Raw genomic sequence first — 72,089 nt, 5'->3', positions numbered from 1 at the left:
ACTGCGTTGGCTTTCACACAAGCTGGCGTGGTCTCGGGCCTCATGTCTTGTACAAACAGCGGTGAAGAAAAGCTGCATACAAGAAGAAGCAAGTAAGCTAGGTATATTTACAACAAATAATTCAGCATCAAGTCATTCTAAAGACAGATTTCCAATTACAGATGTGCACAAATGCTGTCATGTATTTATTAACGACAATCATAACTACTCACAAAGCGAGGCACCTAGCTGTTGTAGAATCGTTGCACTATTTGTCAGCGACAGGCCGGCATGGTTGTAAGCAAGCAAACGCTCGCTCGCACGCATACACCCACCCACACACGAGCTGTAACCCGCAGAAGAACAAGATGACCGACCTGGAATAGGGCGAGTAAGTCTGGCTTACGATTCGCAACGGCGCGTTCTCCGTATATAGTTTCGCGTTCGACCAAGATTCAACCACCAACCAAGAACTGTCAAAAGTTCTAGCAGTAAGGACGAAAAGTCAGGCACACTTAATTTCACTTACCGAAAGAAGTAGGTTATCCGAATAGCTGCTTGCTAGCTGCAACGAAGGTGGCGAGCAGATCAGGCCATTGTTGTAACGGACCGTCGGCGAAAACACACAGTAGAGCTTGTTTCACGAATCACTGATGGAAAATATGCGGCAAATGGCATGAGCACATTTACTTCATGCCAGATAACAGCCAGTGAACCGTACAGAAAAGCTGGCACGCTACACAAAACGCGAAACGATGACAGCCGAGCTGCTGCCAACGCAGAACGACGCGACGACGCCAACGGCGTCTCCGCAGTCGCCGGTGCACAGCACGATCAGGCACGATCGCACGATCGCGAAGGACACGTTTCAACATGAGTGCCGCGGAAGCTGATTGCACGGTGCGCCGCATGGTGCGCCGGGTGCGCTGCGTGCGTGCCTGCGTTTTGCTGGTTTTACCAGAGAACATTTACCACTTGGTTTTACTACTGTTGTCAGTCGCTGCTGTGCGAGCGTGCTGTTAGAGGCATCGTTGTGAAACAAATTATTTTGGGGGTATGGTTGTCTGCGTCATTTGTTTGAGTAAAACCGACGGTAACCGCTCTTTTGACATGCCGTTTTTGTATATTGGCCCTTCTCGAGAAAACATTCAAAGAATCATTGAGATAGTCGTTGTGCACTCGTACTTTCAGACAAAATGTCTGAAAAATGTCTCGAACTAGGCGTTATGAACTTCTTTGGCAAAATAGACTCTGGGTATGCCGTAGCTGTTGAAAATGCTAATAAAGAGTATGCAAGCACATTTGAGGGGCGAATTAATGCTATATTTAAAAAATACATATATTTTTAGTCTTCTCGTAAACTAAGACGTTTTTTAGAGGTTTTGCGTTTCGTGGGAAGAAACTGCAGTCACGTTTACGTATGTGCGTCACCCATTCACCTTTCTCCTAAGCACGTAAATAATCGCGAGAAATGCCACGAATGCAATGAATACATGCTCGCACTATTATCCATGAATTATTTCCTCAATCACATATTTTCCGAAAGATAAAAATTAGCGGCGGTTTCCATATGTTGCAAAATCAGTTTCACGCATTGTCAGATGAACTAGCGTGTAGCGGTTTGCATCCAAACAGCTTTGAAATGTCCGCACGGCCATCTCCTGTCGACGTCCTCTTGATATCCACGCCTGGATTATTGAAAACGTCCACGTGCTATATTCTTGGACGTCTGTCGGAAGACCTTTTTTGGACATCCAAAACGCGACGTCCGCTGCACGCCCCGTGAACCGCCGTTCTGGGACGCGGACGTTAGGCTCTTCTTCGGACGGCGTCAGGATATTCGTTGTCCATTGGGGTGCCTGTGGTGACGTCCGAGGAGTATGACACGATCAGCGTACTCACAGAGGAGGAACCCTTGTCCGAGGGAGCTTGGACAGCACCCCTTAGCGGCTCGGGTGCCGGTGGAGTACTGATTAAGCCGTTGTCGCTGCGGGAAGCATGGACGGCATCCGCCACACTCCGCCACACTGCATGTTTCAGCTACGACTTTCCAACCAGTGTGGTCCCCGAACGCGCCTCCGGTTTCGATGAGCTTGAGTAGGCAGGCTTTGAGAAAATACGACCTGCTGCCGAATAGTCCAGGGATGATGGCCACAGATTCTTGAATCCGCGACATCCACCAACGACGATGGGCGAAAGTTCCCACTTTCGCACACTGGACACAAGGGGCCCTTCGTCGACACTTTCGAAAGTGGGAATTTTCGATCGTCAGCGCTTCTGATAAAAAGATTTGGGTCCATATGAAATACGAGCCATGCCTCTCAAAGAGATATCGGTTTTAAAGCACCAATAAAAAATGACGATTAATCGATTAATCGATTAAACATTCCACCAAAGGAATTAATCGATTAAAGGCTAAATCAATTAATGATTAACGATTAATCGATTAAAAAATTTAATCGACCATCCATAGTGTGCAACAAGCACATCCGCGATGAAGACTTTCGCTGTTGCGTCGGGGCTGCGATGTTAGGTGAGTAGTAGAAAGCGCGCACTGAGGCGATCGTTCACGCGCGCTTTTCGCTGGCTAGTGCTTATCTCCCGCAGGATAGAAAAGGCGATACCTTTTACCAGGCGCGATACCATTACAGAACCTTCCCGTGCAACCTCTTGATCGTCGACCCCGTGTTCAGCGTCCACAAAATCGGCTGCAGATACTTGTCATTATTTAGATACGTTGGATTTTAAAAAACTGACAGGATCCCTTATGCGTTTCCCTAAAACGACTGGAAGGCGAAAGCCATCTTCTTGTCAGTCGATGTACTGATTCTCTCTCGCCCGGTCCGAAAGCGTCCTGCACCTAACGCGGTTGTACACTACCTCCGTGATCCGGCCCATCGATCACTGAGGCAGTGCAAAGTGACCATGTGTGAATACGTCATGATGTGACGTCACGCTATGTGGCTTCACGTCACAAATATTGGCAACTTCTGATGTCATGATGAAGTCATCACGTGATGTTGATTTTTAGCATCACTCGTGTTGACGCGGGACGCCGTCGACGAATGTCAATCTTCCCGTTTAATGGGACATCTAAGGCCTTCATAAGCTATACGACGTTTGCTGGTGGATGTACATAGTGAGCGAGCGAAATGCTGCGGCTGATGTGTGCGGCATTTATAATTATAATAATAATAACAATAGTAATAATAATAATACTTTATTAACATTTGACAGAGTAACAATGTAATGCAAAATTTGCAATAAGATGTTCGCAATAACATTCTTTCAGCCAAGATTGCGTTCTCCTGACACAAACACTACGTGCTTTTTAAAAAGCCCAAATTTATTTGTGCCACTCTCAAACTCAAGTTGGCCCTCTCCAACTCCATGTATCTTGGAGCCTCATTTACTTATGCGGGAAAGATGTCGCGCTGTATGCGTTAGACACGACACTGGTGCCAAAACTGCGGGGCAACTCGCCAAGTAACGCTGCGCATTAAAATTTTGCATTTTACTATTTACGCGTTGTTGTTACCCTGCTTTGCAGCTGCAGGTTGCTGCAATAGCTTCTCTTTTTTTTTCACCGCTATTTCAAGTTTATGTGGATCCTTCTTCACAGCCGACGTTTGCAGAACAAGTCCGGCGAACGTTACTGTATTTTCTTTGATTTCCTTCGCGTTGCATGCTACTACATGCTTGGCCTCGTAGACTGCTTTTCCTTCCACCAGCAGTCTCGAAGAGATGAAGCTTTGGTGTGTGAATTTGTTGACGGCAGAGAGCAGCAAGTTCACTGAAATGCAAATAGAACGATAATTAAGGAGCATATTAAAAATGGCATCGCATTTGCTCGCGCTTTGTGTAAGCACCAAACGGAGGAGCTGGATGGCGCATCTAGCACGCGGGCGTGAAGCCACAGGAAGCCGCCGTTTTTGTCCCGGAAGCCACCGCCATCACCAGTCAATTGCTGCCGGCGCGAAGCTTTTTTTCTTCTTTTTTAAAGAAATGCCTGCCTGTAGCGCAGTAAACTGTACGAACCGACCGGAAAAGTCGTCAGGGAAGACATTTCACGCCTAAGTACCTCAAAGTTTATTACTTTTTACGCATTTTATACGTTGCAGCACTCCGCCGTATTAGGACGGTGTCGGCACCAACGTTGGCAGGTACGGCGTCTGTGATCTTTCGTGCAGCGTTCGTCGGCGTCTAAAGTGATGCGTAGTCGTAGGGTTTGTTGTACGCGCTAGCTGTACGTTGCAGCACTCCGTAAAAGAAAAAGAAGGAAGAAACGATCATAAGAACAGCTGCCATCCGAGAATACTTTAATTGCGCGCCTAAGACGGACAGAAGACGCCAGCTTTCGGGACAAACAGGGGACCTTCCGGTGGCTTCACAAGTGCCCGCCTCGCAGAGCGGGGATGCGCCGTCCAGCCTTTTAAAGACGATAGTCCTGGGGAACTTAAACGCAGAAATTTTGGTCTGTCTGTCACCCGATTCAGCCACCCGGCCAAAGTTCAGCCACTTGCTTACCGCCCACCCATCTTGAACTGGTACGGCTGTTCATACTTGTGAACGTTGTCGATCAAAAAGTAAATATTACGCATATCTGAGGCGCAACATCACTAGGTAAGTATTAGGAGGTGTGTTCTTTTAATAGAAAATACATAGATACGTAATTCTAAAGACCCTAGTTTCTTAAGCTGCGCTGAAAATTCGGCTGCGCTGAAAATGCCATATGCGCGCCGACGAACGCCCTCTGCCACGGAGGAAGGAAACCCTCTGTACAAGCTCATGTTTCCCGACGTATTGCCAGATGGTGTTCATATCTCACGCAGCGCCTCCTCTATCTTCTTTAGGCAGAACTTGCAGCGGAGCACGCAGATACGCGGCCATTTTTTTTAATGGAGGTCAGTGGCACTGCATGGGACAGCCGCCGCTGTCGCAGATTTTACCCCAATGGAGCCTAGCGCTCGGCAGCGCGGCGTCGTTTTTTTCAGCTTTCACGCGCATTTTATTGTACATGGATCATGGATTTTTGAGCTGTGAGGATAACGCCCTATAAAGCGAAGAAGCAAGCTGAACATTCTTGCTTCATTCCTGACCGCAACTTTGCGTACAAAGTGTCTGCGAAAGTTCGAAAAGCTCGAATAACAAATCGAATGGTGTTCTATTCAATCCGGTACTCGAATCGAACAGCACATATTCGAAATGCCGAATATTTTTCGAATAATTAGACTGGCGGAAAAACCACAAAGGTGCAACACATTGGAACATCGAGATCGAGGCAGCACTTTTCTTGTTTTAACTGTTGGATTACCAAGATACATGCATGCAGCCGAATTTTTCACGGGACTATTGATACCGTACGAGTCACAGATGAAGGTGCTTCTATTTAAAACTTCAGTGTCGCCAAGCGATAGTGTCCTCAATCTGCTATACTCATGAGAGATTCCTGAGGTTGATTCATCAAACATTGTTTGATTTTTATGTCTCAGTTTTATTTAAAAGTCGCCGACAAAGTACCGCCTTGAATTCTGAAGTAATCACTGCATATCAACGTACAGTTAAAAATATCTCGTAGACTGTGACTGCTTATACGAGCTTACCTCAGTTTACATAACTGTGGCCCTTTTTGCCGGTTGAAGTTAATCGTAATATTCCTTTGTTAATCTTTGTGACTGTTTGTTCCAAATAAAATATTGTTGAAATATAGAACTGTCTTGAAAATTGTTGCCTTTTTCGAACACTATTCGAATAGTATTCAATTACAGTATTCAATTCGGTTAAAAATTGACTATTCGCACAGCCCCAGGTACAGGCCGTCCACAGAAAAAAACATCTTTGTTCCAAGCACCAGCGTGCAAAAAAAAAAAGATGAAAAAAAGGAGCTGTTTGGGAAGTGGGCTCATGCGATACCGAGAGCTGAAGCTGAAGTAGTGGTGTCCGCCTTGTCTATTACATCACTGGCTATGTGACAAGGAAGCAGATTCTTTGCATCAATGAACTTTGCAAAGCAGCTTGCCTCATCAACAAAGAAAATGGGACCCTAAATCTGCTGGCGCGTGCAGTGGGACCATGATGGACTCCTTTATCCATCAGGCACGCCGTACGACTTGATTTAGTCGGTTGAGGACAAGCTGACCACTTTTAAATGCGAATGCATTTCTTAGTCGGGCTATCTGAGGCATCCGGCGTTGTCCGCGCGCCGGCAGGTGTTACCTCTCCGCTCTCACTCCCTCTACCATAGCAACAGCTGCGGGCGCGCGCGCTTATCCTCGCCCCTAGCAACCGGAGCATGTGGTGCGAGAGAGCGTAGGTGCAGTGCTTCGCCGCTCCTTCTCTCGCCGTTCGCTCTCTCTCCTCCCTGCGCCCCACTCTCCCGTCCGCTCGCGCCTCACTTTCGACCGTTCGCTGGCTGGGCGCTTCTCAAGAACATCCGGAAATGTGGGCTCGAGACGCCGCTGTGAAACGCCAACGGCGACCACAAGGCTGAGATTATGGCCGTCAGGTACAATGACAACACAAACAGGTGCTGATGAATGTGTAAATAAATGGTTACGGTACAAACCCTCGTCTCGTCATTAATTTATGCCATTAAAATTACTACGCCGTGTACTCTCGGCGCAAGAAATGCATTCGCATTTCCTCACGATTCCCTTCGGGGAGGTGGGGGCATTTTTTTTAGCATGGTTCGCCCCCCCGCACAGCCAGTTGTAGACATGTGGCAAAAGATCGGGCAAATGTCCAGGTTAGCTGCAGTGAGCGTAGCATTACGTTAACGTGATCTGTTGCACGGTTTTATTGCGTAAGTCGGGTGCACTTCTTTTTAAAAGGAGTCAACCGTAGGAAGAAAAGGAAGCCAAGTGGGCTAAGCCCTGTGTTCTGTAGAAAACTTTTTATTGCACAGTTGATATAAACTTGCTTCGTGTACAAATGTGTTTTCTTTTCAACTAGTTTTTCCCCCTCTGTCAGTAAAAGGTACACATGACGGTCATGTGTACGTTTTCAAAACGCCATGATGACGTTTTGACCAGGAGCCAGTGAATGGTAATGGGTCCAAGCATTGAAAATGACTTCAGTATGTTGCAGTGATGCGTAATTGCAATTTGTGAAAGGGTTCGACACAAGCAAAAAAAAAAAAAACCCCAATAATAACACGGTGCTCAAAAGTGGCGCGCCCGAAGTGCCTCGAGCGATATTACTGGCGCGCGCAGTGTTACTCGGTATGCAGCCTGCTACATGATAATGCATACGAATGCTATTTTTCAAAGTAGGAGATAAAGTCAACCCTTTATTAGTGCACTCATGGCTATTCTAGCCACCCTTGCCGTATTCTCAAACGATCGCAAAAGGCGACCATCGCAAAAGTATTGCCTTTGGTGCGCGCTGATTGGCTATTGAGCAAAACCGGAAAAGTGAGAGCGCCATCTAGTATTTCCGTCGACGTGACGGTGCTCTACGGCGCTCCTGACATGCGTGGAATAAACGAACGCACCTCATCACTGTCGGTTGGGGGTGAAGTGTAGAACAACAGAGAGCTGAGCTAGTTGGTAAGTATTCATTCTAAAAAGACAAGGCGTGCAAACACGGACACAAGAAAGAAGTCAGGACACCACAAACGTTTGTGGTGTCCTGACTTCTTTCTTGTGTCGTTTGCACGCCTTGTCTTTTTAGAATGGTGAAGTCTAGCATTTCATAGACATAGACGGTAGCTTCTAGAATTCAATCATCGGTGGATGTGCGCAGCATGTTTTACGCTGAAGCTTTCAGCGAGCATTACCTTGGGGTGTTTTCAGTACTCGTTCTTTGCCAGCGCGTGTTTTTTCGTGGTTTGAACGTTCCAAGAACATGAACCGTGCGCTGCTCCCGCGGTTTATCGCGCGCCGGCGACACTATAGTGAACTAGAACCAACTTTGGTTCTAGTTCACTATAGGCAACACGTTGGGATGCTGAGACGATGTCGCTGCGGCGGCACACTACAGCTGAACCCTCTGAGTACGTCGTGTAACGAAAAGAAATTTCACACAAAGTTGCATTATTTAAATGATATAGTGTGCATTAAACAATTGCACAAGGAAACGTTGAAAGCACTTTTTAAACACGTCCTATATTTCAAGTAGCCACAGCCAAGCCTGGCCGCTGCGCAGAAGCAGCAGCATACGCTCGAAAAGGCCGCACTCGGGTCGCTCTGCGCTCGTACGGTACGCTCACTCCTGCGTTGTGATACACTCGTAACACCAACGGCCAGAGCAACAATGACGTCACAGGCAAGTGTTTCTTCAGTAATTGAACGCATCAGATTCTACGTCACCAAACGCGATACTATCGCCTTTCGCGATCGTTTGAGAATACGGGCCCAGTGGGGTGGCTAGAATTGGGAGGTGTGCAAACCCGAAGCGACTAAAAAGCCACCAAAACATGCTGCCATCTTCCCTGACCACTTTTTGGTGCTGTTCCCAGAAATTTCCGAACGAGATGTACCCAGCCGAGTCAGGTGGCTCTACCAGATGCGCCTCTGGCTCGACGCGCGTGCGAGACCCACGGAAATGTTGACGGCTTGCGTTCATGGGCGCACGTTTGCCGCTGTCTTTGGGAATTTGGGAAGAAAGAGGGGCCACTCTCTCCCGAGCGGCGTACGTGCAGTTCGGTAAGAGGGGGGCGAATTTATCAAATGGTGGTTGAGCGTCGCGGCGAAATCGGCCTTAGATATGTGGAACACGGTGTGAAAGGCGCGGCGGTGCAAAGCAAATGGCTTATTTCCTCATCCGATCAATTTGAGTAGAGCTCGTGGTCCCTACGAAGCACTTCTGGGTGATGTATAGTCACCACAGAGAAAGATTAGCACAAGCGACCGCTCCGGCCTTTTTCTGCGGTGACCGTACGATATGGATGGATGGATGGATGCTATGAGCATCCCCTTTATAACGGGGCGGTGACATGTCTGCCACCAGGCTCGAAGGGAAAAAAAAATCTTCCTTGTTTTATGTTGGCCTAATACCTTATCTACATTGATTAAATCTATGTTATTATGCCAAAAAATACAAATTCACGGTCTATCTCTCTGCATCTTAAGGCAGAATGACCTTATTATTCCCCCATTATTTATTTTTGTTCTTTATTTCTACTTTTCTGCCACCAATACTCTAACCGTCTCTTACTTATTTCTATCGCGGACATGTTCAGCTTTCCATTGTTGTCCCTAAAACCCAAGGCTTCATGTAGACTCGTGCCCACACGTATACCTGGGTGAATATCGCCACATTCAATCAGTACATGTTCCATCGTTTCCTTAGTTCCCCCGCAGCATGTACATTGTTCTTCTTCGTTACTAAATCTCGCTTTATAACTACGCGTTCTAAGGCAGCCCGACCTTGCTTCAAACAGTAAAGCGCTTCCCCTTGAATTATCATAAAACCTTTCCCTCCTTATTTCGTTTTTTCCTTTTCGGTAGTTACTCAGAGCCGGCTTCTTTTCCATCGCTGTCATCCAATAAGTCCTCTCCGCCTCTCTGACCTTCCGCTTAATGCTCCTTGTTGCCATATCGCCCGCACTGCCAGCCGTATATTTACTGGTGAGTCTCCTAGTTCTTTTTCTCCACTGCGTGTCAACACTTTTTCTATACAAATACCTGAAAACCTTCTCTGCCCATCTACTCTTCTTCATTTTCCTCAGCCTCTCTTCGAATCTCATTTTGCTCTGAGCTTCCCGCACTTCAAAGCCTGTCCATCCCATATCACCCTTTACAGCCTCATTTGTCGTCTTCCCGTGAGCGCCCAACGCGAGGCGGCCCACCGTCCTTTGATTTACATCCATTCCTGATTGTACCTCTGACTTCATGCACACCACTGAGTTCCCAAATGTAAGCCCCGGGACCATCACACCCTTCCACAGCCCTCGAAGCACCTCGTACCTATTGTACCCCCATACAGCTCTGTGCTTCATAATTGCAGCATTCCTCTTTCCCTTGGCTACCGATGCTTTCTCTTGTACCTCCATATATCTATCCCCCTCATTTATCCATACTCCGAGGTACTTGTACTCGCTTACCCTTGGTATTTTTTGGCCCTGTATAAAGACCGCATGGTCTTCGTGATCATTGAATACCATCAATCCACATTTTGTTGCACTAAATTCTAGTCCTAGAGCCTCACATTCCCTTCCGCATATATCTGCCAGTCGCTGCATATCATCTTGACTGTCCGCAAATAAGACAATATCATCAGCATAAAATAGACCTGGAAGCTTCTGCTCAACCATCGTGCCGACCTGTTTGTGTGACAAATTAAATCCAATGTTGCTACCTTCTAGCGCTTTTTCCATCCTCACCATGTACAGCATGAATAACAGCGGGGACAAAGGACATCCCTGTCTCAGCCCCTTGCTAATTTCAACGCTGTCCTTGCTACTTATTCCTTCCCATTCTATACAAACTGTATTTTCTCGGTATATTTCCCTCAAAAGCTGTATACAGTCGTCACCTATGCCCACTTCTTCCAGTATATCCCACAAAATTTCCTGATTAACGTTGTCATACGCCCCGGTAATATCTAGATAAGCTACGTATAAGGGCCTGTTTTCTATTTTCGATATTTCTATACACTGAGTAAGAACAAACAGATTATCGTCTAACCGCCTGTCGATTCGAAATCCATTCTGAAGTTCTCCCAATATATCATTTTGTTCCACCCACGCTTCTATTTTTAATTTTACTGCCTGCATCGCCAACCTGTATAGCACCGATGTAATGGTTAGCGGTCTATACGATCGAATGTTATCCTTTTCTCCCCTGCCTTTATATATTAAGTTCATTCTACTTTTTCGCCAACTGTCTGGTATTTCCCTCTCCTGTAAGCACTTTTCTACGGCTTTCAGCAGTGCTTCTTTAGTGTTATGTCCGAGTTCGTTAATGAGGCTGACGGGAACCCCATCTAAGCCCGTTGTAGTGCGCTTAGGAATTTTTCTTCCAATTGAAATCAATATCATAAGAGATCTAGGCCGCCCTCAACCGGATGGTCGCGTACGCATGCGTGGCTCTCATTACACATGCGTACAGTATCAAGGAGATATATGGAACACCATTGCGAATAGCTTTGTCGGTGGTATACGAATACAAGTGTTTGTTTAGGCCAAGGAAATATATGCACTTTTCCAGGTGAAGTTTCGCACACCGCCGGATTCGAAGGGGATTGCGAAATAGTTCGATATATCTATTATTACAAATGAAAAATACGCCTTTAAGCTTTAATATTCACACGTCTCGGACAGTCCCATGAGATCACTGATTCCTTCTAAGTTGCTTTGAAGCCGTAAAAGTTTTATCAATCCCTTTGCGGCAGCGAACCCTTCCCGGCAACGAAGGGCTAGAGCTTCACAGCGCGACGCTTAGTTTTCTTCGCATAACGCCACTGTGCAGCGGTGAAGCTTAACAAGGCAAATCCCTCATTTTGGAGCGCATTGAGTTATACCAGGCGCTTACATCGGAACACCACTGATACCTTGAAGAGTGAACTTGTTGGCTAGTTGGTTCAACATAACTTAAGGGAGCAGCGCGAAAGACGGACAGAAAACAGTAGCGTAGCCAGAAATGTTTTTCAGGGGGGGGGGGGAGCTGGCATGTCGACATTATATATATATATATATATATATATATATATATATATATATATATATATATATATATTGTGGGAACCACGCCCACCGGCTATCGCGAGATAGCGCCACGTGCTGCGCAGAGGCGGTGCACGTGGCCCAGCTGCGCGGCTTAAAAGGGGCAGCCTGCACACTACCCAGGGGAGAGGTGCCTTATTGGCTGCCAGGAAGGACGGATGCTGCCACCCGCGCTGGCCGATTGCTGCTGCCGCCAGTCATGGTCGCCGCCTCGTCGTTTCGTGTCCCTGGACCGACGCCGCCGGATGCAGCGTAGAGTTAAATAAATATTTGTTGTTTGTTGTGAGTTGAAGCCTCCGTCGTCCTTGCTTTAACTACGGACGGGACGCAGCAAGCCCAGTACCCACAATATATATATATATATATATATATATATATATATATATATATATATATATATATATATATATATATATATATATATATATATATATAGGAGCTGAGCAGTCTGCGTCGGACGGGATTGCAGAGCAGTTTTTAGATGCGAAGGATCTTAAGGTCGAGCTCAATCCGGCGGTGGTGGTGGTGGTGGTGTGCGGCGTGACCACCCTTACTGCGCATGCGCATACCCTCTCCACACACCTGCTCTCCACTCACCCTCTCCCCGTCCCCTCTCCACTTCCCCTCTCCACTCACCCTCTCCACTTTCCCTCTTCCCTCCCCCTCTCCCATACCCCTCTCCCCCTTTCCAGTCTTCCTCTGAAACGCGGGCTAGACATGCCGAAATTCTCTCCTGCGCAACGCCGCGATGAGCTCGAGCGCATGCGCGTCCCCTCCCCTTCTCTCTCCTCTCCTACGCTGCCCCCCTCTCGCCCGCCTGTCGACCGCGTTCCCCGCTCACCCTGTGAGAATTAAAGGCCAGGCTAGATGGAAGATACGACGCGCGTAGCGTCCCTCTTCGCGTTCCACGACGCGAGGTCGGTAGCATGCCCAACGAACGCCAACGGAACGCGATCGTGCAAGTGCTCCGGCTTCGCATCGCCTCATGGTTCCCTTTAGCGGGAGATGGTGTAATTTTCTCCGGAGTCTCGTTTCGCCACCTGTGCAGGTGGCATTCTCTGTATATATACAGTGGCAATAAATGAGCGGAGATCGACCAGTGTCGCATACGTCCTTGTAAACGTCCAGTAGGGGGCCGCGGCTGTTGTTGCAAGCCGAACGAACCACGATTCCAGTAGTTCTCCTTTGCCCCACTTTCGTTCCGGAGCCAACGTCGTCGCATCGTTTGAGTCGAAGCTATGTCCTGTGCAGGGGTGTGCATGGGTGCATATGTGGCGAAACTTCTATGTCATTTTGCTAATAATTGTTTTGTTAAATTGAAGTGAACATTTTACAATCATGAATTCGCCCGTATTTTAGAACATTTTTGCATCCAAAGAGATGTGTACATCCTGCACCTGCGATTTTCACATGGAAGCGGAGCGCTTTCTTCGTTCCCAGCCCGCGCGGCACACGGCCATTTCATCGTTTTATAGCCCTGACACAAGGGCACTCTAGTATCCTTTACGTGAGGGGACATCTTCCAGAAAGGCGTTAGTGTGCAGTGACACTGTTACAAGTAGCCACTCTAGCGTCGCCAGCGCGATGTCTGCGACGGGAATGACAGCAGGTTAGGTCGTTCCGTACGCAAGCGAACATAGCGAAGAGATCAGAGACGTGTTTCGAAAACAAAACAACTTTAATCTAGAGATATCGCAGCTCAAGGAATTTCAGCAGTACAACACTTAAAGAAATGAATATTCCTTGAGTGTTCGTATGTATTTATGTCGCGATGGCCGTGTTTCACGAGACATCAATGTTAAATTGCTTATGCAGAAGATGGTACAAAATCTTAGAACGGGCTAGTACTGATCGGTTTTGTAATGCTAGAGTCCCGGCATTCTTGAGTAGTTCGGAGGGGGAGTCTGTTAGGTTATACATATTATATATATACCTCAGCGCTTTCCTTTGGACGCCTTCTACTTTCTTAATTAGTTCCTTTGTGTACTGACCTAACAAAGGTTTTATGGGCTAGGATTTTTATATCGGGTGGAACTAGCCGGAGGTGCCTCCCAAGAAAGAAAAGTCGCTTCAATGCAGTAGATGTTATATTGTTGATATGCGAGTTCGATCTTATGTCATGTGTTATTGTTAGTCCAAGGTATTTGTGTTCTGGAACGCGCACCAGCGGGATGCCGTTGACGGTGTACGAAAAGCTCGACGTAATTTTTTCCGAGTTCTTGATAGGACAGCAGATTTTTTGGGATTTATAGTCATCTGCCAAACTGTACAGCAGTCTGACACTGCTTTTAAGTCATCATTTAATGCAATGTGGTCATCATGCGAGTTTATATTTCGGTAAAGAATGCAGTCGTCGGCAAATAGTCGAATATTTCCAGTAATCTTGATGGTAGGTTCTTTATAAAAATTAAGAAGAACATCGGAGCCAGAACGCTTCCTTGGGGTACCCCTGATGTTACCTTAGCTGTACGGGAGGTCTGGCCATACACTTCCACAAACTGGGTGCGGTTCGTTAGGTAGTCGCGAATCCACTGAACTATGGGGTCGGTGGCAAACGTAATTTCAAGTTTCTTAATTAGTTTTTTGCGCGACACCCGATCGAAGGTTTTCGAAAAATTGAGCAGGATGAGGTCTATTTGTTTCTGCCGATCGATGCTGAATGGTAGGTCGTGTGTCAGTTCCACAGGTCGGCAAACTCACTCATGAGTCGACTCACTCAGACTCACTCAGACTCAGATCGGGCAGGGAGTCTGAGTGTGTCCGCGTGAATAATATTTTGGTGAGTTTGAGTCCGAGTGAGTCCGCTTGAAGAAAATCTTAGTGAGTATGAGTCCGACTGAGTTCCGTTGAGGAAAATATTGATGAGTCCGAGTCCGAATGAGCCCTAAGCGCAAAATATATATCTTGAGTGAGTCCAAGTGAGCTCCACCTTTTGTTGCCGAATTATGGTCCTATGCACTCATCTTCAGTATTACTATCAGCCTTATATTGGCTTGTGTTTATACTCAAGTCTATTCACACATATATAAGCACACTAGCATTCATGCGCCACCTCAATATTTATTGATCAGAGGCGTGATTTAGGAGGAGGGGTGCCATGACCTTCGCCCGCAAACTCTTTCATGGGAAGTTCTTGATTAAATATCTCGTGTTAGTCGCGTATTTCATTAAAATGTCCCCACTGAATCGATATATGATAATGATGACATATATGATATATGATGGTAACTCGTATTTCAAGGTACAAGTTTAAAAGGCGTATCCTTGAGTACCGATTATTTGAGATATTGGCGTTAAAGGGGATTGATACAAGTTCGAAAAAGCTAATTTTACACCAACGGACTCATGAGTCGACTCATTCGGGCTCACTCAGACTCAGGTGAAGCCGTGAGTCTGAGTGAGTCCGGCTGAGTAAGACACTGGTGAGTTTGAGTCTGAGTGAGTCCCGTTGAGAAAAAGTTTAGTGAGTCTGAGTCCGAGTGAGTCCGGTTGAGGAAAATTTTGGTGAGTCTGAGTACGAGTGAGCCCTCAGAGCAAAATATATTTCTTGAGTGAGTTTGAGTGAGGTCTAATTTTTTTGCCGACGTATGGTCAGTTCTAGTAACTGAGTGACAGTGGAAAGCCCTCTACGAAAGCCACGCTGATATGGTGACAATATAGCCTCACTTTCTATAAAGTGGTTATATGTTTGAGTATGATGTGTTGAAGTTTGCAAATGATGCTCGTAAGCGAAATCGGCCTAAAATTGGATGGGTCGCTTTTGCTGCCAGATTTATGTACTGGGATAACTTTTGCAGCCTTCCAAACGTTCGGGAGAACAGAAGACAATAATGACTTATTAAATATTATACAGAGGTACTTGGCCATCCATTCTGCGTACCGTTTCAAAACCAGGTTGGGTATTTTGTCCGGGCCCGATCTTTTTTTAGTGTCCAGCTTTAGGAGAAGGTTCAGCCCTCCTGTCTCCATAATGGTTAGGGGGCTAAGGAGTTCGCTTGCGGTGACGTCATGTTCGGATGTTTTCCCGTCATCCGTTGTGAATATTGAATAGAAAAAGTCATTTCGAGAATTGGCGCGATCTCTGTTCAATGCGGGTGAAACTAAGGGATCACATAATGACTTTAGCTTGAGGTACGTAGCTACAAAATTTCCTCGGTGAGCTTCTTAGGAAACCTGTAAGCGTGTTTTTGTAAAAGTTTGACTTGGCTGCCTTTATTTTCGCCTTCATATCTTGAATAGCTAAAGTGAGGTTACTCCGAGTAGTAGACTGAGGCGCAACGTTCATTGATCCTCTAAGACGCTTGACTTTGCGCTTGACGTGAACGGTATCGCATGAAATCCAGGAGTTGTGCGTTCTTGTTTTTTAACTTTAGAGGGTACGTATTTAGACGGTACGTATTAGATGGCAAACATGTGAGGGGGAGACAGAAAATTAGGTGGGTAGATGAGATTAAGAAGTTTGTAGGTATAACGTGGCAGCAGAAAGCACAGGGCCGGGTTGATTGGCGGAACGTGGGAGAGGCTTTTGCCCTGCAGTGGGCGCACAAAGACTGATGATGATGATGATGGTACGTATTTTGTGATGCAGTGAAAAAAGATCGTTTGAATTTGTGCCACAACATCTCAATATCTGTGAGGGGATTTATGGAACATTCTTCAAAGCCAGTGAATTCGAAAGATTAGTAGTCTATTAGAGCTGTATCGTCTGCTCTACTGAAGTCCAGGTAAGTTAAACGTGGTTGAGATAAAACTGTAGTGTTTTGGGCAGGCGCGGCGCACAAAATTATCTTGTGATCAGATATGCCATCAAGAAATTCAAGTTTAGTCTGATCTAACGGGAAATGGTGGCTCATGAAAATTAAATCTAATATGTTGGAGGTAGTTCCCTGTACACGTGTTGGCTCTGTTACAACTTGGCTCAAAAAGTACATCGGAACTAGGGGAGTCATGTTGAAACGTTTGCCAGCTCACGTCAGGCACATTAAAATCGCCTAGGAGTATTAGTCTAGAATGCTTGACATTATCTTGCACATAGCTACAGAGTTTTTTCATCACATCACCATCACTTGAAGGACTACAATAAGCACAACCGACGACAATATTACATGTAGTAAATGACAGCTTACAAACAATACCTTCCACTCCTGTGACTTCAGGCAATACTACACATATAATTTCCTTTATAATCAGTAAGGCAACGCCTCTGCCACGTGTTGGTCGGTACTTACCGAGCGATTACATAATTATAGCGGCGTGATTTCACTGTCCCTGATATCGGCAGTTAGCCATGTCTCGGTTAAAGCAACAAAATCTGGTTCGACATCGAGAAGCAATGCCTTAAGAAGGTCCGTCTATTTTACTACACCACGCGCATTGATATTGCAAAAGGTTATTTCCGGCGGGGCGCGTTGCGCTCAGTACGCGCGGCTGGTGTTCCTGGTCGCTCGTTTTTTTTTTTTTTGCTAAAAGTGCTGGAACTTGAGTGGATTAGGACCCCAACATCATTTGCGTCCTCATCGCATCGGTAAAGGTGCGCCGCTTGTTATGAACTAGCGATACCTTGTCCCCAGATTCTTTTCTTGGTTTTGCATAGCTCCAGAGCTTTTTTCTAATGTTCCTTACCCGCCACGAAAAATCTTCGCTTATTAGATGCGAAGCATCTTATGAGCGAGCTTGATCCGGTGGTCTCCGCGCTCCACTGTGCATGCGCCTACTCTCTCTCCCACTCTCTTCCTTTACACAGGCGTTCGGTCGCCTTCTCTCCTCTCCTCCCCCCGCACTGCAGCCTGTCAACCCACTCTCGCCTCTCCCTCCCCCATTTCATATAAGCGCGTGCGCTCGGTCGGCTTCCGTCATTCTCGCTTCGCTCCCGTTCAGATGAGTTGTAACGTCAACGTCGGCGTCATTCTCACTTCGCTCACGGTCAGATGAGTTGTAATGTCAACGTCGGCGCCAGTTGCAGCAGCACTCCAACCTCTGCCGAGATCGAGATCGTCGCGGAGCAGCAGCAGCGTAGGGCTCGCTACGTAATGATAACACAAACACTAAATACAAACCGCACACACTAACGGAAACGCCGAGTGAACGTAAACGGAAACTTGGTGTGCACCCCCATGCTGCTTCGCATCCCCTCATGGTTCCCTGTAGTGGGAGATGGTGTAACTTTTGAAAAACTCCTCCCCTTTAGCACACACCATCAAGCAAACACCATTCAAGCACACACCATCGCCGGACTTACAACCAATTTATTGGTTGTAAGTCCTGCAGCCCTGCATTCTAGACAGGGGAAGATCAAAGCTTGAACGCGAACTGCTTCAGGCGTACCATATGAAAAAGACTGGACACGTGTGTATTAGCGAACCTTCTGTGCATATCACAGAAAAAGAGTGGCTGTTTCTTTCAGGGTGTGACTGATTAGAGGGTAGATGGCAGGCTTCATGTTGTAGCGTGTGCGCGTGCGCGGGATGAGGTGTAAAATATACATGGATGCGGCAATAAATTGGTTGTAAGTCCGGCGATGGTGTGTGCTTGAATGTGCCTTCTTCTTCGTCCTTGTTTTAAATGCGAAGCATTTCTTAGCGAACCTCTGGCACATTGAGCGTTTCTATCTATCTATCTATCTATCTATCTATCTATCTATCTATCTATCTATCTATCTATCTAGCCGCCTACGTCTGGGTGCTCACATGATCGCCTCCTTAACTTGGTGTAGACCTAAATTGGCATGGGAGGGTAAGAAGATTTGACGAATATGACTGTCGGGTCATGACATGAATAACGCGAAAATGCTGTCGCGTACGTCGTCAAACCCTTTCCTCCAGACACGTGTGGCACATACCCGTTTACCACGGGCCGCCTTGTACGGGTATGCACCACAGGTGATTGAAAGTTTATATCTACCCAGGAACGGCGAGAACAGACATTGGTAACTTAAATGGGAGAGAATTAAGAAAAACCGACATCGGCAGCGTTGACCCGACTAATTGAAAGAATGAAAAATAGGATCCCAGCAGGAATCGAACCCAAGCATTCTGCGCGGCAATCAGGTATTCTACCACAGAGGTACGCCAGGCATATAAACTGCTTTGGAAAAACCGCCTATGCAGGCGTAATGGCGGTGAAATGTCAACTGTGGTTATGGTGCTGGCTATCTAATTTTGCAAGAAAGGAACAAACGCTGCATGATACTCCTACGATACAGCAACAGGCAAAAAAAGAGTGTTCCACACTCGCCGCCATGGCTGCGATTGGCGCTGACTAACACTCCTAGGTTTAAATCAACATATATACCCCAGAAAGTGGACGGGAGGATGACCGCCGCCGTAGCTCAGTGGTAGAGCATCGGACGCGTTATTCGAAGGTCGCAGGTTCGGTCCCTGCCGGCGGCAAGTCATCTTTTCGTCCACTTTACTTTCTTCACATTTATATTCTAAATACTACAGATAACACCCCCGGTACTTTCCTTGGCGTTATTGTCTGTTAGTTCTCATTAATATTGTGTCTAACCAAGATAAACGAGCCCTTGAAAAAATCATCTGCTTTCCTTCCTACGATACAGGCCTCACATCAGATTAACGTCTGTGGTTTCGGTGTTGGCTCCGCTTTTATAGCAGTCGAATAAACATCACATTTGTATTCCTATGATTCAGCAAGCTATAGTGAAGCATTGCTCGACTCCGAAGGAATACATTAACGAAAGTTACGTATGATGTTCACATCATCGCACCGCAAAGTGCACTTAGTCCGCCAGAACGGCGCAATGTCCTCTTCATTTCTTACAAGGCTGTGCGATGTCCTCACGCTGACCGAGGATGATGCCAGATCGACTGGCAGTTGCTTTGTAGACTAGGCTACGTAGGCCACATATGCCATGGTAGTCTACGAATACGACAAGCGCCATCCACTGATGTTGGTCTACGTAGCACTATTCAGGCCTAACAGCCTCGACGGCCTATACCTCAACAACGCGAGGTGTGACTTCAGATTCCGACATGTCGCCGGCTCCATCCACATACAATTTGTCGACGAAATGACCGAAGCATCCACGATTTCCAACAGCTGCACTATACCTCATACTTCACTACACATGGACCCCTCGTCACCGCGATCACGACCGGATCCAATAAAAAGTCATGACCAGCTGCTGGTGCTCACTGGCCACGGTGATGATGATCTATTTCAAGAATTGTCAGGAACCTCTTCCACACATGCACACGGGTTCGTGAAACGTGCGTACGTTCTCCATCATAAGGAGAAGCACTACATATCAGCTTACTGCTCCCGGTGTTGGTAATACCCACGTTGCTGTTGGGAGCGTTACCCAACTGTAAACAACTGGTTATTAACACATATACGGCTCTTCAACGTATAAAATTTATACAAATCTTTAAAGGCACTTTGTCACGTTTCGCTCAGTAAAAAAATTACGCCACAGTCACCTTCCCGCCGCATGCTTCGCATAACATCGACTCTCAAGGTACGTGGGATCTGCCAAATTTTTTGAGTTTCGCTGGTTTCCTCGCACCTAAGCATGAACCAACCGGCCCAGCTTTTCACGCGTCTAACAAAGAAACACGAGCCTTTCTTTCGTGCCTCTTCACGTGTAGCATTGGTGGCTTTACGGATAGTTTGCACAGGGCTGAAAACTGTATACCTTCACGCCAGCACTTTCAGCCTGCTTATGTGAAAATTTGTGCGGACAGGGAACCACATCGATTGCTTTCCGACCTTTCCCGTTACCCACACGATGCTTATTGATCATGTTCTCCGCTACTGCTATTATTAATAATTGTTGGAATTCTACGACCCGAAACCACGATATGAGTATGAGGGGTGCCGCAGTGGATCGAGGGCTGCGGAAAATTCTGACCACCTGGGGTTCTGACGTGCACCTACATCTAAGTACACGAGTCTCTAACCTTTCGCCTCCAACAAAATGCGGCCGCCGCGACCGGGATTCGATCTTCCGCTACTGCTACATGCACAGGGGCTGTCAAAAGTTCCCAGGCCACGCTGCGAGAGGATTACATGGGATAGCGGCCTTGGAACTTTTGACCACCCTTGTAGGTGCAAGGGGTATCCTGCTTGGGACCGGCGGGAAGACTGACAAGAATTAATCAGAGCGTTCTCAAAACACAGATTGATAATGCTCCTCTTGACCAGCTCAGAATGTGCTGAGCTATATGGCAGCAGCTGTTCATTGCCTCGTGGCTCATATCGCCCACAAGTATGGGGGGCAAAAACGTAACTTTCAAGAAAGCGTAACGATCTGTCATTGTCAGGAAAAGGTTCCCAGCTGAAATTGGCCGACGGCCGATGGGACTGGGCAGTGCTCGGCAACCGGTATTGTCGGCCGACCAATGGCGGCCCAAAGTGTGACCCTGATTGGCAACCAATTCCGCTGGTTATTAGTTGGCCGAAGACGTTCAGCCGACAGTCGGCAAATGATAGGGAAAGAGTCGGCACCCAATGCTCGGGCGACCAAACGTGGTCCTCCGTAGGGTCATGCTTTGCTACCTACCACGTTGGCCAGGTGCTTTGAGCCAGCCACAAGTCAACGTTGCATATATCTGTGGGCACGGATTTATTTTGTCTTACAACGCGCGCATAATTTCTCGGTCAGCGAAAACTTTTTATTTGAGCGTTCAGCGACGGGTAAGTGCAGTGCTGTCTAGAAACCGACAAGTTTCGGTTTCGATTTCTACCACAAAGTATATTGTTTTGTGAAATAATGATGGCGAAATGTTTATTTTAGTGTGTATAAATTCACAGTTGATAATAAAATATTAGATCTACTTTTATTTTTTTGTTTCACTCCCAAAACAATTTTGAAGTCATCTGCGAAAAGGCGGTTTGACACACGGCGGCTGATTCAATCTGACAAATATTGCGCAGTTTGCGTACGGCATGGAGGAAGGAATACTAAGGAGAGGCCCTATCGTATTTCAATGCATTGCGAAAAGTGTGGCGGAAGTGACGTCAGATTTATAGGGCAAACAAACCGGTATGGGGCAAACAAAACAGCAGACGCCCCGCGGCGTGCTCTCCGCGGTGGTTAGCTTCTGCGCAGATTTGTAGTCCCGGCGTAAACTTAGCGCGTATTGTGTGGTTCGCATGCAGTAAAATGTTGCAAGCAGACGTTTATCAGGCTGTTCGTGCGTGGCAGGCCCGAGCGCTGCGTGCTGAAATTCTTCGTGGAGCGTTTTTGTGCAACAGTACAGAATACCGTCACGTGCCGTGATCAAAAATGTTCAGCCCCTGCATCATCGTATTCGAACTCACCAAACAGTGACTTACGCGTTCTGCTGGGCGTTAGGCCTTCCCTTTCTCGTAGCCCGATTTCCCGATCTGTTGCCGGAATAGCGGTTAGTGTATATGGAGTGAGCGTAGTAGCAATTCGGCGCAACGCCAACCTATAGTTGACGTAACTTCACGTCGAAAAGAGGACACCGCTGTATTGTATACACGATCGTGTACGTAAAGTTTGTAATTCCAGTACGCACACAACAACAAGCACGCAGCGAGCGCACAACGCACAATACATACATCACGTAGTCCGATAACAACAACATAAGTTTATTGCCCTTTCGTTGAACGACACAGCCTCTAAAAACGTACGATGCCTTCGGTGCATGTTATGTACGGCGCGTCAGACGCCAAAAACAAAAGTTCACGTGTGTTCTGAGTTGACACAATGAGTAAGAAGCAACAGAGCGCACATCCGAGAGCTTCGCATGCGAATACTATGCGTTAGTGATCAGCAATGAAGCGAACGTGCGTACACATGAAAAGTGACACCCGGTACTTTCCGCAGTGCACGCGATTTTGCGCAACAGCTGGGCATTGCGTAGCTTTCCGAAAGAACACACACACACACACACACACACACACGCACACACACGCACGCACGCACGCACGCACACACACACACACACACACACACACACACACACACACACACACACACACACACACACACACACACACACACACACACACACACACACACACACACACACACACACACACACACACACACACACACACACACACACACACACACACACACACACACACACACACACAGGAGCAGCATGCGTGAATCGACTGCGTCGCGGCGCCGCTTGCACGACGAAAAAAAAAAAGGCTCGAATCGCGCACGCGCTTGCAAACGACACGGCGGAAATCGCGAAATGTTTCGAGGCTCCTTCGCTAGGAGGCGATGCGGGTGTTTGCGATGTGGAGGCTTCACGAATGTGACGTCAGGGCCTCTCCTTATTTTTCTCTCCTCCATGGCGTATGGTCGTTTGCGCTCCCGCGGCACTGCGGCACTTGCTGTAGGGTTTTGTAACGACTTTCCACGGAATGCCTACGTTCTAACAGGCTCTAACGACTTCGCTGGCGTAATTAACCCTTTGTTTGGAGTTGAAAGGTCGTCGCTGCAGTGGTTAGTGCTTGGCTTTTCACAATGTCGACGCCACCTGAGCAAAACGTCGGAAGGTAAGACGTGACCATGGAGTGGTTGTTCAGGGCGAAACGTCGCCGAGAGCTTTATCTGGCGAAGACAGGTAGCATGCGGTGTTTGCAGCAAGTCGTAGAAGATGCAAAGGCGGCAGCATTCTCTGCGACAACATTCCCACATTTGCAATCTGGTGGTAGTGCATCATCAAGTGATGAAAATGATAGTCTTGCACCGCTGAGGCGCAGCTTAGCTGTGAGTACTTCTGCATTCTCTTTCGTTGCGACTCGGGCACAGTGTTCAAGCTCAGATCCTGCGGAGTCTGACGGAAGTAGCTCGCAGCGTCGAGAGGCCCATAGTCCTGTCGAACCCGATGAACGTGACTTAGTTGAAGTGCCCGACATTTCTGAGTCTCATGAGGGTAGCATAAGGAGCCAGCTGAGGACTTCGGCTGTGAAGCACCGCATCAGGAGAGCGGCAGTGAATTCACTGCTCGACATTCTCAGGCCGCATTTTATTGGTCTTCCGAAGACACAGTCAGCTCTGATGTCTACACGCCAAAACGCCCCACTTGTACTACTCGGCAATGGCCAGTACGTCCACTTCGACCTTCACAGCGGCTTAGTACGTGCATTGGACATGTGGCATTCAACTCCCGATGGTTTTCTGACAATATCAGTCAATATTGATGGCCTGCTGCTGTTCAAAAGCAGTTGCACACAAGTATGGCCCATACTTGTACAGGTTCACCACCCGCGCAGTAAGCACAATGATATTATTTTCCCAGTGGGGATATTTTGCGGCACAACGAAGCCAGCTTGTCTTAACGAGTATCTCGAACGGTTCATTGAAATACTGGGTCCTTTGCTGTCAAATGGTATACAGCACAACTCCAGAGTTTATAAGGTAGATTTAGGAGCCATTCTCTGTGACACACCATCAAAGGCCTTTGTGAAAGCCACGAAAATGTTTTCTGGCTACTATGGATGCGACGAGTGCTGCGCTAAGGGCGTGTATCTTAATGGGCGCGTTACTTACCAAAGCATGGACAGCGCACTGCGTACTGACCAGTCATTTGCTGAGCAAACTCGGAAGGAGCATCACAAAGGCACTTCCCCAGTGACATCAATTGGCATCCCAATGGTAACATGCTTTCCACTGGATTACATGCATTCGGTGTGCCTTGGGGTTGTGCGAAAGCTTATTGGCTACTGGTTGAGAGGTCCACTCAAAGTGCGGTTAGCGCACTTCTCAGTTATGCAGATATCGGGAAATCTGGCTGCATTACGACAGCACATAACCAGCGATTTTGCTCAAAAACCCCGAGTACTTGAGTTATTCGAGCGATGGAAGGCCACAGAGTTCAGGCAGTGCTTGCTTTACTCAGGTCCTGTTGTTCTGAGGAAAATCTTGCCACGGGTTTTGCATGAGCATTTTCTACAGTTGCATGTGGGCATTGCAATACTTTCCTGTTCATCAATGGACTGTTTCGTTGACTATGCTGATCGCTTGCTGCGGAGTTTCGTATACAAGTGCAAATCAATCTATGGGAAAGAATCTCTAGTGTACAATGTGCATGGTCTCATTCACTTGGCCAATGACTGCCGGCAGCTTGGCTGTTTGGATAACTTTAGTTGTTTTGCTTTTGAGAACTACTTGAAAGATCTGAAGGCTCACATGAGGTGTGGGAAGAAGCCGTTGGAACAGCTGAATGGTAGAATTGTAGAAGCACAAGCCTGCTCAGTTGTTAGCGATGGATCAGCTGCTGAATTTCCTACACATAGAATCCTTTCCTCTTCTTGTCATTCCAGTGGTCCTTCTTTGTCATACCCTGCCCTGAAGCAGTACCGTAAAGTGCTGTGGAAAGAGAGCGTGATAAGCTCAAAGGTGCCTGACAACTGTCTCTTACTTAGTGGAAACAGGATTGTCCTTGTCAGGAATTTTCTTTCATCTGGGTCTGAGATACTCATCGTTGGTAAGCTGTGCAAGAACAAAGGAGACTTCTACACTCACCATTGCAGGTCGTCATTACTGTCAGTTTTTAAAGTCTCGTCACGTGGCAGCAAGCTTGAAGCATTTTTTTTCTGACATTGTCTGCAAAGGCCAGCTTTTTCCCTTCAAGGGAAATTATGTTTTTTTCCACTGTTTCACTTCTTCTGACTTTCTTGATGCTGCTGTTCTAGGCATTTGAAATATATATTTTCTGACATTGCCTGCAAAGTACAGCTCTTGCCCTTCAAGGAAAAGGATTAGTATTTTCGTTGTTTCACTGCTACTGTTTTTCGTGCTCCAGTTGTAGGTGCTGCTGTGGCATTCAAAAACCCTTATGTATCATTAAGGTCATGTTAATGTATGTAAGTGTGACCCTGCAAACCTGACCCAAAACTGTTGATGGGAAGTGCTAGTGACTGTGAAGTTGTGAAGTTGCATCTATTTCTTTGTGTAACCGCCGCACCCGCAATTTTCCCCCGAAATCTCGAAAAAAAAACCTGCGTCCATTATACGCGTATGTACAGATAATTATGTTGAACGCTTTGCATAGAGGACAAATACTGTAGCGCGATGCCTTTTTTCTCACTGCAGTGAGTTACCTACATTTCTTAGGTTTAAAGGAAATATTGCCATTGTAATAGAATACAGAATTCACTTTACTTTAATATTTGTACTCAGAGTGGAAGGCAACTCGACTATTTGTTATAAATAGATTGAACGAATTTGAGTCTTTTTGAACCCGTGACATTCGTTCTTGCTCTCTTGGTGTTCCTTTATTGCAGCCTGCCTTAGAGCTCATTATTCCGAACAAGCATCTCTCACGAAATGCAGTGCTGTGGAAAAGCGCTGGCTCATTGGTGCCCAAGATTGTGAAGGCGGCCGAAACCAGAGGCGCCAGTCGTCTCATGTAGGAGTGGCAAACACACTCTTGGAGGAATAAGTGAAGCAATACCTTGTTCACAACCGTTGTGTTTTCACAGCCGAGTGAAGCTGTGTACTTGTGAATATGTATATTTTTTAAATAAATGAGTAGCCCATTGCCAAATTGTCAATTGCCACCCTCCGAAATTTTTTCCCATACCTGCAATACACCAGATATATTCAAATTTCAATATTTTTCATCTCACGTGCAAGTCAGTGTCCTACTGTTTAAAATTCAGAAAGTCTCATAGATTTGCTTCATTTCATGAACAGTTTTTTAGAGATGTATTAGTGCTAATAATTATAGTGAAAGGTCCAGTTTCCTGTTTATGCTAGTGATACGTAGCAGTTGCACAAATTTAATTGATGGCATCCCATTTACTGAAAGAAGGCCTTGTGTATGCCTTCTTGTCAGCACTGCAATTGAAGCTACATCTGGCCGCGGTTCACAGCCTTATTTCTCAGCCTTGGAGGCCACATATATCAGTAGACACAAAGGTCCAAGCGAGTACACGCTGTACTGCATGCGCTGTAACGAACACACTATATAACATCACACGTGTGGTGCTACACAGTGGCGCACCGACGGGTGGGGTTTTGGGGGTTGTAACCCCCCCCTGAGACCGACCAACCCCCGCCCCCCCCCCCCCCACCGTATCTGCCCCGCTGTCCTTCTCACCGGGAGTCCAAAGTTCATATCCAGAGGGGTCCTGAGGTCGACTTTTCCTGACTGGCTCTAGAAATGTGTTGTATTCACTCATCTACTCCTAAATTGAAAAAAAAAACGCAAACCGCATGCTCTATGGCTCTGCGTTCCTAAATTTCCAGGGAAGCAGCTTTCCAATAATAATATCTGGGGTTTAACGTCCCAAAACCACGATATGATTATGAGGGACGCCGTAGTGGAGGGCTCCTGAAATTTTGAACCCCTGGGGTTCTTTAACGTGCACCTAAATCTAAGTACACGGGCCTCAGTCATATTTTCACCTCCATCGAAAATGCAGCCGCCGCGGCCGGGATTCGATCCCGCGACCTTCGGGTCAGCAGTCGAGCGCCATAACTTATCACTAGACCACCGTGGCGGGGCGCAGCTTTCCAAGAAAAAATATGCTTTCACGGGTTGTCAGTCTGGCCCCTTTTTTATTTTCTTGCCCTTTTGATTACTACAATATAGAGTCACTGTATATGCTACCTTTAGGTAGCAGAGTAGCGCATAGGTCCGGCTAGCAACCACAGCTATGCGGTGAAGTCGCACTCCATTTTTGCAGGCGACATGCCTACCGCGTCGCCGATAAACATGTCTGGCGTGTCGAAGGCCGGCGATAAACATTGGCTGTCGATAACTAGTGTTAATTGAGTGAGCTGCAGCGGCGTCGTCGAGAAATACAAAAATTGGCCCGAGCGTCAGCTTCTCCGCAATGCATGGTTGCTAGCGGCGTTGGAAAACAGATGCGCAACTCTGCTACCTAAAGGTAGCATATACAGTGACTCTACTACAATAGAGCATGCCACGGCAAATATAAGAATGGAACACATCGAGGGACGAGCTCTCATTTCACTCCAGCCGCAACCAAAAATATTTCTCAGATACGTCTAAACGACTGTTTTTCGATCGTCAAGAGATCCTACGTCATAATTTTTCTCTCTCATATAAATTTCATTGAACGAGAATTCAATTCGCCCTTGAAACATAAAACTCTCGGCCGTGTTTGGATTTTCCCGTAGCCTGAAAATAAAACACTGCAAAAACACCTACACAAGTCGATATCTTCGGTTTTCTTCAGACCCCCCAAAAATGCGGAATATATTAGTCTTAGACATTAATGCGAAGAGCCGGAACATACTGCAGCGCACAACGTGAAAAAACAAAAGAAAAACAGATGACATATTCAAGAAACTCACCAAGAACACCTACGGAAAGTCTTTTATTCAGAAAGCAGTTCACTTTCAAAAACACGACGCAAGCTGATAAATCCAGCACCCCCCCCCCCTTTCCAATCAACACCACCACAGAAATGCATCAGTCTCTACTATCCGAGCAGTGATCGAAACCATCGCTCGCATCGACCGGCCGCCGAAAGAGAAAATTCAAGACACCAGCTGAACCGAGAACCTGAAAGAACGTCGTTTTGCGATCTCTTGCAAAATTGGGGAACGACGTCGCCAATTTTGCAAGAGATCGCAACCCCATAGCCGAAGATTCCGAGGACGCGGATGCCGAATCAATTTTCCTTAAACTACAGTTTTCGCAGTTGAAACCAACTACCGGAAATGAATCTTGACATATGTTAACGACCCAAACAACGTGAACCGCGCTCAATACAACCTACCCCTTTGTACAGCACACAAAAAAAAGAAAGAAAAAGAGAGAGAGAAAGAGGCATCTGCGTACCCACTTCGACGCGTCCGTCTGAAAAGCTCCCCACCCCCTTCACTGTTCAACTCATGCCTTCCGGTCAAGCCCTTGCACTGCTCTGTTCTTTTGCCGACAAGCACCGCCGCCGCCTGAAGCGCCCTTCCATACCTGCCGAAAAAGAAGCACTCTTCATGTGTGTCCTTTCCTCAAACTCCGAAGAGGGAACCGCATGGTTTCTGAAACGCGGGACAATGCTCACTCAAATTTTAAAGATAAGAAGGCGTCGGCGGCATCTGATCCATCCGCCAAGCTTCGATGCACGTGTTTTCTATTTTCTTCGGGGCTGCTGGTGAATTGTACCGTCTGTCGCTTAATGGCTGCAACGGAGTGGTCGCGCACTTTTTTCTGAACCTCGTTGACAGCGGACGAACGAGACGTGTTAGTGCGGCGAGAAGAAAGGCCACCTCGCAAGCGGCTCGTTCATCAAAGCGGCCGCGAACCCACGGAGGCTGCGTAGCACGAGCACACGACGAGTTTTAAGCACATTGAGTGGTTCCTGCATTACTGAGCAACCCTTGGAGCAACTAGTGTGTGCGTCGCCAGCCATTGTCGCAGCATCGCACGCACACCAAAGATGGGAGGAGCAAGAAGCCGTGGCAGAAGGAGTAAATGTTTTTAACGACGTCTGCTAAGAAAAAAAGAACCTTGGGAAAGTGCGGAAGGTCTGTTGGGGCGGCACGTTTCCTTTTCTTTTTCTCAGTAAACGTCTCTCGCCCATTCTTTTTACTACTTCTTTTTTTGCATGTACATCGGGCGGAAACTAAAACGTTTGATGTGCACACATGCGTGCATGTTCAGTTTGCTTGCTAGAACTTGTGGCCGTCTTTGCTGCGTGAATCTGCGTTGGCAATGACCTACCTCGCCGAAGCCCTCTGTCAAAGCGCCAGTCGAACGAGGCTATGGTCGAACACATCCTCACCTACTACCCAAAAAGGATTTCGTGTTCATATTCAAGAGACGTAGCAACAACACCGGAATGCCCGATTACGTTCATAGAGGAACCGGTAACTCATCAGATATCGTCGTCTCATGCGTCCGTTGACCAGGCAATTTTTACTAATGATGGTTCAGCCGCCGAACCTATATGCGCGGAGTGACCTGGGAATCTACGCTGGAAAGTCAGTAAGTGTGGTTATAATGCAGTTTATCCGTGAGCTGAGAATTGTACTGTACGTGTGTTGCATTGAACTGTACATGCTATTTATAATCAATACTATGTAGTTTATAAGTAATATTTATGGTGCGCTTTGAAATTTATAGTTTGGCGAGACTCCAAGGAAGCGTAGGAAATTATCAGCTGCAGCGTTTTTTAAGAGTTGAAGTTGCCATGCATGCGGGCTTGTTCGTATGGCATTTTCTTATTACACTGGTAGTGCAAATACACGGGACACAAGAAACGCACACGAAAACACACACACGGCGCTGGGTGTCTTCATGTGCCTTTCTTGCGTCCCGTTTGTATGCGCTACTTGCCATAGTAATAAAGTTTTAACATCATTGCGCGACCGCCAGCCAGCCGACATGTCGGTTCAATTTGTAGTTTATTTTCTACGTGCACAGCTGCTCCACTGAACGGTTTTTTGGCCTTGTCAAGTTATTTCAAGACCTTTCTGTAAAACGCTGAATAATCATAATCATAATTCATATTATTATTATTATTATTATTATTATTATTATTATTATTATTATTATTATTATTATTATTATTTGGTATTTTATTTGTTGTCGCATTACTCCAGCTGAAGCAAGGAAATGGCATATTATGCAATGTGCTTGCCCCCCCCCCCCGCACTCCTGTAATCTTGTCAGAAGTTCAACCCCCCCCTGAGAGAAATCCTGGGTGCGCTAATGGTGCTACATATACGTAGAAAAAGTTTCTGATGGCATATTAACTTAGGCCAGTTGTCATAGTGTAAGTGACAGGAAATCCTGCATGACACAAGTCAAGAAACAGCTAAAGTGCTGACGTACCTGACTTTTAACAGAGGCCCACACTTGCTAGATCAACCATATTTTAGTTTTGGAGCATCTTTAGAGAAGGCACAAAGACCTGTGAACTTCTTGAACAAATTTCATGGATTTTCTTCAAGCTCGCAACTAATGCGTTCTTTTCTAATATTTACTGCAATGTATTGTCTCCATTGCCTGTTTTTGCTCTGCTGTTTTGCTATAAAGGTGACTACAGAATACTGTCACCAAAGTGTGGTTCTTGAGTGTAATGTGGGCGAGGTAGGCGGAAACTATTTAGATTATTTACTGCGATGAAAACAGCGCGAAAACGGGAAGGAGGGTAATAATCAAACAACACAAGCACTGTCATTGGCTGCACTAGACTATTTGCACAAGGATATTTAATCCAGCTGCGCACCACCTCATGTCTACAAGGTCGGCCTATGGCCTTGGGCCTATGCTGGCAGCCAGAGGTCGGCAGGTGTGAGGCCATTAACCAATTCCACCCTCGGACCTTCCTTCTTGGCCAAGCTCGGGCCATGGACGGCCAGGTCGGCCATGCATGTTGGGCCAGCATAGAGCCGAGGTCGTTTTTTCAGTTGGGTTAGTACCAATGGATCGAACCATTGTCTAAACAAGCTTAGTGTGTTATTCGCATGGGATTCAGGGCAACCATCGCCATAGCTTCAAATTATCAAATAATCATCGACATGCCTAAAGGTTCTCAGGACACCTGCGTCGGTTTCAAGGCTAGCCAGTTGTCGGTCAAGTTTCGCTAAATAAATGTCACTCAAGATGGACAGAGTGCGTGTTGAGTTCTTCTTCTTCAAGCGCTTTGCAGTGATTATGTCGTCCCAGCAAGGCCGCGCATCAGCATTGGTTGGTTATACCATCATTATATATGCGCATTTTATTTTGGTACCCGCCGATTATCAGGTAAGGCGTCACCCCAAGCAAACTTGGCCGACCATCGCTTTTTGGCCAATGTCGCCCCTTGCTTGGCTACAGGTCCGGTGCCGACCTAACTGGCCGTGAAAGCATGGCCACTAGACGCGCCGACCTAACCTGATGACCACAGCGGCACATATGGCTCACTGCACCGGCACTAGCTTGGCCGCCGACGATGGCACGAGGTAGCAGGCCGGTGTAGCACCGAGCGCGCCGTTATTGGTCGGCCGGAGAGGTCGTGTGTACGTCGGGCCAGCCTTAGTGGCCGAGCGCGCTTGCGGACTGTTTTTTCGTTTGTTTTTCGTTTCGCGGCCGCCGTAGTTTCGCCTCTTCGCCTTCTCTGCAGCGCGCAATGACGCGGGCATGCGATCACGTTGTTGCAAAAGTAAAGGTCTCTCTGGTTTGAACTTTGCAACATGGGTCACATGGAGTCAGGTGTGAGAATCATTGGTTCCTTAAACAAATGCTAAACGCATAGTGAGCCCAAAAGTTTATTCATGTTTTTTTTTTAGCCGCGAATATTTTTCAGCACGATTTCAAACAAAGAATAGCGGGACGAAACGTTGAGTTTGGGGGGCCAGCGCCGCCCGGAAAGTCCGCCTGTTCTTCCGTCTTGGCCTATGACCTAGTACTGCCCACGTGGTAATGAAGTTCCCGCGCATAGAAGACAAAGCATGTCCTCCGTTGCTCAGAAGATGCATACTTCATATACCAAATGAATGTGTAGTGCACAAGTATATTCCATGACACTATGCCATGCTTTTGTGCGCCAAGAGCATAGCAGGAAACACATTTGCGTTATCTTAATATTCTGACAAACTCCCCAAACGGTCAGAAACGTATGGTGACCCTGGACATCCAAGGCACAGTAACCATCTCAGACGGGGGCTGCAAAACAACACCAAGCAATTAGTTTCACCCCCAGCGTCACTCATGCTGGACTCGCTACCAACGAGACAAGGAGCAGCAGCCGCTTCCCTCCACATTGAGGTAGAAGCGCAAGAGGAGCAGCGCGCCGACTGTGCTGTGCCCGGCAGTATTAACACATTTCAATTCGGCCTCCTCGGGCGCGTGCCCGCACTGTGCGGAGGAGTCTTCTGACACCTATCACATGGTGTGGGCATGCCCCTCCAATCCTGCCTACCAGTGGCGTACCAACTTGTTCGCGAGTGGGGGGGCCTGGCTCCCTCACGCCGTCCGCCGTATATATATATATATATATATATATATATATATATATATATATATATATATATATATATATATATATATATATATATATATATATATATATATATATATATATATATACATATATATTTATTTATTTATTTAAAGATACTCTCAGCCCTTACACAGGGCTATTACATGAGTGGAAAACAATACATAATAACATAACAATCATTGTAGAATCAGAACTTATTGAACATGTACAATCAGAACTTATACATAAATAGTCAAAATGAAGTACACCAAGAAACGCAACCAGAAAGTAAAATTAAATGCACTAGATCACGTACACACAAGTAAAGCTTTCTTAGCTACAAATGAGAATATGAGCTATGTGTTTTAAAAATAAATCTACAGATGAGCATGAAACAACTTCTTCGGTCAAAGAATTCCGATCGTTGATAGCTCGTGCGAAGAAGCTATACTTATAACAATCAGTGTAAACAGCAGGAGCACGAATGAACATTGAATGGCGATGTCGAGAAGTTTCACCACGAAGAATAGCAAAGTAGTCGGCATACCTTACATGTACATGGTGATTAATAATCAGGTAAAGATATTTTAAGTCTTTCGTATTTTTTTCGAGCCTGAATCGTGGGTAGCTCCGCTAGTGCACACAGTTGAGATGGTGAATCCGTCCAACAATATTTATTGAATATGAACCGGACTGCTAGTCGCTGAATTTTTTCAATTTTCGAGATGTTGGTAACAGAGAAAGGATCCCAGACAATTTTAGCATATTCTATGATGGGTCTAATAAGCGTCTTGTAGGCTAAACATTTTGTGTCTTGCGTTGCAAACGGCAAATGGCGCCTAAGACACCAGACAGACTTGTTGGCCCTTGCACACACATGATCTATGTGATGATTCCAGCGAAGATCACTTGTAAAAATCAAACCAAGGTACTTATGTTGTTCAAATCTTTTAAGTTCATGATTATTAATATAATACGTGTAGTTAAAGTAATTTTTCTTACGAGAGACTGTCATAACTACAGTTTTTAGAGAGTTTAGCACCATTTGCCATTCTTCACCCCATTTCCTTATTTTGTATAAGTTTTCATTCAATTTTACCTGATCACTCACTGTGTCTATTTTTTGTATATGATGCAATCGTCTGCAAAGAGCCTGATAGAAACGTCTATTTCACTCGGGAGATCATTTATAAATAGAAGGAACAGAAGTGGTCCCAGAACACTACCTTGGGGTACTCCCGACTTTACAGCTGAAACTGGAGACTTAGTGCCACATATTTCAACATATTGCTCACGAGAATGAAAATAGCATGAAAACCAGTTTGTAATAGTAGGGTTTTGGAACGTAACACCAATTTTTCTTAGTAATTTACCGTGAGATACTATATCAAAAGCTTTCGCGAAGTCCATGAAAATCATATCCGTCTCTGCACAAGAGTTAATTGTTTTCGAAAGATCATGGACTAATTCGACGAGCTGGGATGTTGGAGATAAACGTTGTCGAAAACCATGTTGGCTGTTAGATAATAAACTGTATTCATTTATATAGCTTAATAGATGTTTCAAGACTACATGTTCAAGCCGCTTTGAACAAGTGCTAGTAATTGAAACCTCTCTCTCTCTCTCTCTCTCTCTCTCTCTCTATATATATATATATATATATATATATATATATATATATATATATATATATATATATATATATATATATATATATATATATATATATATATATATATATTGTGAGCACAATATTCACACCATTCGCCCTTCATCTTCTTCACCTGTATATAATCATCACCACTGGGAGCGTCTTCCTCGTTCGTAGAATTGGTCAGGCGGCCCTGCTGAATAAAAGGCGTCGAGTCCTCGACATTGCTGCCGTCTTTCAGAGTGGTGGAGGCTGCTTTTGATCCTCAAGTCCTCTACAACGTCGAGTTCCCTGGAGCTTCGTTCCGGTCGTCGTTTGCTCAGCGTACCCGCTGCCATGGCCCAAGACACGCTGCCTGGACCATCCGCGAACCCCGTCCAACCACCCGCCCCCGCATGGACCGTCACCGCTCGGCAGCGGGACCCACCCATCTTCTCCGGTCTCCCACGCGACGATGTCGAAGTATGGCTCAAAGAATATGACATGACCAGTGTGTACAACCAATGGGACGCACCTCAAAAACTTCGTCACGTCGCCTTCTACCTGTCCGACGTAGCAAAAACGTGGTTTTTTAACCACGAGGGCAGCTTCCCTGATTGGCCTACCTTCGCTCAACAAATTCGGAGGATTTTCGGGACCCCAAACATCTATTCTGAAGTCTCGAAGAGGAAGCTCGACGGCCGCGTACAACATCCAGGAGAGACGTACACCTCGTACATCGAGGACGTGCTTGCCCTTTGCCGTCGCGTGGACTCGGCTATGACAGAGGCTGATCGGGTTCGACACGTCCTCAAAGGCATAGGCCACGTCGCGTTCAACGCTCTGGCCGTCAAAAACCCCAGCACCGTCGAGGATGTCATCACGACTTGCCAACATCTCGATGAACTACAAGCTATCCGATTGCAACCCGACGCCTGTGACGTTCGGCCTTCCTCGGATGCGGATTTGCGTACGTTGATTCGCACTCTGATTCGCGAGGAGCTTCAAGCGCAAGGACTGTCTTGTCCGCCAGCCCCACAGCCTCGCTCTTTGTCTACTGGTCTGCGCGACATCATCAAAGAGGAGCTGTCCTCCATGGCTTGCGCTCTCACGTCTGACATTCAGACGCCACCACCTCCGCCCCCGACATATGCGCAAATCGCTGCCATGCAACCTTCCTTGGCTCAAAGCGTGCATACTGTTGCTGCTCAGACCAACTTAGCAGCATTTGCGCCACGTCCACCTGTCCCACCTACTCCTGCCTTCTACGCCCCCTGGCGCTCGTCTCGCCCGATATGCTATTATTGTGGCATTGGAGGCCATATTTCCCGATATTGTCGCAAACCCCAGCAGGACGAACGCCGCGGCTACGACGTCTACGAAAGAGATTCGACGTCCCCTCCTAACCAGTACCAGCGCCGTCCTTCAACACGTTCCCTCTCCCCGTCTTCTTCAGCCGACGCACCTCGGAACTACCGCTCAGGACGTCACCGGTCCCCGTCCCCTCTGCGACGCTCAACATCACCTCTACGACCGGTCGTCCCTATCTCTGAATACCGCTCGGAAAACTAGCTGGTGCAGTTTTTGGAGGGAAAGCTGCATCGCTCGGACAAACACCAACACCTCCAGAGGGCCCGGCCAATTTGTTATTAGTGTATGCTGAAGGGGTGCCTATTCAAGCATTGGTGGACACGGGGGCCGCTATTTCTGTAATTCATGCTGATTTGTGTCGTCGTCTCCGTAAGGTTACTACACCTTATAATGGCCCTCCCTTACGTAGCGCAAATGACTTTACGATACGGCCATCAGCACAGTGCACCGTTCGAGTTTTCATTGAAGGGATCAAGCACCATATTCAGTTCGCCGTGTTGACCTCCTGCGCTTATATGCTTATTTTGGGATGGGACTTTCTTTCTGATGCTGCCGCTTCCATCTCTTGTCGACAACGCCTCGTACATATGCAAGAGACTGATGCTACCGACGCGGAAGATTGGTCACGCCATCGCCTACGAACCGTCAAAGATTCCGTGGTGCCACCTGGCCACGAACATGTTCTTACGGTTGCTTCAGACTTCATTGACCACGGTGACGTACTAGTCGCTCCATCAGCCCGTTATATATCCAAAGGAATTGCACTAGCATCGAGTCTTGTTCGCTTCACCAATGGCACCGCCTTCCTCGCTGTACTCAATGTCACAAATGAGCCGATTCTGCTTCCTGAAGGCGCTGTTGTAGATTGCGGCGTGGACACACAACCTGTCTCTGTAGTGGCTGCGAATACTAGTGGGGCGGAACCACGCTCACCAACGGATGCTACTCTTGCTACGACTCTCGCCAATTCAATAAGCACGGATTTGACTCCGCCGCAAGCTGACGAACTACTGGCGTTGTTGTCGAAGCATATCTCTTCCTTCGACGTACACTCCCCTATTCTAGGGCAGACATCGGCGGCAGCCCATCGTATACACACCGATGGAAATTCTATTGTCCGCCGCCGACCCTACCGTGTCTCTTCTAGAGAACGCGAGATCATCGACAAGCACGTTGCCGATATGCTCAAGCAAAATATTATCCGCCCCTCCGCAAGCCCTTGGTCGTCACCTGTCGTTCTTGTGCGCAAGAAAGACGGCTCGGTGCGATTCTGCGTTGACTACCGTGCCTTGAACAAAATAACCAGAAAAGATGTATATCCCCTGCCTCGCATTGATGATGCTTTAGATTCCTTGCAAGGAGCGGAATATTTTTCCAGCCTTGACCTACGCTCGGGTTACTGGCAAATTCCCATGCACGAGGACGACAAGGAAAAAACTGCCTTTGCCACACCCGACATACTTTACGAATTCAACGTCATGCCTTTCGGCCTCTGCAATGCGCCAGCAACTTTTGAACGAATTATGGACACCGTACTGCGGGGCCTTAAGTGGAAGACGTGTTTATGTTACCTCGACGACATAGTGATATTTTCTTCCACATTCGAACAACACCTGCAGCGCCTAGACGAAGTTCTGGCGTGCCTCGCAGCTGCTGGTCTCCAGCTGAATACCAAAAAGTGCCGCTTTGCAAGCAAAAGTATTAAGGTATTGGGACACCTCGTCAGCAAATACGGCATTCGGCCTGATCCCGACAAGATTGCCGCTGTTCTTCGCTTCCCGACGCCTCATCGCTCCAAAGAGCTCCGCACCTCTCTTGGCCTCGCCTCTTACTTCCGGCGCTTTATACGCGACTTCGCCACCATTGCCGCACCGCTTCACCAACTCCTTTCTTCGGGAACGTCATACGTCTGGTCGGACGAGTGCCAAATGGCTTTTGACACCTTGAAAGGTGCTCTCACGTCAGAGCCAGTGCTTTGTCACTTCGATGACACCGCACCCACTCTCCTCCATACTGACGCCAGCGGTCATGGACTCGGCGCTGTTCTATTGCAACGACATGAGCGTTCTGGCGAACGCGTGATCGCATACACAAGTCGTACCCTCACATCAGCCGAGAGAAACTACACCATCACTGAGCAGGAGTGTCTCGCCGTTGTCTGGGCCATTCAGAAATTTCGACCTTACCTCCACGGCCGCCACTTTACCGTCGTGACTGACCACCATGCTTTGTGCTGGTTGTCGACGTTAAAGAATTTGTCTGGACGTCTCGGTCGCTGGATACTTCGTCTTCAAGAATACGACTTCGACGTTACGTACAAATCTGGCAAGAAACACAATGATGCAGATGCCCTTAGCCGTTGTCCATTACCTCCGTCGTCAAACATACCCGGCCTGTCGTCATCCGTGAGCGACCCAGTCAACGCGTCTTCGTCAGTCCATTCGCTCGCCGCTCTGAACGTGCTTCCTTCTTTCCGCAACGAGACGTTCGCGTCTCGTCAACGCAGCGACGCTTACTGCCACTCCATTATGCAACGCCTTCACGGCTCGTCTCGTCCTCCCAGCGCCCGCGCCCGTCGCCAGTTGCAGAACTTCAAGATGGAAAACTCAATCCTCTACCTCTTTGTATTCCATCCTGAAGGACAGCGTTGGGTTCCCGTCGCTCCTCGTTCACTCAGAGCACAGATATTAGAAGCATTTCACGACGACCCCAAGGCTGGCCATCTCGGCTTTCACAAAACATATGAACGAATTCGCAGTCGTTTCGCCTGGCCTGGACTCTCCACCTGCGTAGCACGATATGTTGCTTCATGCTCGCTCTGCCAGCGCCGCAAACGACCCACTTCATCTCCGGCCGGACTCCTACAACCTCTTCCATGTCCTGACGCTCCATTTGAAGTCATTGGCATCGACCTCTACGGACCACTGCCCATATCAGCCACCGGCAAGCGATGGATTGTCACTGCAGTCGACCACTTGACAAGGTACGCCGAAACAGCTGCCCTCCCTTCAGGATCAGCGGAGGACATCGCCACTTTCTTCCTGGAAGCTATCTTTTTGCGACATGGCGCGCCGCGCGTCCTTTTGAGTGACCGCGGCAAGGCGTTTCTCTCGAAACTACTCGAAGACGTTCTCGACGCATGTAACACCATCCATAAGACGACTTCCAGCTACCATCCCCAGACTAATGGCCTCACAGAGCGCTTTCATCGAACTCTGTCGGATATGATCTCCATGTATATTAATGCCGACCACACCAACTGGGATACCATCCTGCCATTCGTGACCTTTGCGTACAATACCGCAACGCAGCGCACCACGGGCTATTCACCCTTCTTTCTTGTTTATGGCCGTCAACCGACATCTCCCCTCGACGTCTCTTTTTTGATGTCCCCGTGGACTCGTCGGCGTCATCGAGTGCGCACTTAATCTCTCGCCTGGCCACTTGTCGCCACCACGCCAGCCTCAATACCGAGGCAAGTCAACAGGAGCGCAAGACTCGCTACGATGACGTTCACCGCATCGTTCAGTTCAATCCCGGAGACGAAGTATTGCTGTGGACGCCAACGCGAGTTCCTGGCCTATGTGATAAGTTTCAGTCACGTTTTATTGGCCCCTACGCTGTTGTCGAGCAAACTTCTCCCGTGAACTATCGGGTAACTCCCGTTATCATGCCTTCCGATGGTCATTGCCGTGGCACGGAGGTTGTTCACGTGTCACGCTTAAAACCATTCCTACGACGTACGGCATCGCCATAAACAGCGGCCAGGTTGGCCGCTTCCGCGCGAGGGAGAAATTAGTGTGAGCACAATATTCACAGCATTCGCCCTTCATCTTCTTCACCTGTATATAATCATCACCACTGGGAGCGTCTTCCTCGTTCGTAGAATTGGTCAGGCGGCCCTGCTGAATAGAAGGCGTCGAGTCCTCGACATTGCTGCCGTCTTTCAATATATATATATATATATATATATATATATATATATATATATAGAGAGAGAGAGAGAGAGAGAGAGAGAGAGAAAGAAAGATAACTTGATTCGCACTCAATTAGATGGGATTTTTCATATAGAGGGAAGATAGAATTTGGTAAGCAGTGTTTTAAGAACATTATAGAAAAAGTACAGTCAGCTCTACGTAGCATACACTGGAACAACCATACATATACATGTTATACATGCAATAGTATTGCAAGCAATACATTTTTTTACTACCCACACAACTTTATGCATAGATACAATTATGTCGATGGCAGCCTCCACAGTAGTATAGATTTGTATCATTCAATGAAATTTCGTTAAAGTCTAGAAGCTGCTCAGGCATTGCGTTTTTTTATTGTAGGTGGCAGTGACTGCGCCTTTTATTGCGATAGCAATTATATGGACAGTCTCGGCTGGATTTTGCCGTCGCCGTCGCCGTCGCCGCCGTCATGCACCGTATATGTATAAGTATGTATATATATATAAAGGCCCCCCCCAAAAAATAACTCAGAAAAATGCCTCCGAAGCGCGGAATCGAACCAGGGACATCTTGATCCGTAGCGAGCGGCGCTATCCACTACGCCACGAAACGCAGATCCTCCATGTAGCTAACGGCGAGCGTTATATACACACCATTTAGCGCTGGACGGACTCGGAGACAGCAGGCGATAATAAGCGTTTCTTCATTACCAGCGAGGTGGCGCTAGGATCCCGACGGGCGCATTTAAAAGTCGTCGGCGAGCTCGCTCGCTTCTTCTTATATTTGCACATGGGAGAAGCTTGCCCTTCCGCTGTCTGCTCGCGCGGTTTTCTCGTGGCGAGGGGTAGAGGAATGTTTCACGCTTTCACCGTGATGTCCGCGCTCATGTTACGGCGCGTACGAATGTCACTCGAGCTCAGGGACGCCGCCAAACGAACAAACAGAAGATGAGCGCGAACTATCAAGTGTCACAGCTCGACACTTGAAGCACGCTAGTTTCCTTCGCTGCTTCGGCCGCCTTTGCAACAGAAGCGCTGTTCCAACTGAGACTATTAGTTCCTTGCTATCGCATTCATTGGTTCGCCCTTGCGGCGAAACTGTGACTTTTTTTCTCTTACGTAATTAGTGCTACATTTTCTTGCAGATATTCAGGTTTGCGTATCTCATATTTTGTCGTGTTTGCTCCTAGTCAAAATAGTGTTTCCAGCGCACTGTTGTTATTATTACTACTGCTATATTATTATTGCTGTTAACTTGTCCACCACAAGTTCTCGGTAAGTAAGAATGTGTGGTATTAGGGACGTAGTACATTCTTTATACTCATTGGATTTGTATTTGAAACTTTGCTTGGAGCGTGCGAACTTCATAGTAGAAAACAGCGCAATACTACGAAGACAAGACCAAACAGGACCTTATTGGTCTTTCTTGTCTTCGCTGTATTGCCTTGCTTTCTACTTTGCTTGGAAGGCCCTCCGGCCCCTCCAAGGAAATACGAGAACTGTGTTAACTGCATAGTAGAAAAGAGCGCAATACTACGAAGACAAGACCAAACAGGACCTTATTCGTCTTTCTTGTCTTCGTTGTATTGCCGTTTTCTACTTTGCTTGGAAGGCCCTCCGGCCCCTCCAAGGAAATACGCCTTAGAACTGCGTTAACTTCATAGTAGAAAACAGCGCAATACTACGAAGACAATACCAAACAGGACCTTATTGGTCTTTCTTGTCTTCGCTGTATTGCCTTGCTTTCTACTTTGCTTGGAAGGCCCTCCGGCCCCTCCAAGGAAATACGAGAACTGTGTTAACTGCATAGTAGAAAAGAGCGCAATACTACGAAGACAAGACCAAACAGGACCTTATTCGTCTTTCTTGTCTTCGCTGTATTGCCTTGCTTTCTACTTTGCTTGGAAGGCCCTCCGGCCCCTCCAAGGAAATACGAGAACTGTGTTAACTGCATAGTAGAAAAGAGCGCAATACTACGAAGACAAGACCAAACAGGACCTTATTCGTCTTTCTTGTCTTCGTTGTATTGCCGTTTTCTACTTTGCTTGGAAGGCCCTCCGGCCCCTCCAAGGAAATACGCCTTAGAACTGCGTTAACTTCATAGTAGAAAACAGCGCAATACTACGAAGACAATACCAAACAGGACCTTATTGGTCTTTCTTGTCTTCGTTGTATTGCCTTGTTTTCTACTTTGCTTGGAAGGCCCTCCGGCCCCTCCAAGGAAATACGAGAACTGTGTTAACTGCATAGTAGAAAAGAGCGCAATACTACGAAGACAAGACCAAACAGGACCTTATTCGTCTTTCTTGTCTTCGTTGTATTGCCGTTTTCTACTTTGCTTGGAAGGCCCTCCGGCCCCTCCAAGGAAATACGCCTTAGAACTGCGTTAACTTCATAGTAGAAAACAGCGCAATACTACGAAGACAATACCAAACAGGACCTTATTGGTCTTTCTTGTCTTCGCTGTATTGCCTTGCTTTCTACTTTGCTTGGAAGGCCCTCCGGCCCCTCCAAGGAAATACGAGAACTGTGTTAACTGCATAGTAGAAAAGAGCGCAATACTACGAAGACAAGACCAAACAGGACCTTATTCGTCTTTCTTGTCTTCGCTGTATTGCCTTGCTTTCTACTTTGCTTGGAAGGCCCTCCGGCCCCTCCAAGGAAATACGAGAACTGTGTTAACTGCATAGTAGAAAAGAGCGCAATACTACGAAGACAAGACCAAACAGGACCTTATTCGTCTTTCTTGTCTTCGTTGTATTGCCGTTTTCTACTTTGCTTGGAAGGCCCTCCGGCCCCTCCAAGGAAATACGCCTTAGAACTGCGTTAACTTCATAGTAGAAAACAGCGCAATACTACGAAGACAATACCAAACAGGACCTTATTGGTCTTTCTTGTCTTCGTTGTATTGCCTTGTTTTCTACTTTGCTTGGAAGGCCCTCCGGCCCCTCCAAGGAAATACGCCTTAGAACTGTGTTAGCGCAAATTTACTTTGAAAAAAAAAAATGTGGGTGATTATAACGTTACACTACTCGGCATTCTTTCCTTCTGCATTGATCGTTAGCTGTTTGATTGGTCGACATTTTCTGGGTCATGCACGCAGCACCTGCTCGTAACGCGATGCAACAAATTATCCCAAAATGATCTATTGCGCGATGACCACTCATGCACGACTACATAAAACATAAGAGAAAACACTATTTTCAATACGGCATATTTTTGGCTATTGGTTCTTCGCCATTCGTCAAAATTTTTCGGTTTGCCTTAAAATCACGTGCTTGTTACGCTACGTCACAAATCTGTGAAATGTCGCGGTGTTAAAATAACGTGTGCGCACTGAACAGCGCATTTCTATGCTGAACAATACGTAAACATTTTTTGGTATAGTCGGACAGTGCCCTATTCTGAATGTAATTCAAGAAGGTTGCCCGCCGATCACATTGGCAGCGGCTGCTTATAGCAGTTGACGAGATCGATTTATACGAGTATAATAAATATTTTCAATTGTAGTATGACGATGTTGAGCTGTTTGTACGCATGTACAACTATGTAAACTCATCCTTGCTGAGAGAGAGGAAGGGAGGGAGAGAAATAAACAGCGCTGCGCATGTGCGCATCTTTGCCGTCCGAGCTGTATTTTGCCCTGTACAAGTCAACTCGAGATGACTCAGGAGCAACTAACCCGGCTGTCAACTCAGTCTCATAAGTCCAGAAAACCCAGGTCGCGGGATTGAATCCCGGCCGCGGCGGCCGCACTTTCGATGGAGGCGAAAATGCTTGAGGCCTGTGTGCTTGACTTAGGCATAGGTCGGCAGACTCACTCGGGCTCACTCAGACCAGCGTCTCCTCTATCTTTCTGTGCCGGGGCGAAGGAGCGGAGCGCAATGGGATTGATTGATTGAAAACTTTATTGGAATATATACAAAGTGCTCTCGCTTGTTGGCATCAGCACCATGGTGTAAACAAAATGGGAAAGAAAAGAGAGAAAAAACAGATAAAAAGGTGATGTTCTTAAACTGGTGAGCTTGTTGTGCTTGTTATTGCTGGGCAGGGGATGGCCGTCTTGCGCAAGTCATTGCACCGTATATTCAGCCTGGCTCTAATGAGTGGATCTTCGAGTATCCAGTGGGTGGTTTCCTCCATGTCTTGCTGTTGGTGGGGCAGTGTACGTTGGGCTCTTTTTATGAAAGCAGCTCGGCTTGATTCGTGAATTGGGCATTCCCAGAGGATATGCTCCGTGGTTGCTGGGGCTTGGCTGTAGTCGCAGTTGGGGTCAGGGTACTTAGTCGGGTACATCTTGTGAAGCACTGGGATTGTTGTCGTCTGAGCATGACTTCGTAGGGGTGGGTGGATCTTGGTAGCGGGGCGTCGTGTTTTGTAGCTTCTTCTAATGTAGCCCTTTACTTTCGCCGGCGCTGGACTTTTGCTTGGTAGTCGGCTTCATCGGTGTCGTCTTGGATTAACGTTGCGGTCTGCTCGGAGCTGGCATCCCCGAGTTGTTCCTTGCTTTGATGCTGCAAGGCTCGGTGATGAACCAGCTCGTTCCCCGGTATATTGGTGTGTCCAGGAATCCAATGAATCCTTGCCCGTACGGATCGTTCTTGAAGTTGGGCGGCATAGTTGAGGATGTGCCTGGCGTATTCTGGTAGCTTACTTCGAGTTTGGAGCGTTCGAATCACTTGCTGCGAGTCTGTGAAGATGTGAATAGCTTTTGGCGATGATTCTGTTTGAGTGTAGTCGGCACGGAGAAAGAATAGACAGGAGGGGAAACTCGGCTGCTTTTCGCGCCGCGACAGTGTCACGCCGGAGAGCGGCGACGAACGTCGTGACAGCGCCACCTACAGAACCGCGGCCGAACTGCCGCGCCGGAGCGACAGACGCGGGAGGCGTCGCGACCGCTGTTGTCGTCTGCTTGCGCGCCGCTACTCTGTGCTTGAGCGCCGCCCTTGCATTAGGTAACTACTGAAACACGACGCCCGTCGCTACGCGAGACGGAAAATGTTACGGCGTCTTTGATCTAGCTCGCTGGAGCGCCGTGGCAGAAAGAACAACCGACTGCGACACTTTCACGAAGGTGCCCACAATTGCTAGAGCGGTTCGTTTAATTCTTTCACCTTCGCGTGCTTTAGCAAACATATATAGTGCGTGAAAAAGGCGCGAAATATGCGCTAATGAAAAAAAAATGTGAGTAACGGAGTTTCTTGCATACTTAAACACGCTCTTCAGCCTAGTGTGTTGTTTTGGAAATTCGAGATAACGGTTCTTCAATGTCAAGCTACAAGAAAGCAATATAAAAAGCTGTGAGCCACATTTCATTCTCGACGGAGCTTACCTGCAAGTTTGAATCAGCTTACCTGCAAGTTTGAATCAGTTTGGAGGTTGTTACTACTCGTAACAAGCAATCTCCACCTTCGCTCGTTTGGCGCTGCTTTTATCGGTAATTTCAGGGGTCTTCCGGCCGGTTCTTGGTTTGTTATCGACGTTATTTTATGGTGCGTGCTAATGAGATAGAAGATATACTCGCCTTGTATTATAGCGAAGAACTTGCGTGATTTTCGGCACGCGCCTGACTACGAATGCAGATCGTCTGCTTTTCGAAGTTTCCAAGTTTCTTTCTTTCGTTGTGGCCTGAAAAGCATCTGATCTAAAATAGAAATAATAAAACATATTGCCACTAAGATGCTCCACACGCGCCTTATTTCGTTGCGGCAGACCACGATGGCGAAAAGCTTTTATGGCTGCATCTGGTAGCGTAGTGCAGTCGGCCAGTCGCAGATGTAGCAGACGACACACGGGCGCCGTCGGAGACCGCGGGCGCGCGCGCTCTCCTACCGCGGGGGGAAAATACGTAGTTCCTTGCGTCACCGCAAGGCGCGCTGCGCGCACGTTCGCCTAAAGTCACTGGAACGGGGAAAGTACCGCGTTCCTTTTCTCTTCGCCGCCGCGCCCTTTTGGCGGCTTCGCCACATAAAGGGTCCAGCTCGCTCGCCTCGCTTGTGTATCCCGGCCGCAGACCCACGGCACTTTAAAGAGCGATTGTTTTTAGAGGCTCAGGAAAGCGTGCAGGAACATTTCGACATCCAGTATCGTTTTTAGACTTCATCGAAAGCCTATCGAGGCATCGAGGAATGCCCGGGTGCTGCGCTTTTGGGTGCACCAACCGTTGGGAAACGGGCAAGGCCCTCTTCGCCATTCCCAGCGGGAAAAAGGATGCCAAGCGACGGGCTGTGTGACTGCACAGAATAAGGCGGGCAAAAATTTGTTCCCACGACTGATACCCACCTTTGTGAGGTAGCACTTCATTGAGAATTTGCGAATGTTATTCGCGGGGAATTTCGGGGAATGTTTGCGCCTACCCTGCACTAGTGCAGCTTGTTTCGCGTGGTTGTCGCAGGTAGTTGATGCATAATAACATTGCCGGGCGGCTCTTTATTATGTTTGGCGTAAAATTGACGCATTTGGGCTCACATATAATGATCAGCGCACCATGAAAACTGACTGCTACAGATTGGTACTGCCTGAAGTGACTGTATGACGAACACAAGTAACAGGTAATAGCATGAAAATAATGGCTGACGCTCTCGCGGCCGGTTCGCTTGCTTGATATGCACCAAAATCGGTATTGCGTGACGTGACTGTATGACGAACATAAATACCCTGCGGTAACATGAAAATAATGGTATGCATGTCATGCAAGGCATGATTTACATGCCATGCTCATGATGTTCTCGGGGCCGGTTCGCTTGCTTGATATGTACCAAAATCGGTATTGCGTGACGTGACTGTATGACGAACATAAATACCCTGCGGTAACATGAAAGTAATGGTACGCATGTCATGTAGGCATGATTTACATGCCATGCTCATGATTCTCACGCGGCCGGTTCGCTTGTTTGATATGCACCAAAATCCGTATTGCGTGACGTGATTGTATGACCAACATAAATACCGTGCGGTAACATGAAAATAATGGTACGTATGTCATGTAAGGCATGATTTACATGCCATGCTCATGATGCTCTCGCGGCCGGTTCGCTTGTTTGATATGCACCAAAATCGGTAGTGCGTGACGTGACTATATGACGAACATAAATACCGTGCGGTAACATGAAAATATTGGTACGCATGTCGTGTAAGATCTAGTTCACTATACATTGCATGTTTGACATGCATGCACGTTGAATCACAACGCGAATGAACCGCACGTATATTCTGGTATATACAACGCATGACCTGTGATTTATGTTCGTCACGCACCCATGTCATGCCATACCAAATTTGTTATACATCCAGTTAACAAAACGGCCGGAAGCGCGCCAAGACAGTGTAATGCAGATCATGCCGTAAATGTCATGCATGTTATTATTTTCATGCTATCACCTGTCATTCATGTTCGTCATACAGTCAGGGCGCGCAATACAAATCTTGCTATATATCAGGCTAACTAAATGGCCGCGAGCATACCAAGAGTGTGCCATCCAAGTCATGCCATACATGACACACAAGTCATGATTTTCACGTTAACACATGTCCCTCGTGTTCGTCATGCAGTCACCCTACGCTATACCAATTTGGGTGTATTTCAAGCTAGCGAACCGCCAGCCATCGCAGCATGAGTGTGGCAAGTATGTCATGCCGTACATGACATGGAAATCATGATTTTCATGTTACCATTTATCACTAATGTTCGTCATACAGAAATAGCTCGGCATGAAAATTTTGGTATATATGCATTTCATTAAACCACCGCGAGCGCTCCGAGACCATGTCATGTAAATCACGTTTTACATGGCATGTCTGTCATGATTTGCACGTTATAACCAGTCACTTATGTTCGTCATACACTCTTGTCACGCCATACCAATTTTGTTGTGTATCAAGCTATCGAAGCGGCCGCGAGAGCACCATGAGCGTGGCATTTAACGCATGCTGTACATGGCATGCATGTCATTATTTTCATGTTATCACCTGTAATTCATATTCGTCATACAGTCATGTTATGCCATGCCAAATTTGATGTACATCCCATTAACGAAGCGGCCAGGACAGCACAAAGTCGGGGGCGGCAAGATAGATAGATAGATAGATAGATAGATAGATAGATAGATAGATAGATAGATAGATAGATATAGATAGATAGCCGAGCGCGCAAACGCCGCGCAGTTCGCATTTCTTTATCGCGTTAGTACGCGTGCGTGTGCATGTAGGCAAGTGAAAACTGCCGCTGTTTGTTTCCTAATCAGTCAGAGAACAACGGCATGCTTCATTCGGGGCTGCAAAAGCGCACGCAATGCGTAAAACATGCGTTACTCCACGTGAAATCAGCACCGCACCGCCGCCGCTTCGGCCGCGCTGGACCAAATATGGCGGCGCGCAGGACGGTCGCGGTACTTTTCCCGTTCCAGTGACTTTAGTTCGCCAACCTCCTCTCCCAGGGGGACGTTATCGCGGCGCACGCTCGCGCTGGCGCCGGCCCGGAGTTTCCCCTCCTGTCTTTCTTTCTCCGTGGTAGTGGGCTAGAGCTGCCGAAATAGCGTGCCCTTCGGCTGCTTCGGGTAGCAAGCAAGAATGCGTAATAGAGAATGAGGATGCTTCCCCTGTTCTCAGGTTCAAAAATGCCCCAGTATTGGACCCTTCTAGAGTGCACGAGGCATCCGTGTAGATGATTTATTCTTCGTCAGATATAGTTTTTAGGTATCCAATATGCCGCTGTTTGTCCGAGGCTTGGTTCATATGTTTCGGAAGCGGCCGATTGTCTGTCACGGTAATATCTTTCCATGGTGGAATGGTGGGTAGAATTTGAGGTAGGTGTTCGTTGCTTAGGCCTAGTTCGCTTCTGATGGCTCTCCCCGCACGGGTTAGCATGAGGCGCTCATTTTGGGCTTGCAGTGCTGGCTCAACATAGTCGCCTATTGGAGGAAGTAGACTTGTTCCGTACAGGTCTTCGAGCTTGGCGTACTTCGGTAGCCCTGTGGCGATACGAATGCATGTTTTGTTGATGCATTCAATTATGTCAAGCTGGGTCGGCGTCATTGGCAGGAAGGGTAGCCCATATAGGAACCTTGAGTGGACCAGCGCTTGTGCGAGCCTTTTAATTTGACATTCGGATAGGCTCGAGGCACTGCTTGTCAGCTTTCGCAGCACTATTATTGTCTGTTTCGCCGTGTGCAGCGCTTTTTCTACCAGGGGCGTAGCCAGAAATTTTTTTCGGGGGGGGGGGGGGGTTCAACCATACTTTATGTATGTTTGTGCGTGCGTTTGTATGTGTGCGTGTATATATACGCAAGCAAAACTGAAAAATTTCGGGGGGGGGTTTGAACCCCCCCAACCCCCCCCTTGGCTACGCCCCTGTTTTCTACCCATTGGGTAGACCTTGCATTTTGTTCGTATATTATACCTAGAATGTTAATGTGCTCTTTGCGTTGTATGCTCGTGTTTCGAACAGCAAGTTGGATTTTATCTCGAATGAATTGCTACTTTTTGTGGTTTGTGGGTTTGAGAACCACTACAAACTCGGTCTTTTCTGGTGAAACCTGGAGACCTTGTCTGTCAAGGAAATTGGTGTTAACGTCTATTGCTTTTTGGAGTTGCTGTTGTTGCGTAGAGGTGTCTCGCGCGTTAGACCATATTGTAACATCGTCTGCATAGATTCCCGCCGAGATGGACTGGACTTCACTTAAAAAAGTGGACGCATTGTTATGTAGAACAGCGTTGGGGAGAAAACAGCCCCTTGTGGAACTCCGATTTTGTTTGAATATGGTTCACTGGTAAATGAGCCTATTTTTATAGGAAAGGTCCTGTTCTGCAGAACACTTCGAACGTAATTGTACAGCCTTCTACCTACAGGTAGTTCTGACAGCTCTTGTAGTATAGTGTCATGGGGCACCGAGTCGAAGGCCTTCTTTACGTCAATGCCTACAATAGTGCTCGGCCAATACGGTGAGGGGTCCTTTAGTACATCCACATATAGGCGCCGGAGTGTGTCCTGCGTAGATAGGTGGGGTCTGAAGCCAGTTTGGGTCCAATGATAGTGTTCCCCGTTTTCCAACATCCATGTGAGGCGTTTGTTTACCATTCGCTCCATCACCTTGCCGATTACTGAAGTTAATGAAATGGGACGGAGGTTACCGGTACTTGTAGGAGGTTTGTTTGGTTTAGGGAGTGGTATAACACTGGAATGTTTTCACTCCGTAGGAATTTTGCCGTCTTGCCATGAATGATTGATGGTGGCAAGAGCGGGGATTAGTTGGTTTTCTGTAAGTTGCTGTAATTGTTTATACGTGATCATATCGGGACCCGGAGCTGTTTTACTATTTGACTCCTCTAGTGCTGTCATAAGATCTTGGATTTTGAAAGGAGCATCCATTACGTCGTTGCTTTGCTTTACTTCTGGCCATTTTGGATACTTCGGACCCCTTGCCGGTTGTGGAAAAAATGTGTTGGCACAAGTATCGACGGTGGCTTGCGCTGATGAGTGGGAAGCCAAGCATAGGTTTTCAGCGGCTGTTCGAGTGTTGCCCCGGCCTTCCAATGATTTGACAATGTTTCATAACCTTTGATTATTTATCAGACCGTGTAGCTGGTTGCAGCAATCCTGCCATTGCTGCCTACGTAACTTGCACGCGTACTTTGATGCTTGTCTCGTGAGAACCTTAAGCTTCAGACGATTACGAGCTGATTTTTCTGTCCTGTATGCATGTAAAGCAGCTATGCGTGCCTCCCATAAGTTAAGGAGGTGTGCTGTAAATTCTGTTCGTTACACTTTTGGACGGAAACTCGTCAGAAAGTCACACGAGAAAGCTTTAGTAACAAGGAAATAACTCACTATATTCACAGTGTAGAGAAGCATTGGAACGTTGTAATGGGCCGTCCTCTTCAGCGCCTTCTAGTGGGTCGCCCTCTTCGCCTGTTCTCGGAGAGCACGCCCCTCGTGCTCGTGCTCGTGAGAGTCTGCGCTGCGTCGTGACTGTGGTGCATCGTCGCCGTCAATCCAGCCGTCAATAAACGCCTTTACAACAGGATCAATACAAAAACGTCTTCTTTTTCTCAGTCTCTGGGTCGGAACTGGCCTCCGTTACCAGCCGCCGGCCCCCGTCCCAGTTGGGGAGAGGGTTTCCTCCTCGCATGTGGTTTTCGCCTTTCGGGTCCCACTTCCCTCCAGGGCTTCTTCAGATGTTTCTGCTTAGGACGGGCCTGCTCCGTTTCTCTACTTTTGTATTTTCTACATCCTCCCCCCCAAATGAGCGTCGCTCATTTTATGTTGGTCTCTAGCGGGTATAGGAGCTGTACCGGTCGCCGAACTTCCTTCCCGGAGGGCAACTTGACGATGCAAGACCGCACTGCTTCATCCCGCCCTTTGAACACCTCAGAAATGCGGCCAGTTTTCCACATATGTGATGGTGAGCGGTCTTCCTGCAAGATGACCAGGTCGCCAGGCTTGAGCGCGTTATTTTCACTAGATGAAATGCAGTGCGCGGATCGCAGCTGTAGTAGATATTCTTTATGCCACCGCTTCCAGAAGGCATCTGTTAACGATCGACGGTACCTCCAACGTCGACCAATGTCGCTTCCCGTCGAAGAAGGGACGGCTGCGGCTCTTGCTTCTGGCAAACTTATCAGTCGACTTCCTGTCAAGAGGTGAGATGGAGTCAGAACTGATTCCTCGCCAGGCTCCTGTCCATCATATGTGAGTGGGCGCGAGTTGATGGTAGCTTCTATGTCAGCCAGTTCTGTAAGAAGTTCTTCAAAAGTGAGGCTTTGGCGGCCGAGAATTTTCCTCAAGGAAACTTTGACGGATCTCACCATCCGTTCCCACCAACCGCCCCACCAGGCGGCTTTCTCCACGATGAATTTCCAGGTTATTCTCTGCAGACTGCAGTAGTCCTGTGCTTCGCGACTTCGCAGGATGTTCCACAGTCCTTGAATGTCCCTCGAAGCTCGCTTGAATGTCAAGGCATTGTCACTGTATATTGTTGTTGGCAGCCCTCTACGAGCGATGAAACGCCTGAGTGCCAGTAGAAAACAGTCCGAAGATAAACTTGACACCAGTTCTAAATGAACTGCTCTCGTAGTGGCACAGGTGAAGAGCGCAATGTAGCTCTTGGCGCTGTCATTCTTCGTCTTTGTATATAGAGGGCCGGCAAAATCAATGCCGACTACTCCAAAGGCATGATTGCAATTCACCCTTTCTCTAGGAAGGGGTGCAGTCGGTGCAGTAGCTGGCTTAAGTCGGTGTCGCACGCATATCTGGCAACTTGAAATTACCTTTCTCACCAGCTGACGGCAGCTCTGTATATAAAAACGTTCTCGAAGCTCCGTCATGGTCGCCTGCACACCTCCATGCAGCGTCCTAAGGTGAGCGTCGAGTGTAAAAAGTTTGGTGACAATATGTTCTTTTGGAAGTAGCACAGGATGCCTGGTGTCGTGAAGCTCCGAGGAGAACTGCAGGCGACCTTTCACACGCAGCAGCCCTTCAATGTCCAGAAAAAGTTGAAACATAGCGACTTTGCTGTTCGCAGGTAAGCTCTGCCCCTGATTGAGGGCAGCAATCTCTTGCGCGAAGCCCATCTGCTGAACGTGTCGAATCCAATAATTTCTGGCTTCGTGCAGTTCAACTGCGGTGAGATTGCCCTCGGTGCTACGTGTTCGTTTCCGACAGTTGTTAATGAACCTCATTATCCATGCACTTATCTTTCCATATTTTCTCCAGGTCTTCTGGAAGCTGTTCATTCCATCCCAGTCCTCTTTCCCAAAGTTTTTGGAAAAGCACTTTAGCGGTAACCACGAACGGGACGAATAAGCCCAAAGGATCAAACACTCGGGCGGACGCCTGTAACACTACGCGTTTTGAGCTGACGCCCGTGTTGACAGTATTGAGCACTGCACCCATCGATATTGTCATGCAGTCACTCGTAGGCATCCATGGCAAACCCAATACTTTCAATACTTCATCTTGGTCTTGGGAATTGCCCTCTCGAAGTCTCTCACGAACCACGCTTGAATTTGACGACCACTTTCGCAGGTGCATACCGGCATCTTTCATTATTTCCTTCGCGTCTGTGGCTATCTTTAGTGCTTCCTTTGCTGTGCCAGCGCCGGTTACCAAGTCATCCACGTAAAACGAGTCTTTCAGTATAGCGGCTGTATGTTGAAGCTCACCTGTCTGTTTATCGATGTGTTGGAGAAGGGTGGCCGTCAGTAGGTACGGGCTTGCTGTTGTGCCAAACGGTACCCTCGTCATTCTCCATTCTTCAATATCGGGCAAGTCGTCAGCGTTGAGCGGTGGGCGGCTGTACCACAAAAATCTTAGTGCGTCTCTGTCATCAGGTTGCACTTCGATCTGCAGAAATGCCTTTTCTATATCTGCGACGAGCGCCACCCGGTGTAGACGAAACCGCAACAGCATTCGCCCCAAGTCGCTGATGAGGTTCGGGCCTTTTTCGAGATGCTCGTTCAATGACGATTGTCCCGGCTCATGTGATGAGGCATCGAACACGACTCGTAGTTTCGTAGTAGTCGAGTCATTCCGAATTACTGGCTGGTGCGGCATGTAATACACTGGGTTCTGTGTCGCTGACTCCGTCACATGTTCGGCATGCCCCGATTCCAGGTAGACTCGGATTGCTTCGTCGTATTTCTGTGCGAGTTCTTTGTTGAGACACAATTTCTTTGTCAATTTTCTAAGTCTTTGCACCGCCATATTCCGGTTGTCTGCCAGATCTGTTGCTTCTTTCTTCCACGGCAACGCTACCTCATATCGCCCGGCTTTCTTTGTTATCTTGGCATTGCCTGTATGCTCAATTTTGGTATTTGGGGCTTTATCTGAGATGCCGATGGCGTCCATTTCCCAAAACTTCTGTAGCGTCGTTTCCACATTATCTGCAGTGTCTACGCCGATCTTTCAGACGCAGACATTTGATGCCACAACAAAGCTGGTGTTCACGCTGAAAGGGCCTTGGAATGTCCAACCGAATGTCGTGTTGATAGCTGCCATCCCCTGGTTTTCTTCGCAACGTTGAACTTCTCCGGTAAGGAACTTCCAGAGGTGGTCAGCTCTAATTAACAATCCAATTCCGGGAACAGCTGGCATCCCCACATACAGTAGTTTGTCGGCAATTATTGCTCCTCCTTGCTCCAGCTGTTGTACGAAGGCATGCTCCACAGGGACTGGCGGAACGTCCTTACATATGAAGGGCACCTCGACGGCTTCTATAGTTGTTTCTTTTCCTGTGCACTGACTCCAGACACGTAGTTCGACAACACGGCGACTTTGAGCGTTAGCCTCAGTGCTGCCGAAAGTGTTTAGGTGGAATTCGGTGGTTCCCAATGTCTTCAAGTTGAGTATTCTGGAAACATCTTCTCGAATAAAAGTCCTTTGGCTGCCGCCGTCTATGACACCTCGGAGGTAGCCCCATCTGCTTTCGCCAAGGGTCCAAGTACGGAACGTCTGAAGAGCAACTTCGTTGTCTTTTCCTTCTTTTGAGGCTGCATGCACGTTAGTTGCGAGTACCTCCTTAACTTCTGTTCCTCTCCAGTCGGGGTTGCACACGGAGGAGGCATGTCGTTTATTGCAGTGAACGCAGTTTACTTTTCTTTTACACTGCTTTGACTGGTGCCCTCCAACTGTGCAGCGGAAGCAGCGCCCCGCTCGTCCCATCTTCGCTAACTTTTCTTTCAGAGGGACGGGAGCCGTGCAGGCCTCGGTGTCATGTTCCCCTGACTCACAAAAGAAACACCTCCTCACCCGCTCTGGGTTAGTGTACAGTGTTCTGTAGTTAGTGTGAAGAACGGCCGCACTTGGCTTTCGAGGTGGCTGGCGTCTTTCTTGTTTTTCTTGGCATCCTTGTTTAGCTTTATTGCTCTCCATCGGGGTATGTGCCACCTCCCTGCATCGCTCCCTGCTTTCTGTCTCCAAGAGGAGGAAGTCGAGAATTTCGGAAAGCTTTCCGTCGATGCCGGTCGCCATTACAATCGGGGAGGACGACTCTTGCCCTTCCGACTGGACTGCAGACACGTTAGATTTGCTGGCTCGGCTTGCTTGTCTGTGGAATTCGACTATCATGTCTTCAGGAAGCGATGATAAGACTATGTCACACAACATCGCAGAGTACGTTGATGCGCTGACGCCTAGTCCACGCAGACCACGGATATGCATCTGTATGTGGTCATACAATCAACGCAGTCCCCTTACGTCAGCCGATGAAGATACTCGTGGCAGCGCTCTTAACTTTCCAAGATGCTCTTGCTGGATCCTTTCTTTGTCACCGTATCTACGTTGTAGTATGTCTACGGCATCCTCGTAACAAGCTTCTGTCGCCTGCAGCCCTTTGATGGCGGCCATTGCTGATCCAGTGAGAAGCGACCTCAGGTATTGAAATTTCTGTGATTTCGATAGGCCGTCGTTGTCATGCACTGCCTCCTTGAAACATTCCCAAAATGATTGCCAAGAGGATAGCTCACCACTGAAGGTCTCCATGCTCAGCTTGCGTAGTTTGATCCCATGCTGTCGGACTGGCATAGGCATTGTGTGCGTCGGCTGCGTTGTTTGCGCGTTGCTTGTCGGACCACTAGTCGTGACAGAAGCTGTAATTCTTGCCTTCAGAAGACCAACGATGTTGTTAACTTGGTCGTCGTACTGCACCGATTCGGCGTAGTCTTCTTCGAATATGTCGTCCGGAAGGCAGCTTTCCAAGTCGTTGTTCACCTTTCGCAGTTCGCTGTTGTTGACTTCAAGTCTTTGTAGAAGAGCGGACAGTTGCAAGGCGTCTGCACCTTCCAACGCTGTGGTAGCCTCTTTGATTATGATGGTACTCTGTCGCCGCAGGGTCCTTCTCTTTGCCTTGAGCTTCTCCATTTCGTCTTTTCTTTGTTCTTACTCGCGGGCTGTTGCGCACTTCTCAGACGATGTCCTCTATCCCGGGTTTCGGCACCATGTTGTAAATTCTGTCCGTTACACTTTTAGACGGAAACTCGTCAGAAAGTCACACGAGAAAGCTATAGTAACAATGAAATAACTCACTATATTCACAGGGTCAATACAAAAACGTCTTCTTTTTCTCAGTCTCTGGGTCGCAACTGGCCTCCGTTTCCAGCCGCCGGCCCCTGTCCCAGTTGGGGAGAGGGTTTCCTCCTCGCATGCGGTTTTCGCCTTTCGGGCCCCACTTCCCTCCAGGGCTTCTTCAGATGTTTCTGCTTAGGACGGGCCTGCTCCGTTTCTTTACTTTTGTATTTTCTACAAGGTGCTTGTCGGGCGCAGGCTTTTGAGGTACTTTCTTCTAGGTTTTGCTTGCCTTCCGTGTCGCTTTTCGTATATGTTCTGTAAGTTCGTTAAGGGTCGCTGTTTCTGGGCGCCCGTCCGTATAAGACCGATACTTGTCCCAGTCAATGAATGAACCCTCCTTTGCGTTAGAAAAAATCCTGCCCCAGGCAATCACAATGGTAAGTGGTCACTGCCAATATTGTCGGGCCATGTGTCCCAGTGCGTACCTTGTGGTAGGTGCCTAACCCACGTGAGGTCCGGCGATGTATTATTCTGCTTCGCGCCACCGATCCTTGTGTACTGGTCTGGCGTGTTAAGAAGAGTAAAACCAGCGTCTTCCAAAGCTTCCTTGAGTTGCTTCCCTTTGGGAGAATCTTTTGCGTATCCCCAGAAGACGCTAGGCGCGTTAAAGTCTCCCAGAATTAAAGCTGGAGCTTTACTGTCCATTTTTCTGAGGGGAATTCTCGCATTACTTGATTTTGGAGAACTGTAGCAGTTCAATATTTCATATGTTATTCCCTCGATTTGGGTGCGTGTCTGAATGCACGAGAATGAATCTGAAGATAGCGGATTGTGGACGTCAGGAAGGTTCTTCTTCGTGTACGTAACACATTGACCTGATGAAACGCCAGCATATCCTGGTATGTGGCTATACTTGCCCGGCTCCTGTACGCAAATAATATCGGGGGTTTTTTCGATGGAATTCATTATGTAAAGGAAGTCATTGACTTTGTTGAGAAGGCTTCGCGAGTTCCACTGGACAATCAGAGGCATGATTCTGAATCTTTGTTTTCTTCTTGATCTACAATGGCAGCTGGCCTACTGCGTTTGTTACCTGTAAGCGACGCTTTTGGTTTGAGTGTCTGAATAATGTGCTGCATGTGTTGTAGCTGTGCAGCGAACTGTTCGAAGCGACGTTCGTACTGCTCATACTCGGGGGGGGGGGGGGGGAGTTGTCTTTGACTCAAGGTTAGAGCGTCTCTAGCAGCGTTTTGTTCTTTTAGTTGGATATTAACCGTTTTAAGTTCATCAATAGTTTTTTGCTGGTCACTGATGATTTGCAGATATTTCTTCTGGGTGTTTCGTAGTTCCGCGAGTTCTTGCAGAACGCTTGGATGCGTCTGCGGTGCAGGCGAAGCGTTACGTTGAGACGGCGCGTTATGCACCCTAGCTGCATATGTGGCGGTGGACGCTAGCTGCGTCGGAGGCTGTGTTGCCGACTGCGTGCGCGTCTACGGCGTGAGTGTTTGGTGGTCGCTCTCGAGAGACGGAAAGTTTTGTTCCTGCGACTGCGGCGCTTTCTGGGTCATTTTGCCTGATGCGTTGCAGTGCAGTGATGAGTAGGGCGCTGCTGGCTTGTGCGGTTTGTTCACTCGTTTACGAAGAGCAGTAGTAGCTGCTGCTACCTTTGGACAGTCGGGAGAACGCTAGTCATGGGGTCCGCTACAGTGTATGCATTTCGGCGTACAGATAAAATCCTCTGCATGTTTTGTATGGCAGCCTGTGCAAATTTCTGGGTCTCTTTTCGGGGCTGTGCAAACGTCAGCTCTGTGGCCTATGCATAAGCAGTTCATGCATGAGGTTATCTTTGGTCTGTACTTGTGCACAAGGAAACGCACTGATCCGAAAGGCACGTATTCTGGCAGGTTTGTGCCGTTGAACGTGATTAGTGCTGTGTTAGACATGCTGAGGAGCCGTGCCGACACGATTTCGTGGGTCGAACTTGTCAGGCCTTGCATTAACTGCTCTTCAGTTAGACCCTTGATTCTGTGAATGACGCCCCTTATGCACCCTTCACGGAGAGCAACATATGTATTAAACTGCACAATTTGGTCGTCAGTGATCAGGTGGTCGAGGTTGAGCAGCAAATGTGCAGCTTCCTCTGTGTAGCAATCAACCACTGCTAAGTTAGACTTGGTGAGGAGCCTGCATTGAATGTCCTACCCCTTAATTTGAGGAAGCGCTAGACGGAGTCTATACGCAAACTGGTATGGTGGAATTTGGGTGATGTTAAATGCTTTAGGCCTCAGCATTATGGTCTCAAATAAGGTCTGCGGCTGTGGGGTGGTTGGTGGCTTGGGTCGCGGAAGTTTTTGGTTCTGGTCTACGGTCCAGCTTTTCTGGTCTTCCATAGCTGTATCATGGACGCTCGCTGTATGCTCGGGTAGTGCATGACGCTCAGCAAAAAGATGCGGGCTTACTTGGTTTCCTGTGGCGGCGGGGTTGTTTGCTGGCGTGTCGCTCAGCAGCGCTGGCCGGGATGGTCCATGGATGGTAAGGTCTGCTGGCTGGCTGTTAGAAGCTTCATCCAGTTGGTCGAAGGGTTGGAATCTTGACGGGGCGATCATCTCCTCTCCTCGGTGGGTTCCCCTACAAGGGGAGCCGGCACGGTGACGAGCGGAGCAAGAGAGCAGTAGACAGACGCTGGAAGCGTTCGTTGCAGCAGCGCGCCGCGACAACCTCCCAGCTCCTCGGTCGAGAAGCGTCTCCGAACGCAATGGGAACCGACCGTCGGCGTTAGTGCGGCTTTTAGCCGCCTGGCGCCGCCACCGTAGTAGATCCGCCGTCGCGGCGTCGCTCGCGGAAACAAATGCCGTGGCTGCATTCGAAGCTGCTATATGGTTCAGCTGTCGGCTGTATTCTCGTTGTTTTAAAGTATAATGAAAACTTGTAAACGGGAATCGTGAAGCACTTGTCGTTCTGGGCAACCAGCACATTTCGAATGCATGTGTCTTTCGCGGCTATTTGATTGAGACGCTCGCGCGTCGTCTGCTAGCCTGATACCAGAGAGCGCATGCCAGCGATGCGCAGGAAATTGTTTTGTCACCGTTACGTTCGCTTGACTAAGAGTCGGCTTTTGACTGTCTGAAAGTCGATTTTGGAAACCAGCATTTGCCAAGAGCTAACACTGAAAGCTTGGGCGCTTAATGTTCCCCGAGGCGTGCTACCGTCTACTGTTGTAGCACACTATACGCAAGCGTGGAGTTCATGCGCTAAATAGCACGAAATGTCATTAGACTGCTTTCAGGAATATACGTGATCGCCCGTTCCCTTCGTAAAGCTTTTGAGAATTACATTTGTTGCCACCGGGAGAAAGCAACAGCCGATGCCAGAAAAAAAAAAAAACGCCAGGCCTGCGCTGAAACCGCAGCACAGTCACAGCGAAAGCTGGAAGAGCGGCGTTTATAGAGCCCGTTAAGCTCTCTTGGGGCTACAATACAAGTACACTAGAAAGGTACCCACTACGCCATAAATCACAATTTTTGTGAAGTTCGGAAGCACATACTAAGCCATTATTCGTCATTCTGCGGAGAAGCGAGGCACCAGCTACACGTCTGTAAGGCATTATGTGCACTTTGTTGACGCGACGACTGATGATGATGAAGAATTAAGGCTCAGCCCTTTGTAATGGGTTGGAATCTTTAAATGGCCCACCAGTTATGTAATTTGCATTGGGTGACGCCCGGTCGTTATTTCCCTCTCCCGTCATGCTGTATAACATAGGTTGACGTGGGAGAGAGAAGGGGGGAGGGCGAAGAACTTTACTGAGACCCCAAGGAAATGGATCATGCGCTTATGGGCTTCCTTGGCAACCAATACAAGTGCACTTGCGAGGAACCCACTACGCTATAAATCAGTGTAATTTTACTGAGACCCCAAGGAGGTGGATCATGCGCTTATGGGCTTCCTTGGCAACCAATACAAGTGCACTTGCGAGGAACCCACTACGCTATAAATCATTCTAATTTTTGAGAAGTAGAGCAGCAGGCACTGTGCCATTTTTCGTCATTCTACGGAGAGCGTTGGTACCTGCTCTACGCATGTAAGGCATTATGCGCACTTTGTGGATGCTGTGCCTGATGACGATGAAATATGGCAGAGTCCTTTGTAATGGGTTGGAAGCATTCAACAACCTACTCGTTGCGCAATTCGCATTGTGTGACGCCTGGTTACAGAATTCGCGTTGTGCGACGCTTGGTGCTTATTTTGCTCTTCTACCTCGCTATATTGCATATGCTAATGTGGTTCCTTCCCGACATGAAGCCTGTATAGGACCTTTTTGCAAAGCAGTTTCAAGCACCGGCATGGCTCAGAGGTTGAATACTGGGCTCCCACGCAGATGGCCCAGGTTCGAACCTCGTTCCATCCTGGAAATTTTTTCTTATTTCGTTTTTTTTCCTATTTCGAGCGATACTGGTTACGGACACCGGCGGCGGCGGCGGCGGACAACTACGGCGCCAAAAACGGCCGGTGAAATGATTTCATAACAGCTTTCGCTGTAAAAGACGAACTATGCCAAGTGATTAAAGCATTTCAGAGCTTAAACCAGTTAAATCGTGGTGGTACGAAAAACAAACAAAAACAGCTGCATATGCCGCGCGCTTCCTGCAACACTGACCCATGTGTGTGAACAGAGCTGTCGTTGAAGTATGAAGTCGTAGTGCCGGCTCTCAACTTAAGCCAATGTGAAAGGCGTGAAAAATGGCGCGGCCTGTTGTTAGTTGCTTGAGCTCGTCTTTGTATTCGTCGACAGATTGTTGTAGCTTCAGTATCTGGCTCCTCATGTATCCTTTCTCATGTATTTTTTCTCTTCCATTTGCCCTTTTCGGTAGTGAGCAAAGTATAGAGGCCGCATGGCTGTCGACCTGGACTCTTTTGTCACATGGAGCAGCCTGCTCAACCTTGTGCACTCATTTATTGTGACACTGCACATGATTGTCGGTTGTTTCGCCGGTAGCACATGTGGTGTTCATGGGCTCCGATTCTTCAGCTTCGGGATCTAACGTCAGCGCTGCCTGCACATGGCAGTAATCGCGAGAAAGCATTGCTACTGATGCTAGATGCATTCGTTGACTGTTCGGACGCAACACGGTCACGTTTAGGGATACTTGCCATGCTTGGTTCAGTTGTTACCTTGGGCTGAAAACGTGAAGGGTAGTCTGCCAAGAGTGACGCTACTGCATCCTTCTTAAGCCGCCGCTTCTTAAATTCTATGAAATCTTCGGGTCGTAAACGACGGCTGCATATTCTAGAGTAGATTGAAGATGTATTAGGAGACCAATTATCCCGCCTAATTACTGCAAGCAACCTCTACCGAACACCAGCGGTAGCCGGGATTTCATGGAACGAGAGCCGAACAGCGTGTTAAGGCGAAAGCCTTAGATGCTTCATCAAACGCGAAAATTGACCATCGGCAGCGTCAGCACGAGTGACGCAAAAAATAATTACGTTATGAAGTTATCATATGACATCACAGATCGTAAAATTTTGTGACATCATCGTCAAGTCACATAACGTGACGTCGTCATATTACATCTTCGCTTTGTCAAAATGGCCCGATCACGGAGGCAGTGCATGCCTCCGCTGATATGCAGAAAGCTTGCACTACCTCCGATCCTTGAAGCTGTAAGAAATCCGCGTTAGCGGCAGAAATATCTCGGAGGGAGGCAGGGAATGTTCAATACATTGACTGGAAGAAAAGGAAAAAGATGGCTTTCGCCTTTCAGTCGTCTTAGGTGAATGCATAAGGGACCCTGTGAGATTTTTTTTTCTTTGTCAATAAAGGGAAATAAAAAAACAGGCAATCGTGAGTTCTTTCAGTTCCATTTGCAGAGTGGAACACAACACTACGACATACTAAGGCATTGGCATAGTTGCAATAGTTTGAAATAGAAAATAAAACGCGAATACTATCAAACTCGAGTGCAAGTATCGAACCGGCAGCACGGCCTGACAGACTGCCTGCGGAATATATATAAGTACAGCGGGGATTCAAAGACACGCGAACATGCGGCATCTGCATTCTTTGCTGTTTCGCATTTATTTTCAAGTGGTTATAGCCTGGATGATTGATGAAAATACAACGTTATTTATGACACAATAAAACACCATCTAGCATATTTTTATTGTCACCACGGTTAGAGCGTGATGAAAACATCGCGCCGCTATGTTCGCGCTTCTTTCCATCCCCCCTGTACCCGTGAAAGCCTGCGAGAAGCACAAATGCAATGAAACTCGGCTCCAAACATGAATTCGTGAGCTTCGTAATACGCGCGGCCTTTCAACGCCAGCTTCCCGTAGTCTACTTGCACAGCGCCACCACGCGGCAGCGGCGAGCAGAAGCGAAGCGCGCGCTCGACAGCCCGAGGAGAGCGTTCGCCCCGGAACTGAAAAAATAGAGGAGGTGCTGCTCAGACTCATATCGAGACGTGAGTCTGAGTGAGTCCGGGTGAGTAAAGATTTTGTGAGTCTGAGTCCGAGTGAGTCCGGTTGATGAAAATTTTGGTGAGGCTGAGTCCTGGTGAGTTCTAAGGGCAAAATATCTGGCGTGAGTGAGTCTCAGTGAGCTCCACAATTTTTGCCGATTTATGGTCCTATCTACTCAATTTAAGCATTACTATCAGCCTTATGTAGGCTCACGTTTATTATCACGTATATTCACACATACTTCAAAGCGCTACCATTCATACGCCAGCTGAATAATTATTGATCAGAGGCGGGAGTTGCGGAGGGTGAGGGAGGCGGAAGGTGCCTTGACCTCCCCCAAAAAGCTTTTTTACAGGAAGTTTTTGATAAAAATATATCGTGTGAGTCACCTCTTTTAATAAAATGGTCATTATTGAATTGCAAACTCTGATAACTCGTATATGAAGGTACGAGAACAGAAGGTGCTAAGTAGAGCACGGATTATGCGAGATATTGGTGGTAAAGAGCATTGACACTATGGTAGAAAAAGCTAATTATAGGCTAACGGACTCATGAGTAGACTCACTCAGACTCATATCGAGCCGTGAGTCCGAGTGAATTATATTTTGGTGAGTCTGAGTCCGAATGAGTCCGGTTGAGAAAAATTCTAGTCAGTATGAGTCCGAGTGAGTCCGGATCAGGAAAAGTTTGGTGACTCTGAGTCCGAGTGAGCCCTAAGGGCAAGATATGTTTCGTGAGTGAGTCTTAGTGAGCTCCACATTTTTTGCCGACCTATGGACTTAGGTGCACGTTAAAATAAACCACAGGTGGTCGAAATTTCCGGAGTCCTCCACTACGGCGTCTCTCATAATGATATCGTGGTTTTGGGACGTTAAAGCTCTAACGATGCTTAGTCCAGAAAACCGTGGACCTTGCACATTTCCCTGATACGTAGATCAAGTTGTGGGACAAGCTTGAAAGCTGGGTTTCCCAATCTACTCGAGTTTATTCCTCGCCTTGTTCCAAGCCACCGTGAAGCAAAGCCAACGGTTTTAGGTTAATTTGGAAACGTTGGCAAGACGAGGCAGGAACTCAAGCGAAAATATTCTTTAGCTCCCCCAATGCGGTCCGACTAAAATGCTCAACAGTTCTGCACACTCATCCATTCAAAGCAGCTGGGATATAGAACAGCGGTGATGCTATTCCTTTCCGATGAAAGAAGATTAACTTCCTGAAAAAGGAATAGCGTTTGATCGGTCCATAAAACTTTTATTGGTTGCTGCCCGTATTTGCGTGGTCAGTTATGTAAATTTAGGTCAGGCAGAGCAGAATAAAATCATGGCAGAGTGCTCTAACGTTAAGAGCCCCTACTCAGCGGTAGCCTTCTATGCAATGCTGTAGCGGAAAGCGCGAAAGCGTCGCACAGGCAGCCTGCACCGCAGAGAACCTAGAATGCGTGGTCTTGAGACACGGGAGACAATCTCCACAGCAGAGTCGCAGGACAAATTTCATTATAAAATTAAGTCATTGCTGTGAAGAAGTAAAAGTTCGCCTCAGTTGATGGTTTCCCAGTGCACAGCTGACAGTGACCACTGTCGAAAGTGGGGGGGCTCCGCCCCCCTAACTTTGCTCAGTGGGGGGGGCCGGCGCCCCCCTTGCCCCCCCGGTAGATACGCCTATGCTGCCTACCCACCCACTCCCACCCCACCCGAGAGGACTGGGAAGCTGTCCTGCTCGGCTGCTCCAACCTCCAAGCCCAACAGGCACTGGTGGCTAGAGCCCGGGCCGCCGCGGCAGCTACAGGGATACCGGACTAGGGATCCCTCCTAGTGTTTGTGAAGGGCGAGCTCATCCGGCTCACCCCGTCCACACCTCTCGCTGTATATAGCGTAACAAATGTTTTCCACCACCACCACCGCTTCTTAAAGAAATATTGCAACGAGTATCGCCCGTAACGTGATCCGCTCTTCAGGACGCGCGTTCATTGTAACGTGGGAAAGTTATAGCAGTGCAGGCGCACAGATATAGTCAGCAAATAACCTGCGTCTTAGAGGCCATGTGTTGGGCCGACTTTGCGAATAACAGAAGTGTCAAGGAGTGCTTCGAATGCCAATTATGTCTGCGTGGCGTATTTTCATCCTCCGTGCATGCATAGCGTGCGCTGTTTTTTTTTTCCTGAACGTCACCTGTATCGCACTCCTCCACTGACCATTCATTATACGGAAACATCAAATACATTGTGAAAATCTTCTGCTCTGGCTATACGTATCCTTTTTGTGTTGTGCTCGTATAGAGGGCTCGAACATTTTCACAATGAATTATAGTTCTCCTTTCCGTTTTACGGCTAAACATCGTATATTTTTACTCTGTGTATATAATACTTTCAAATCCATTGTGCATATGCTTGACGGCGAAAGATTGTTCGCGGAGAAAATGTATAGTAGCCACTTTTAAAGTTTCGCGTCTTTTCACTTGGCTAGGAGCAAGTGACTGTATGCTGTTGTTTTGTTTTCCCGGGAGGGAACACTGCTTTTTCCCGCCAATTTCGCGGCCAGCACGGGAAAGAAATTCGATACCCGCTTCTCGTCGGCGAGCGCGGTGTGCATTCACCGCTGTGTGAACGTAAGAGGGCGAGTGTCTTCGTCGAACTGCGTCGACCCAGCCGCACTGAAACATTTCGGCGGGTGAGAAAGGGAAACGAGACAAGTGATAAGCGGATCGAGCGTACCCCTCCACCTTCTCGCCCTTCGAGATCTTCGCGTCACATCCACGGTGTAAGAATATACTCAGGTGATGACACACTTCCCCCAACGCATGGGAAACCGCAATCCACGCGCGTCCAGATAATGTTCGGGTTCTTATCAGATGACTTGCAGTTTCATCGGCGCCGCCTTGGAGGGCGCTACGAAAAGCGGGGCAGTCGTCTCCATAGCAACGCGCATGCTGCTGATAACGTGCATTTTTTTGTGCCATTTTGTTGGATAATGTGCATCCGCCAAGCGGCGTCGAGGGGCGAAATCGAGAGAGTAACAGGAGAGGGCACGGCGAGCGCGGCGGCGATGACGCAGCACCACCGTGGTTCGGCTGCTCGCGGGCGGTCTCCGCCTCGAGCCATTAGATGGCGCACCGCTCAATGGACCCATCATAGAGTTTCCTAAAATGACCTAGAGGGAACTCTGGCGCTGCGATCGTTCAGCCACCATGGGAATGATGGGTAGTACACGGATTTGCCTAGTCTTCGTGCTTGTGGGCTTCGAACGCACTTGTGGCTTTGTTTATTGCTATGTTTTGGTTTTCTTTCGGATAAAAGAATGGATCGTTGTGAACTTCGTGACCAGATTTGAATCGGTGAGCCTAAAGAAGTTGAAGTGGTGAAGTGAAACTGCTGACTTTTGCTCAACTTCGTTTTGCGACAAAGCGGATGCAGGCCACGCGGAGCCAAACGGAGCCGAAAGAACGAAGTTTAGACAAATCCGTGTACTACCCATGATTCCCATGCTGGCTGAAGCGCGATGCATTGCAGCTCCCATAGACACTAGCGCCAGAGTTCCCTCTAGTAAGTATTGTAGGAAACTCTATGGGACCCATGACCGAACATTATCTGTCCGCTTAGGCACGCGCAGTGTCAACACCTGAATATTCTTACACCGTGGTCATATCACAGGAACCTTGATATGACGCGTAATTGCGCAAGTAGCACAAGGAAAAAAAAGTTGTGCAACATAAATGCATAGATTTTCGCTTTTATTTATTTGTTTCCTGCACGTGTAAAGATATTTTCTTAGACAATCAGTTGAAAATTCGTGAAAGAACATCCCGCCACCAAGCGACACAACTAAGCGACACCGACGATATGACGTCATCGCCAGATCAGCCATGGCGCTTATCGAAGGAGGGCCGCTCTCATGCGTGTTTCGGTGGCATCTGTTTTTGCTTATTCACTCCGAAAAGTCGTGGTATTGAGCGATATTTTGTGTGACAGCGGCGCTTTTTAGCACGGCAATACGGTGTGGACTGCTGCAGATGTCGACAGCAAGGTGAGAACCCTCACTTTTGTGTCCCTCGATGTACTGCGTAGTACGGTTGTTGACCGCGCTAATGCGCAGTTAGGCTTAGGGTACGTTGGATGTTGTAACTGCGCCATAGCTAGGAATCGGGCGCTTCGACGTAAACTTATGAAAGGTTCGTGACGATTTTCATATTCCCAGGTGCGCATTTGTTTTGGCACTCGCGTTATCAGATGACGATGGTTCGGTGTAAACTAATGGACTAGCGTGTTGAAAACGCAAGCAGCGTTTGAAGCGATCAAGCGATAAAGCGCGTCGCTCACGTTTTTACAACGCCTGGTGCAAAATAACTTGCAGAAGCGCGAAGTACCGCGTGCCTCGAAAATTCTCGCTTCGGCACGATGGAAAAAGGTTTCTCCCCGCGCATTTATTTCGAGCTCTTGTAAAACGTTTTCATCTGAGATAACGTGCCGGTTGGGGCTGTATTGTACGTGGCATTTTATCGCGGATGCCGGATATGCGTGCTCGTGGGTTTGAAGGCGCATAGAATAAGGTAGTGTAATGTAACGCTTTATATCATGAGAGCATAGAGCACTCCTCACAATGCGATGTTGCGATGTTCGTAAAAGAAAACTGTGATTGTTTCTAATTCCACGCGTTAAACGGTTGTGCCCTTTCGCGTCTCCTCGTAGTTTTCCCATTTCGATTTTTTTGTTCAGCTGACGCAGACCAGTGGAGCTTCGCGAGGCAACAACCGCAGTGTACTTTGGTGCGGCTACAACGCGAGAGGGCAGGTTGCATTGAATAAACATTTACTGTGTGGTTTTTTTCTCGCTTTTTTTACCGTGGCAAATAAACATCACAAGGCGTCTTCCGTCTATTTTTCGGAATTGCGCGTAGCCTGGAGGGCAGCTACAATCACGGCTCGTGAATAATTCTTGCAGTCTCGTGTATTCTCGTGATAAAAAAAAAAATTCTCACATTGGCCATTCAGAAATGTAACCCAGAGACCGGCTGTAGCTATAAGAAAAAACAAGACAAAAAAAATAGTGACGGACGTAGCAAAACTGCGCGCGCAAGGAACCAAAACCGAAACTTGCGAACTATCATAAGCTCATAAGCAATGACTTGGCGTCTCAATGCATTTCACGAGAGGGGTAGTTCTCTTTCGATTCCCTTGCTCTCTATTCGGCCACATGACTTAATGGCAGTGTCCATTCTACACAGTTTCCCTTCCTCTGTGGGCGCGCTTGTTCTTCACTGACGCTTTCTGGTGAGACTCTCCTCTCCTGCCACACATGCTAACGGCTCGTATAGCACTCTTTGGCCGCATCGTCGACTCCGTCGTTTTTCGACGGCGGCGTCCGCCCCTTAGGCGCCCCACTCGATAGCTTGAAATTGAAAACAGCAGTCAATACCAACTGAAATGAAATAAAATGAAAAGTTTGTAATCTCTGATCGGCAGCAAAACTAATTCCCATATACATGTAATTCACATGTGACACGGCCGGCTTACAGTCTCGTGCACCGGAAAATTAAAATTTAAGTAAACTAAGCTAAGCAGAGGTGGAACGAGTGTAAGGTAAGATAGTTTACGAATATCGTTAATAAAATTACGTAACTTCCGGCTTAAGTGCCCTAATTGCCTGGACAACTTACGCATATATGCATGCAGTGTGTGTTCGTCACGTCAGAGTGGTACTTAGATTATTAACAACTAGATATCTGTGTCGAGGATCTTGCAAAATGGCAGTGTTATTTATGTGTTAAAAGCGCTTTGGTATGCTGGCGTCTTAGTATGCTTGTGCAGCAGTCATTTTCTCGTCAGGAAACTGTTTGTATTCTTATCGTAACTATGGGCTTACAATTTGTTCATTACATGGATTATTGTTGCAGTGTCCGTTCTGAGCAGCTTCCCGGAAGCATCCCTGTCGACACTGTAGGAAACGTCGTGAAAAGGTGGCTCATTGGCGCGAGCGACGGAGACGGCGATCGTAACAGGAGGCGACATAAACGGAAGACGAAATCAATGTAGAGTCACCTTGACACCACGCAATGCACCTCGACGGAAGGACATTTGTTTTGACTAATGTTAAAAAAAATAATTGTGATCTCTGAAATTATATTTGTATCCGTATGATTTTTTATTGATCGAAGCGCTTGCTTGGGTAGGTGCCAATATTTCATACAGCGTCAGGAGCAGTTGTATTTGCCAATTTTAGGGCCACGATGTGTACACTCAAGTACAGTTGGGCTTAGTTGTCTTTAACAGTGGAAACAAGCATATTTGTGCAAAATTATTTCGTTATTATTACTTCTCATCATTTGAAGCATTATTTCAGCGCAAACGTTTTCAATTAATCTCGTTTGCCTCAAGCGTTGCGTAAAATTGCAAAAGTTAAATTATCATTGCTTATACCCCCCCCCCCCCCCAAAAAAAAAAAAAAAACTGACCCCCTCCGCGGTCGAAATAATATACAGTTAGGTGGAGTAAATTCAGAATGTATGGCGGTGAATAACAACAAATGAGCGTTGCCTGGCCGTGCTTTTGTCATCGTTGGCAAGTGCTCAGGACGCGTGCGGCCCGAGGTAGGCACTGGCAAGTCTACGACATCGGCCTGACGCCGTTCGCCGACCAGCTGCCGATGGCCGGCAAACAGCCCGGCCATTTGCAAAAAACGACATCGGCCCTACCGAACTTGCCGACGTCGGGCCGGTCATATTTTGAAGGGCCATGGACGTCGGGCCTACCGTTTGCCGTTTTGTCCATTGGGACACTGCTAGTGCGAGGACGCGGGTAGGATTACCGGCCTCGGTGGCCGCATTTCGATGGAATGCAAGGGTAGCTGTGAATTGAAGTGCGTGTTTAGCAGAAATCCGGAGGGCGAAAATGAATCCAGAGTGCCTGATAATCATGTCGTGCTTATGGTACATCAAGTAGAAACACTGCATTACATTGCGCGACTCAAGTAATGATCTGTTAGCGCACTGATGGTAGGACCAAAACACTCTATCCGGTGATAGTGATAGCTTAAGATGAATCAATAAATAACTCTGTCACGCAAATAATCTTATTTATAGTGGACTTAAACATTCTTAGAAGGACATCGTGGCTCTGTAAGAAATTGTGAACAAACTGGAACATGGTTAAAATGCAAAAAAGAAGAAACCCAGGGCATGCTATAACATCAAATAGATGCCTCACACACTAAAACGAAATCACCCATTAATGGCGTGATGCAGGAGTTCTTGTAAATACGTTGCTTTTGTAAACACACATGCATACCCTCTTTTGCACTTCATGAAGACGGATCACAGGTAAAATAACAGAATCTCTAAGAAGCTCACTGTGGTGACCGCCGAGCAGTACTGCAATTTACCAGCCCCACTGTCTATGCTTGCATTTTGGTCGTTACCAAGTCATCGTCAGCGCCGTTTTCACGAACTCACCGAAGCGTGCTCTGAAGAATACCACCGAGTACAAGCTTAGGTTACGACTACGAGTAGCGTTCACTAGGTGCTGCCTACACCTTATCGGTAGTGCGGGCAGACTGAATTGCGAAGAATCTCCCAAGACGACAGAACACCTCTTATGCGTCTGCCCGCGATAGCATGTATACCAAGGCAGTTGACAGCCCTCATGTCGAAATACGTCAGTCAACATTGTCGGAAGAAGTTTTGTTGGGACCTTCTCCTCATCATCAGCTCGACATTCTCAAAGCTCTCAACAAATTTTTGCCGGACACTGAACTGGACAAGAGACTGTGCAGAATCTTCGGACATTGAAGCTTTTGTTTCACCGCCGCCTTCATCCTAATTGTCCACACCTTCTCTCTTTCTCGACACGACTTCCCTGATGCTGAGTCAGAACATCGATTTAGGCCGACCCCTCAGCTTTTCTGCCATTATAAAACTCTTTCGCTCTGCGCAAATAAATATTGGCGGCCAAAAATAAAACACTGCCTGTAATGAAGCAGAAATATGAGGCGTTCATCGCACTTGCATGTGTGGGCTTCAGTTACTCTTTGAGAACACTGTAGTATAATCTCTCCTTCGCAAACATTGGCTGTACTGTGCTGTTGGCTGTACTGTGCCATGTCAAAATAGCATACGGCATATGCTATTTTTAGTGTTTATTGGCAGACATAATTAAAAAAATGAGTTATAGAGTTTCACTGACGCGAACTCCGACATCATTATGAGGCATGCCGTAGTGGAGGACACTTAAATATACTTTGAACACTTGGGGTTCTCTCTCGTTACCCCTGACACCAAAGGGTAAACCTCGAGGTGCTCGTGTTTTTTGATTGTCCTGTATACGTGGGCACTTCAGACCGATCATTAGTGGCCAACGTTGCAAAGCGTTAGTGCTCATCTGAGTTAGCAGCAACTCGCGACACCGCCACTGGCATGACGTAGGTTGAAACCCCGCGTGACGTTCCACGAGTAAAGAGAGTATTGACGACGTCACAGAAGATTTGCTCTCTCGCTCTGTTGGGCTGCTCTGAATGTAATGCTGGTTGCTTAAGCCAGGAATGCTTTTCTTTTTCTCGGGGGGCAGAGAAAAGAATCGGGTGTGATAGGATGTTAGCCTACTTAGAGTGCGCGGCCGGTTGCGCGCAGGCAGAAGACGCTGAAGTCCTCGCGATGGACGGTCGGCCATGTCGCGAGCCTGAGCTGCGTGGCCAGGACGCGTGCTCCCGATCGAGCCAGCTGTGCGGCTACCCAAGACTCGTGACCGGGGCGTGTTCCGATTCGCTCAAATCGAATTGTGGCCGCCGTGGCTGGGAATCGAACAGGCATCCTCAACGCAACACGTTAACCCCTAATCTACCACGACGGGTCAGGCAGAATTCCTAAATGTCAAGCACTCTTTTTCTCGATCGGGGAATAATTAGCTGGCACGTCTCTCATGTTTGAAATGAAGATGCATGCGGCTTCATATGACTTGGTTTGCTAAGTAACATTAAGCCGATAAAAGCTTTACGTGCCTTAAGTGCATAAGGCGCACAAATAGGTGCATAAAGGCTATGAATGTCCAAAGTGTTGTCGCGCACTTCATGGGGCAGTGACAGGAAATGCCTGATGAACCTGTATAAAAGCCTCATTCGAACGCGCCTAGATTAGGGGCCATTGTTTATCAGTCTGCGAAAACAAGCGCCTTGAAGATGCTTGACCCTGTCCACCATTTGGGCATCCGTCTCTTTTCGTACGAGCCCCGTAGAGAGCCTCTACGTTGAATCCAATGAGTGGTCGCTCCACCTGCAGAGATCCTACATGTCCTTCGCATATTTTCTCCAGGTGCACGCAAACAACCAACACCCCTCACGCTCTACTGTGAATAATTTGTTCAGCTCTGCACTTTTTGACAACCGTCCTTCAACGAGACAGCCCTTTTCACTTCGTGTCAGGGGCCTAGCTCAGGAAGCGGGTGTGCCACTTCTTGAACACTGTCTAAAGGCTCCCGCTGCACGACTCCCGCCGTGACAGTGGCAGCTTATAGATTGCGATATATCTTTCATGGAAGTTACAAAACACGCGCCCATTGCACATATCCGTACATACTTTTTTGAACTGCAGCACAAATACACGTGTCCAAAATTCTTTACAGATGCCTCAAAGTCCGAAACTTCTGTATCTTACGCAGCTGTTGGTACATCCTTTTCCGCCGCCGGCGTTCTACATCCAAGTACAAGCATCTTCACAGCAGAGGCATACGTGATATTTGCGGCCATCGAACATATCAAAGAATTAAAACTAGAAAGCGCAGTGGTATACACCGATTCCCTAAGCGTGGCAAAAGCCTCAAAACTCTGAAAAAAACACAAAAACCCAGTCCTCATCACCCTCTACTCACTCCTATGCACGGTCTACGCATTCAAACAGCATGTCGTAGTGTGCTGGGTGCCAGGGCACCGCGATATCCTAGGCACCGTGTTGGCGGACCAGCTAGCTGCATCCGCCCACGAAAAAAGTCCAATACATCAATAGCCGTCCCGGCACAAGACTTAAAACCCTTCCTCAAAAGAAAGCTCAGGGCCTTTTGGCAGAGCACATGGGATAGGCACAAAAAAAAAAAAGCTACACATCATCAAGCCGCGTCTTGGCATTTGGTCACCGGTACCAAAGTCACGTCACACAGAGGT

The sequence above is a fragment of the Rhipicephalus sanguineus genome, chromosome 1 (assembly GCF_013339695.2).
Source record: "Rhipicephalus sanguineus isolate Rsan-2018 chromosome 1, BIME_Rsan_1.4, whole genome shotgun sequence".
NCBI lineage: Eukaryota > Metazoa > Arthropoda > Arachnida > Ixodida > Ixodidae > Rhipicephalus > Rhipicephalus sanguineus.
Note: the sequence above shows the minus strand (reverse complement) of the source record.